This window comes from Chironomus tepperi, unplaced genomic scaffold, assembly GCF_022539635.2.
Source record: "Chironomus tepperi strain 1889 unplaced genomic scaffold, CSIRO-AGI_Ctep_v1 contig_423, whole genome shotgun sequence".
Taxonomy (NCBI): domain Eukaryota; kingdom Metazoa; phylum Arthropoda; class Insecta; order Diptera; family Chironomidae; genus Chironomus; species Chironomus tepperi.
The window spans coordinates 290,310-362,398 of NW_027226545.1; the positions used below are offsets into that span (position 1 = coordinate 290,310).

Consider the following 72,089-nt stretch of genomic DNA (forward strand, 5'->3'; position numbering starts at 1 on the left):
CCCATTTGTCTTTGCCGCTTCTCTCTCTCACTCTCGTTTACTGTGTCTCATTCTTATAACCGTGATCAACCTTCTTCTTTGTCAGAAGAATATACGTACATGAGGAGATGAAAAAGTGTTGGTTGATTGAGGGACTTTAGCGCATTTATTGCTTAGCGATCAGCAGTATCAATAGCCTATTCGTATTAATTTAACAAATAACAGTTAATTTAATTTTGAACTTAAACGGTCAAAAAAATTTCAAATTTTTCGAAGTAAAATTCCACGTGTTTTTGCATATTTAATTGAAAAATCATTAATTAAAGCATTTTGTAATAGTTTTAAGCTACCAAATCAATTGATTATCCATTAACTCGATGGCAAAAAGCTAATTCTTCATATCCAAGCTTCCTTCAATGTCTATTTGTTGCTTTTCAGCCAGCCACCCAGCCAACCAAACTGAAACCATTACCATCACATCTCCCAAAAAATCGTCATAAATTCTTTATAAAAAGAGCGCAAAGAATGCGATCGAGAATAGTTAAATTGATAAATTATAAGCAATTATGAATTACATATGAAAATTGTGGAATGAAATGGATGAAGAATACAAAAAAAAATTGTGTGATTATCTCAATTATGATTAACGGTCGTATGTGGAGTAACTGAGTAGCTGAATAAGATGTGGATAGATTGGTAAGAAAACAACAATTTCGGTGGAGATGAGTAGGGTGTCTGTCTGTTGATTAATTTTGGGACATTAATGATTTTTTGGGGGGTTTTGGAGACTTTGTGGCTACGGTAATTTTGATGTCTACTTATGGTACATGAACAAAGTTGAATCTGGGATATTGAGGCATATAAAGATGAATTTACCAGCGCCAGAGTAAGGCTTCTGTGGGCGAGAAGTTAGTCAACAGACTGGAATCTGTATCACGCTTTTGTGAGTAATTGGGTTCGATTCGCATCATAGGCCGATATCTAATATTATGTTGAGTGCTGTCAAGGACAACAAAAGCTGTCTAGAAGAGATATTAGTCGTCCTTAGAACTAGACATGCCCCCGACTAGGCAAATAAAGACTATCAAAGAGATCATTGCTCGAAGTCGGTTAATACACATTAAAATCTTAAGGATGACTTCAAATGTCCTTTGATCACTTCTGAAACACATGATATGATTTAGTATCCCAGCTAGGCCAATAAGTTAAATCATTTGTGACAATAATTTGACTCAATACCGTTTTAAGAGTCCCTTACCTTCTTGATTTATTTGAATGATCACGAGAATCATCATTAAAGTCTTTAACGGTACACTTATTACGGTCTTAGAAATGACCGTCAATTTTTCGCGATACATAATAAATGAACGATCCCTATCATGAGCAACTAAATTTCTCGAATCTCAAATATCGATGGTTACCCCAATTATATATGAGAATTGAATACCAATTCATAAACAATAATGAGAAGATTTTATTGTCAAAATTTTCTATTATATTGAACTATTAATCTATAAATTGCATAACTAATTACGGTAAAATTTTGCAAAAAATGCTTTAAATTGGTGCTTTAGTTTTGCGAAATATGTGGAAGAATAAGAAGATTACTGTCGATGATCTTTGGATTATGTTGGGTATTTATGTAAATTATTATAAATTCCATCCAAAAATTTTATAAGTTTTCATTCGATTTCCACGCCTTGTTTCTTATAATCAGATTTAAAACCGGAAACTTTCATCCGCTTAAGCTCATTTTTGATCAAAATCTTTTCAGCTTCTGAATCTGATCTTCACAAGTAAATCCCCCCAAAACACCTCTTAATTCCCATAAATCTCACATGTTATCCACAATAATCCCATCCAACAATCAGACCATTCATTCAGACCGCAATATCTTGACACCCACAAGTATAAAAAATCACAATCTCCTATTTTGCACAACATAACTAATGACGATAGTTGAAAGCATCATTTAAATGCTGAAAATAACATGATCGTCTATTGTTAAAGCAAACTTCCAATATAAATGCGATAACTCATTTACACTATATTCGCACTTGTAGATATTATATTACTGCATTCATTCATTCATATTGCTTTTGATATTCATTCACAAAGAAGTGAGGTCGGAGCAACAGCACAAGAGAGAGGAGTGATGTAAAAAGAGTAAAAATATTTCCAATAAGAATGAAGCTGTTGAGTAGGAAAGATTGTTGAAAAATGGTACGTTGAGTGGTGAAGACTTAAGCGCTGTTTTTGGTATTGCAAACTTAATGGTTGGGTAAGGATGAAGGAAAGGTTTTGAGCATCAACAGACACTTAATTCTATCAAGGGAAAGTCGCAAAGTTGCCTTGGGGACACCTTGACGACCGAATTCATTCGTTTTAATGACTGAAGTGCAGAATACAGTTCATCACATTGCGTTGCTCGAATTAACATCTGTATGTAGAACCAAATACTAGGCAATTCACAAATTTAGTTATTTTTACCACTTGGTCATAGTTAATGCCCTAATTGCCGCCCAATCGCCATATTGACAACATTTCAATTTCTACCGATCGGGATAATTTCAACAACGGTGTATCTTTAATTCATGATGACTTACCAGTGAGCTGCAATATTGAGTCGTGTCTCAAGTACATTTTAGAAACCAGAAAAGTCACCAGAAGTAGTTTTGAACGGCATGATGCAGAAAATTTCATTTTTCGGGGTATAACTGGACCAAGATCAGACGTCAGAGCACCCTTAGGTCTTGGCACTGCGGTGAGTGCATTGTGTTCTTGGGAATAGTTTACTTCAGAACAAGCCAAGTAATCAACCATATCAAGTCAAGTACATCACCCAAAATGACCCCCATAATGAGCTCCAATCCCCTCAAAATATTGCTAAAATTTACTTGTGCTTGTTAATTCATGTCTGAACATTGTAAAATAGGCATAAAAAAGGAGAATAAAATGTATTTAGTAATAATAATAATAAATAAAAATGATGAGGTACACACAAAAAAAAAGAATCAAGTAAAATACACGACCGAAGTAAGTTTCTGCAAACCCTGTCGTCCACATTCATTGCTTTTGCATTATTATGATGAGATAAATAGTGTCTAACACTATATTTTTATGTCGCATTATTGTTCCACATATACACAATATAAATCTCTTTTCATTCCTTTTGTTATTTCTTCTTTCAAGTTCCTTTTACTCTTGCACATTGCACAGACGAGCGACGATGATGTTGACAACATTAGTGCGGTGTGCTGTGTGCTGTACAAGAAGAAATTGCGAAAAAAACGACGACAACGACGATGAAAATAAGAAGACAATAAACCACAAAAGGGAGCATCACATTCGACACTTTCATGAGGGCAGTATGGTGTGTGAAAATAACAAAAAAAAAAGAGTGCAATGATGATAGCTCATCTCACATATACAGGTATAATATGGCTGAAAAAAAAAAGATGAAATAATAATATATTTATGCACGATCACACGCTAATCGCATTACAAGTGAGAACAGAATGAGAATGCAAAAGAATGAAAGAAGTTTTTCTTGTGTTAAATTTAATTAAGGCATAGAAAATTTAATAATTTCTTTAAATAACACGTACGTATTGATGTTTTGCGGTTTTACATGCATATATTCTCTCTCTGTGCTTGAAATGCTGGATTGATCTTTGCTTGTTTTGCTTATTGAATAATGGAAAATGTTGAAAAAATACAATTTTTATTGTGACGATAAAATCCAATAATGTCTCCGTGGTTGGGGTTATGGTGTGTTATTGTTGGATATTGATGAGATGAGCTAATGCATGAGATGTTTTCAGGGTTGATGGTCAGGCGGCTGTGACTAAGTGGTCTTAATTGTAGTCTAGTCAGTGATATTTGGTAAAATAAATGGCTTAAAAAGGCATGAAGACAGCGTCGTGCCGATTTTGCTCCATTTCTTTGACATTGTCGCTTTTGGATAGAATTGGTGCTATGCTATTTGCTGGAATTTGAGTCTAATTGTACTTTCTGGGAAAGACTGTCAAGAATGCTGTCAAATTAATCAGTTCTGTTGATCAAATTTAGCAAAATCCAAGTTTCAAGGCTTTATGTTCTTTTGTCTCTGCACAAACACGGTCCATGCTCAGGAGTATCCTCACAAAATTGAGCATACTCAGCTCTATTGATTGAGTATGCTCATGATCGATCACATTTGGTGAGTATGGTCATGGTCTGCTCATATACCACCTGAAACTGGCTTACAGACTTGCTGCAACTTGTTAATTCCAAAATTTCAAAACATAAGCGTCATAGAACACCAAAATTTACTTAAAATTCTATCTAGACTCCAACAACTCATCCCATTCAGTCGCTCAACAAAAAAAATATTTCATAACTCGAAATATTCGGTTTCATTTCCTTATACAAACATAAATCTCTCATTCAGTCCGCCAAAAAATAATATTTGCTAAAAGAACCATTCAATAATTAATTCCAAACACAAAGCATCTTTGAAAATCAGCGAGACAAGAATGTTAGCATCTCAATATATCAAACAATATGGGTATTAATTTCAATAGACAGAAAAAAAAAACATTCCAAAAGCAAACAATCCATAACAGCCAAAAAAAAAATATCAGACTTATTGTACGTCTTCAAGACTAAATGAACAAGCAAAAGAATCATTCTTGTCACTTCCATCCCATTCACTTCCTTTAAGACCATTTAATTCTTCTTCAAAAAACTTCCACATAGTGTAAAGTCGCAAGCAATATGTTTTCGGATGATGATTCGCTTTTTCTCACTCTCGATGGTTATGGGGGTTATTCGGATGTGATGTCTACAGATGGCTGGTAGAACTTGGGGATCTGGGCAGTGATATCGCATGGTAGTTGAAGCACTTGTAAGGGTCTTGGATGACACCGGCTATTTAGATTGTAGAGCATCTTTATAAATACTATCAGGATGTATGCAGGGGTAAGAGGAACATGGGTACCATGTGGATGTTAAGTGGTGTCATATGAAGGTTCGACATTTGAAATGGATTCGGATAACACAGTAAAAGTGGCTCAATATTAAGATTGTAGAGCATTTACATTGAAACCAATCATGAGCGCATCAAGGGACAGGGGTAGAGGAGGGGGTCATGATGGGTACGGAGACGAAAATTCCTGATCCCAATCCTAATTGTGATTTTAAGGTCCTCTAATTAAAACAGCTAATATTGCTCCTGACCTGAGTATCTACCTTAAAACCCAATAAGCCCCCCAAAATTCCCCCCATAAGCCACAACTATAACAACTCAAATGACCCCACTCATCGGGTACATGAAATAAAAATAAAAAAGTTCTCAATAATTCTCATTTCTGTGATATTCACGAAAGAGATTTGTGTGTGAGATGTTGTTGTTATTGCGTTAACAATGAAGACTAAATTATCCGTGAGGTCAGGGATGGTGAAGCGCGATATGAATAAGAAGAAATAAAATGAATGGAATTATTGTTATGTTATATAAAGTGTGAAGTAGATTTCACATCAATATTATTATTATTCTCATTATTGCTTGATATTGTTTAGTTTTCAGACATATCTTATGATGAAGAAAAAGAAATAAATTCTTATATTCGTTTGAACAACAATGAAGAAAGAAAAAGTGAGTGAGTCGCTCTGCTTTTTCATGTTCATAAGCATGAAGCAAGTACATATAAAAGTAAATATAAGGCAATGAGCATGAGGGCCGCATGCAATTCAATAATGAAGGAGGAAAAAGTTGTGAAGTCCATTTTGGGTCTGTTGGATGTTTTTTGCGCTGAAAAGTTTTTTTTTCAGTGGAAATGTGATCAAATAATTAAGTATGTCCTTTAATTAGATGTTGTTTTTAGATGTATGGGTGACATGGGAATGTTGTGACTTTATCACGTGATATGTCATATGATCAAATGATGATACTCAATGGTCAAAGGAGTGGGTTGTGGAAAGTGTCTTTCCAACTTAGTAAAACGTGTCGTATCCGGCTCTACATTGACCTTACACCGGCTTGATGCTGATTTTTCTATCTTGTGCTCTTCAGGTCTTTTTTGTGAATTATTCTATAAAACTCACTAACCTCACTAAGTGCACGGACACTTGCTTGTCCAAACAGGAGATGTTATTGCCAGAACAAACTAACACAGAAAGCAAATGCAGTAGAAATGACCAAGAATTCCATATCCATCCCAGGCCGACTTGACTCTGGTCTGGGATGAAATTCATTGAATCTGGTCTAAAGCTAGAGTCAAGCTGGATTTTGGTTGGATTTTTAGTCAATTTTACACCGTGTGCCTATTGGATTAAGTAGCGTGCAACATAGTTTGAGAAGTACTGCACTACAGGCTCACTACTTAATCAATCCATAGAGTGGTGTCGATATGATCACATTTCACATTAGGATTAACTCAGTTATTCCGACATTCCACGATCATTGAAGACATTCTTAAATATTTGGCATGTTAAGCAATGAGCAAACCACTAAGCACAATGCCATAAAAAGTCAAACTGCCCCATAAATCCCCACATTACTCTCAAAACCAGCACTAAGTACAACAACATCAAAACAAAATTTATATATAAGATTCATATCGCACCGGACTAATTTATTAATGTTTTATCATTTCATTTCAAGCATGGAAAGGAACAGAATCGAGTGTATAGATATAGAGAGTGAGTACGAATGATGTAAAAAAAAAAGCGACCAAGAATGAAATAAAAGCAAACCCGATTTCAAGGCCACACACAAACGAAAAAATAAATCTTACAATTGATGTGGTTTTGATTTGAAATCCCTGAGTAATTCCATCTCGTCTTCCTCCCCATAATATTAATTGTTCAAACTCATTTCAACTCTTTACACTTGAAATTGAATGTATACAACAAGGAACAAGCAGAATTAAAAATAATTCATCACCACTGTGTGATTTTTTTTGTTGTGCTTGTTCCTTCTTCCTTGCTTGTTCTTCATAATTTTCCATGCATCATCAACATATTTCGGACAGTTTAGACCGTATTGCAGTTTAGAAGTTTTTGAGTTAATTAGATGATGTGCTTTTGTGCCTTACTCTCTCTTTCTTCTCAGTCGTTGCATTTTAATTTTCGGCATATTTAGTGCCTTCTTTTTTTTTGTTCATTTCTTTCCTTGACTGTGCCTTCTTATTTTCATATTCACATGAATGCACTAACTTCTTTCCTTCTTTCTCACTCAACTGCGGATCTACTTTTAACAGGAATTTTGTTTGTATGTCTCCCGCGGGCGCTTTTGCATATTTCGCCTTCTCATGCTTGGCTTGCTGAATTGTGTATACATACATTCTTCTTCATACGTTTTTTTGTTGTGCAATGCTCTCTTTTATTTGTCTCTCTCTCTCACTCACTTTCTTGTGTGCCTATGCCTGGTGATTTGCTTACTGATCTTTCTTTTTTTTTGGGATTCTTCTTTTCGGTTGCGTTTGACTCCTTTGAGTTGTTTGATCGAGGGATCTAGACTGGTGGAGAATAATTTGTGGATTTTATATGACTCATTGGTGATTGCGTGCGATTTTTGAATTTTTCCAGAGACTTCATGTAAGATTCTAGTCGACTTTGAGCTCAAGAATAACTGTAGCAATGGCATGGCCGAATGACACATCACGATATTTTGATGACATCATAAGAAAGACATTTGATATCGTCATGATAAGACAATGTAATCGTCATGATGTGTCGCTTAGAACAGTGGGCATTAAATTTGTTTGGCTATTTAGCACGCAACGCGTAAATTGGTTCAATTTGATATTCAGGCTTGACTCAGGCCTAATAAATGATGAAAATTTTGAAATAATTTTATAGTTAATAGCAAGATATATCTCAATTTTACTGAATGTTCCAAAAAATTGTATTTATCAGAGTTGGCAGGACTCCAATGTGAAGTTCGACTCCACAAAATCCGGACTTCTCGGATTTTCGGAGTGCGGACTCCAAAGTCCTGCCAACTCTGGTATTAAGTCACAGATATGTCTAGGTATTAATCAAACATCTTGCCAAACCAACTACTTCTGATCAGTAAAATGACAAAAGTCGCTGAAGTGATAACAAATTAACAACACATGCCAATCGTTTTGAATTCGATTCTGAATCAGGTTTCATTGGAAGCTTCATGTTAACTCAACCGAAAAGGACACAAAGATTGTCAAGTCTGCAGTGTGAAATGTTGAAGTATTTTAGACTGGTCTGAAATTTTTGGACGAGCCTATACAATCTATAGATTGGATTGTAGGTATTGAAGGATATGTAATCAATTCTATGACTTTTTACTGTAATTTGAGGACACGATTTTTGACAAAATGCAGGAAATATCGGATATAATGAAATTTACTACTGTACCGTGCTAAGTTCATAAATAGTGCGGACATAAGTAGTTTTAGTACTTAAATGCAAATAAGAATCAAAAATTCAGCTAAATATTGTAGCTCATTTTCCTAAAGGATGGAAAAATTGGAACAAAACCGATAATAAACCCTATCCATCCCTGTAATCGCATCAAAGCCCATCACATCAATATTAGAATTAAGTTTTTATCAAAATTAGCAAAGATTATAACGTACGACAAAGTCTTTAAGATTCATCAAAGTCAAAATAACCATTTAGAAAATTTACCACCCCCTGGCAAGTAGTCTGTCTGCTGGACCGATCACCTAGCAAGGCTTAAAAATGCAGCAAAAATAAAACAACACAAAAAAAAACTTTTAAAACTTCATAAAAAACAAAAGAAAGAGAAATTAAATTACATAAACATGATTTCGTCCTCAGGTGATGGAGTGCTGCTCGATTTCTCATGACATTCAATGAGCAAATCATGTATGAGCATAAACTTTCGATGATTTTTTTTTTATTCAGCATAATTTTTTTTTGCATTTTTCCATTCAGTGAGGGCAATCAAAAAAATTAAAAAAAAAAAAAACAGACTTGACTGATAAAGAAGTAAATTACTCTTGATCGTAGCCGATATTTTTTTTTGCAAAGATTTAGTGAAATAAATAACAATGGTGAGCTGACTACGAGTATGAAAAGAAAAGAGTAACGAAAGAAATCATTTTCAATTGTCTTGGAAGTGCATTCATGTAAATTTTTTGTGCTTTGCTTGCTGCTGCCTTCTTTTTTCGTTTTCACACACTTGGGCGATATTTGAAGCGAATTTTTTTGAAAATTATGGCAGTGTTAGGTGCACTTTATTGGTTTCATTAGGTGTAAAAGGATGAGTATTTGGACATATTGTCTAATTAAGGGAACATAATCCTGTCGGAAGGGGTGAAAATGTCATGTGTTGTGGAATTTTGAGGAATTCAGTAGAATCTGTCTTATAAGTCTGAATAGATTAATAATCATGGAAAAACAACCAATAAGGGGCAATCAAGGAAGTCACAGACTCTCATTAGGACAATTTTAAAGAATCTTTGCAATTTTCGTTAATACAAAAAATTGTGAAAAATTTAAAACTTTCAAACTAATGATAAATGCTTGCCGGATGTAGGGTGGCTAGACGATTTTCGCAAAATTTCAGGACACTTTTAATTTTGACACTATTGGGACTACTTTTGGACTATTTTGAGTCTTAATATTCAAAGAACTACTTAAATTAGGTTAGAAACTTGCTTTTTGATGTTTTATCTGGACACAGCAGCAAGGTAGAAAAGTACAGCAGCGTCCCGGATAAAATACGGCAGATGGCCGCCCTACATTAATGCGGTCTTGCCATCAACTTTATTATTGATCAATAATATCGAAACGATTAAGTTATGACTTAAAAAGGTGGATCTGATTGCCCTCTAATATTGTCCTGCTAACATTAAGTTGCTCCTCAGTGCAATGAGTAATAGCTGCAGTGATTCGGATAAGACTATAAAATTGTAGATTAATATTTAGGTGTAACGACTTTAATAGCTAAAGTTTTATTTCATCCTGAGGGACAGTAAGACTTTGAAGTCATAAAAAGCTCATACCCGACAGACACACGATAAGGCAAAAACGATATGCTTTTCCTACGCCTTTCCTACGCCGTTTGACTTTCTGGATATGGATTTGTTATAGTTTAATTAAAGATTCACTCATAATTTGTGTCATCACAGAGGTAGATGACCTTTCTGAACTATTTTATTCAATGAAAGGTTGATGACAATTCCACACTGGCTTTAATACAAAATTAAGCATCAAACACAGATAAGCATTAACTATTTTGAGTGAATTTATATCTCAAAAACACTAAAACTCACATCATCCCAATATTGATAAAGTCATCCACAAATTAAATTCCCAAATTCTAGACTCTATAAAATGCCAATCCATAATCTCCTAATTCACCAATAATTTATGTCATCGCACTATTTTTACGACTTTTGAATGAGTTTTTTTCCTTCTCTCAAAAATGCGCCATTGTTATTTAAATTAACTGAAATTTTATTACTGACTTTTATTATGATGCAAAAGAAATATTTTTTTTGTGTATTATTGTTGTGCGATTCATTTACAACCGTTTGTTAAATAAAATAAGATAAAATATAAATATAAAATCTGCCCACATGGACATTATGGACTTTATTTTTATCAAAAAAATTCTTGTGCAATAAAAATAATTTTTTTTTATTCAGAAAAATTTGCTAATGTCTTTAAGATTTTCCCGGAATTTAAAGTCATTATCAACCTTCGTTCTTACTTGCTTACTTCGTTGGCTGTACAGATCAATTGCGATCTATGGCCTTTCTTAGTTTGCATCTAAAGCTGGCTCTATCGATGGCTTCCGTCTGACAATCACCAATACCAAATGCAATATTGTCTCTATCGACAGCTTCCTTCCAGAAGTTCTTTGGTCTTCTACAAGCTCTTTTACCCATAGCAGAGCTCGAAGTTGTCTCAAAGGAAACCGATTCGACTCAAAGTCGACTCGGCATTTGAGTCGACAATTGAGTCGAATCGACTTTAACCAAATCGACTTCAAACTCTGACCCAAAGTTGGCAAGACTATGCGTAATGCGCTTCTTTTGGAGTTTGGATTCTCAACCATGAAAACCATGACCTCACACTGGAGTTGTCTGAAGCTGGCTCTATCGCTGGGATCAACTTGCCAATTTCCGAAAACCACCTTTAGAAGACCCAACTCTGCTTTATCATCCCCAAAATCGGATTTAAATACCTTATTTAAGTGATCTTCTACAGATCCTCTAACAACATGTCCATCCCATCGAATCCAATTCACTCATAAGTTCCATAATCATACAATATTTCTCATCAGTCTCCAATAGATCGACGAAAACACACACAATGTTTCATTGTGGTATGTTGGCTGCATTCTCATGTCGAATTCTTGTTTCTGTTGTGTTTATACAGAATATGCCATCATGTATCATATTAAAAAATAAAAGAAGCAGAAAAATATATAAAAATTATATGACAAGACTCGAGCCTCCGCTATTTTTGTGCGGCATTTACACATATTTTCATAGCAAGGCACAGGCACAGTCAACAGTAGATATAATTTTTTTTTTTTTTTACAAGAAGGGACTTATGCTGTCGATTTTTGTGAGAAAACAATTTCTTGATGAGCGGAGCGAGTGAGCAAGCAATGGAAAAGCGATGGTAGAGCAAAAATATTTCATTTATTTCTTTAGGCAATGCAAGAAAGAATAATAAAAAAAAATTTTTTTTTTGTGCTGCTCTTCTCCATTCGACATTTTTCCATCACTATGCGAATCAATATTTATGCTTTTATAACAAAACAGCAGCAGCATCAGCAAGAGCAGCACTAACAATATAAAAAAATGCGAAAATTCTCTTTAAAAACAATAAAAAAATAAGAAAAGAACCAAGCGACATATTTTGCTTATTATTATTATTGATACGCACTATATACACACATATCAAAACCATCATCATTAATATCATCATCATCAAGTGTAGCAGCAGCTCAAAAAAAACAGAAGCATTGTCTCTACATACATACAATTTCGCGACAAATATCATGCATGTATGATGTGTTCCTTTGAAAAAAAACAACAAGAGAATATGAAATGTAAGAAAAGAATTTTTAAGCGCATTGAAGGAATAAAATATAAAAAAAAAAGTTATGAAAATACCTGTTTTGTATATGTTGAGCTGCTTGTAGGCACAACAAATAGTCAGTGGAGAATGAGAGAAACATGATTTTTTGAGAGAAGTTCCTACACATGTATAACAAAATTCTTTTTTTTTTATATTCCTTTTGAACGATACCGTACCTTATAATATTTATTATTACACTAAGATATATGTGAGACTGTATTTTTTATAATTGAGAGTGAGAGAAGAATCAATACACACGTAAAGTTAGAAATTGCATGCCTCTTTGTAGCTTTAGCTGAATTCATCACATTTTTAACTTTTCTTCAGTCTTAAAGTAAACTTGATCACGATTAGTCGACTTTTTTTTACGTTCTGTTTGTGAGTTTCGACTTCTTCGATTCCTACATCCCGTACCCTCTTTAAGATTGATTCATACTCGAGAGGTTCTTTTAAAGACTTATGTAGATATATAAAATAAAATTAAAAAAATAAAGATTTTTTTTTTTTGGCTTATTTGAACAAGAGTTATAAAAAGCCAATCGGTTGACAATAAATTATCAAGTCATTTCTCGTCGGCGAAACTGAAAACTTCGATTTTGCTGCAATGTGAAAATTATAAAAAAAGATTTTTTATGAATTTATGATGAATTAACATTTAATCTGAAGAAGTTTTATGATTTAACAATTTTTTAACAAAAAATGTGAAGTGGATCTTATTTTGATAATAGTGAAAATATATTTTATTAAATCATAAATTAAGCAACAAAAAATTATTAAAAAATTTATTCAAAACAAAAGAAAAGAAAATCAATAATTTGATTATAAAAAGTTATCAGTTTTTGGCAATAAAAATGTAAATTTTTCATCTAATGAAATTTTATTGTTAAAAGAACTTGAGATTTATGAAATTTTTCTATCAATTTCACAGTGGACATTCAAGTGTTGATAGCTGAATGACTCAAAAAAGAAAAATATCGGTAAAAGTGATAAAAAACCGTGAAATTATTCAGTATAAACTAGAAGAATATTTCTGCAGAATATTTAATTGCTCGTAAAAATCTTGGTGACGCACAATAAAATCTAATAGATTATTGAAATAGACGTTGAGATACCATAGTGACATTTGTGAGAACTGTGTTTATTGTAAAGCAAACATATGCGCATAAATTCATTCACAAAATAATAATAAAAAGTGAAAAGTATTTAGTTCTGCGTACCATAAAAGGAAGTTACATCTAAACTTAATTTTACCGTTTTGACAGTGATATACGGGAAATATACAGCATCACGCAATCGTGAAATTTCTCTAAAATATTGACAGTGCCTTCCTTGACATTCAAATCAGATCGATCATATTTCGAGACTAGTCTTGAACATCCAAAAATTATTATCGATCAAAAGTCATCATTTCATGCATGATTGTATCAATAAAAACCCATCGAGCATAAAACAAGACCTTTTATGAGACAAATTTTATATCCAGAAATAAAAAAAACGAAAGAAATTCTTTGCAAATATAATAATAATAAATAATAAAACATCAGCAAATAATAATTGTATAAGGAAGAACCGCTCATGAAATTTCTCTAAAAAAATGAAAAATCGTGAAACAAACATTTGAAAAAAAGATAAAGAAAAGATTAGAAGAAGAAACATAAAACATATAAAAAAAAATTGTTCAAAATCACCGATAGACATTGAGGCAGTAACAGGAAAACAACAACAAAAACTAAATAGTGCCCAATAGTACAACTCGATTATTGGCAATAAGAAGAACAGAAAAAAAAGTATAAAAAAAATTGTGCCGTGCATAAGATTAATAAAGATTTTGAAAATAAAAAAAAAAAAATCCTATACAATTGTATGTGCTCGTACTCGGTTGAATTAAATGAGATATAAATTTATGGCAGTAAAAATATAGAAAAAAAAATTGTGAATTGAACTTGCCTTTTTTTCGAAAAAAAAAAGAAGAAATTAATGACTTTGAAAATTATTATTTATTGTGCTAACAAGAGACTGTACTTAATGAGGTTTTAGACTGCTTTGTGGTGATAAGGTTTGAGTAAAAAAGTCAATAAAAAATAAAGCAAAATTATTTTCTAGTGTCAACAATTTGTTTGATGTTAATTTGACTTTGCGGCACTTAAAGCTGAATGAGATTGAAGCTATTAAAGTCAGATAATAGTAAAATAGCACTTAATATTGCTACGGACATCATAAACTATATTAAAGGAAGCAACAAAACACTTTTTAGCATCAAGATACATCTTAAAGCTATAAACAGTGAATTAACATCGAATTGGAAAATATCGGGACTGAATGCAATAAATTTTATGCGATTTCTGACTTAGAAATTTGATACGAAAATACTTTTTTGAATACAGCACCAAGATTAAGGTTGAATTTCGTCTGATCAAGAGATAATATTCCCCAAAAATTCATAGACATCCTCAGACAATTAAGCAAAATCACTGCAGCTGACGTTCAAATTAAAATCATAGAAAATAGCATCAAAATTAAATCAAAAAGATAAATAGCCGTTCTGAAATATTCATGCAAATAAAAGCAGCACAAAAAAAAATCACGAAACTCATTGAATAGAAGTGAAAAAGAAGGCATAAAAAATATAAAAATAAATAAAAAAAAGTGAATAAAAAAAAATATATAAATTTTTGTGTGTGATGGCCTTAAGAAAGAGAGTGTTTTAAAAAAGAACCAGAAAGTGCCAAAGCACTAACCAGCAACAGAGTGAATACACAACACAAGAAAGAATATATAAATATATATATATAAAAAAACATGGATAATTTCTTAAACAATAAATTATTGAAATAATTTGTAAAACTTTACGTTTTATTCTTCTTCGCGCGTTTAGCATCGTCCGTAAGTTCGTCTATTCGTGTGACAAATAACGACGTGAAATGAAGCTAAAAAAAAGTATAATAAAATAATCAAATGTGAAAAAGAGAAAAAAGAAAGAAAAAATATAATATAATGTGGAATATAAGCGAGAAAAGATAAATAAAGAAATTTGAATATTTGAATATATATATTTGAAAAGTGATTTTTTGTTCATCTCGGACACAACACACAAGAAAAAAATATAAAATAAACACACAAAATAAAAGAGTTAAAGGCAACAACAAGAACTGTATACAATTGAGGATGAGAAGCAGATAGAAATAAAATAAAGTTAAAATAATACAGAAATAAGAATCAATTTGTCCCCCCTCGAAACGCCCCACAAATCTACGTTAAATAAAATAATGATTGCGAATGAAAAATGTCAAAAGTCTAGTGACGTAGTGGAAAATTGCAAAGTCGATAAGTCAGTTGCAATTGACGATAAAATGCTTTTAATTTTACGTAAAAAACGTCGAGCATTTTACCAACATACATGCTTATTGAGTGTCATGGCCGCATTTACAATAGGATTAGCAATAGGCATCTTTTTTCTACCATTAATCGGATTAACATCAGCATCAACTAAATCAACAGATGTCATAACATCGGCACAACACAATTCTATAAAGCATGCAAAATTACATAAATATGATTTTAATAAATTACAAAATAGAAATCAAATTGACAATAATAATAATAATAATAATAAGAATCCAACAATATATTCATCGGTGTCATTTATATCAGATGATACGGTCGATATTAATGGTGTTGATGATGATAAATATTCTGGTGGACTTGAGACAGCAACAAATGAATTTATTTTAAATAACAATGGTAAAGTAAATAACAATAATGATTATGCTATTGCTGGAGTTACAGTAAATGTTGATGATGAGATATCGCATGCTGTAATAGATGAGAATTCCTATAATAATAATATGAATATGAATATTGAAATACAAAGTCATGAGCAGCAAGAAAATTCATATGAAAAGGAAAACAATGAAACATTGCGACGTATTATCGACGATGATATTTATTGGGGTCAAATGATTGAGAATCGTATACCAAATGGTTTTGCTAAACGTGATACAGAAGATTGGCAAAATTATTTGCATAATAATGTAACGGAAATAATAAAAATTGAGCAAGGATGTGGTCGTATGCAGAATCGTTTGGTTACATTTAGTGATGGTGTTAAAGCATGTGTAAGATATCGTCAGAATACGGATCAAATTCAAGGTGAATTATTCAGTTTCTTTCTTGGACGATTGCTTAATATAACAAATTTGGTGCCGAGTGCGGCAGCCGTTATTGATTGGGAATCACGATTATGGACACAAGTGAAACAACATATAACAGAATCACAATGGAAAACATCGCGTCCCGTTGTTTTCACAAAATGGATACCCGATCTTGAGCCGTCTGGTATACCGGAACAATTTCGTCCACTTGAACGACATATGAATAAAAATGATATATGGAATGTTACGTTAAGTGATGGCGGAAAACCATCACAAATATTAATTGAACGATTAAAGTCAAAATATAATGTTAATAATGATGATGGTAGTGACTATAGGAAGAAGTTATTGCGTAAAAAGAAAATAACATTAAATGATAAAATTTATGATAAACTCATCGAGCTTGCACAATGGTCAGATTTAATAATATTCGATTATCTCATCGCTAATCTTGACCGTGTTGTAAATAATTTATACAATTATCAATGGAATGCAGACATTATGGCCGCACCAGCACACAATCTGGCAAAACAAATAAATTCACAGCTTTTAGTCTTTCTTGACAATGAATCGGGCTTATTGCATGGCTATCGGCTGTTGAAAAAATATGAGGCATATCATAGTCTGCTGTTGGACGATCTTTGCATATTCCGTAAGTCAACTATTGATGCATTAAAATATATACGTGACAATAATGCTGGAGAGCTTTTAAATGAGCTTTTTGAGCAAACAACGACAAATGAGGTACGTGATGTACTTCCGCCTCTTCCTGAAAAGTCAATAAAAATTCTCACTGATCGTATTGATCATGTGCTACAGCAAGTGCAAAAATGTCAAGATATGTATTCGAATAGATAGAGTTAGGTGTAGAAATTAAATGTTTTTTTAGGAGATTTTTTTTTTTGTTTTAAAAATTTTTGTAAATAATTTCAACCTCGTTTTTTGTTTGTTTTTCGTTTAATCCGTTTTGGCCTCAAAATTATTCTCTTTTTTTTTTTTTTTTTTTTTGGAGGGAGGGATCTAATGGGGTGGTAACCTTAGGCGTATTATGCGAATTGTGAAATGAAGGATAATGAAAATTTGAAGTTTATTGTTGAAGATTATTGAGCATTCTGATAAATTCAACAATTTTTAGATAAATTTTGATCAAATTTAATATTAATGAAAGTTTAAAGTTGTCCAAAAATTAAACTTGTTGAGATATTTCTTATAGTTATCTCAATTCAAGTCACATTTTGTTTAAATAAAAAAGTTTGAATTTAGCAAATTTTTGGAAGTCATTCTCGTGTTTTAAACTAGATCAAATTAAGATTTTAACTAATTTTTTGATGAAGCAAGATCATTACCTGATTTTAACATTGTCATTTATCAGAATAAATCAAAGTTCGAAGACCACTCAAATTTTCTATGAAGTTGAGTCGACTTGAGTTGATTTGAGTCGACTTTTTAATTCAAAATTCGAATTGACTTCAAGCTCTGCAATAAGATCTCTGAGAGCAATACAGATAAAAAATAAATTAATCCTATAGTCAATAGAGCTTGGTAATCTTATAGATTATCTATTTATACTAATTTGTAAAACTAGAATTCCTTCTGACTTGCGATTAATATCATAAAATATCAGACAAATTCAAAATGACATGTAATTATGAAATTCAGAGTATTGTTAGATCATACGATCTTTAAATTAAATTAAAAATATAGATTTAATTAATTAAAGTCATTTTGAATAAAGTTTGTAGTTGACTCGAATTTTGAATGAAAAAGTCGAACATATTTCATGTTAAATTTGAGTTGAATTCAAACTCTCATTTTAAATGTTTAGATCTGATTTAGAGGAATGCAGCTGAAAAAGAACTGTACATACAGATGTTCATTCCTAACATACAAAAGACATGGTTTAAATTAAGCATCTGTACTTCTGAAAGTTTAAACTTACCTAAGGCTCTAGAATTCAAATATTGTCGTAAAAATTGTGATTTTTAGTAAAAATTCTAAATTAAAATTCATCAATTTCATAAATTTTGAATTGACAATAATTTTAGAAGCTCAGAGAAACATAATAGCGGATAACATTTAAGATTCTATTGATAGAGTCTGAACCTTGAATGGGCATGTCTTTTTTATGTTATAGTATGAAACATACATACCGTATAGTTTAAAATCAACTCAATATTCAATTATATACATCTTAACAATGCCACTATACTAAGCATCAATAAAGTCTAAAGACACCACCCCATTACCCTCATCCCTCATCGTTTTGACTGAAAATTTTTAAAGATATGAAAAAAATTGTGATTTTTATTGGTTGAAAGACAAAAATAAATTCTTTAAATATATATTTGATAAATTAGTTAATGTAAATATAGCAAACAATAAAAGTGACAAAGAAAAAAAAAATAAGATTTACATAATGAGATGAAAATAAACATTTTTTTAATAAGTTAGTAATTAAAATTAGTAGCAAAAAAAAAGAAGGAATAAGAAGTGAAGCAGAAATTGTGTATGCATGTGAAAAATAAAGAGTAAAAATGAACTTATAATCATCATAAAATGAGTAAAGAATGAAAAAATGTAAGAAAGAGAGATAAAAACTTGAATGTTTAACGCACAACAAGAACCTTGGTACCAAATACTTGATAAAAAATAAAAAAAATAAAAAAAATTTATAAAAAAATCCAGTTTTCTTCTCTTCGAGCAGTTAAAGTTGAAAAAAAAGAGAGAGGAGAAAAGAAAAAAATAAAAAAAAAATGAAATGAAACAGTTTAAAAAGTGCTTTTGCTTAGCTTCTTAATGAGTAGGACAAGACATTGCTACTTATTGACTTGCATACACACATTTACATAAATTGTAGATATAGAAAAAATATATATAAAGTAATAATAATCTCTAAATGATTGTAAATAGAGACATGTGACATGCCAAGATGAACGATCGATCGATGCTCAAGAACATAATAAATATTTTAATACACAAAGGAACAGAGATGGATGTATTTAAAAATTATGAAAATTTCTTCTTTTCATTTTACATTTCTTTACATATTTTTTTTTTTTTTTGGAACATGAATTGAAGGCATGAAAGAGCATGTTGGTGCATAATTATCAATATTTTTATTCATTCTCTCTCTTGCTTGCTTGCCTGTTTTTTTTATTTATTGGAATTATTGAGGATTTATGATATTGACCGGGGAATTAATTCATGAAGAAAAAAGTTCTTCTTTTGCATTTTTTTTTTGTTTTTTGGATGACAAATTTTTACAAGCGGTAAAACTGCATTCATGCGAACGTGGGGAATGATGTAAATTTATACACTTTTGAAATTTGACTTCTGTTTTTTGGGGATCTTTTCATGCGGAATATTCTTGATTTGTTGAAATTTAATTTGTTGTGTAAGGTGATAAATGAGGGTAAACACAATTAAATGGTTTTCAATTGATTCTACGGAATTGCTGAATTATTGAAATTCGACTCGATTGATACAATCCCGAGCGACACAAATGAAGAATGTTCAGTCACTAAGAACTGAGTTTTAATGGTTCCGCAAATCTCTTTTATTAACAAAAATGGAAGCCATCTCTATTTGACAGACATATAGCTGTTTAAAAGCTCCATGACGGAATCTTCTTCATTTGTGTCGCTCGGGAATGTAGTCTTTACGCCAGTTGAAAGATGGTGGAATCAGATAAGCACCGATACAATATTACTTTAATGAATTTAACTAGAAGCAAAAAAACTAGATCTTGATTTATAAAATTATGATTACCGTGAATGGCTAGTAGCTGAAATCTTCCTGAGATCATTAAATTATCCAACTTATTAAAAAAGCTACATAAAAATTCTAAATTTCTTACCGAACAGAATAATATGCTTGCTAGGGCATTGCTATTTACGTCGGCGTATTAACGGTTGGGCGGTCATTTGTCCTGATGGCACTATGACGGCTGAATTTGAATCATTTTTATGATGAAAAATGTAATTTGCTGTATTGTGCAGTTTTAGCCTCAAAGAAAGGAAACTTCCGACTTTTGTTGCAGACTGTAATCAGAAATTGGTTTAATTTTATAGTTTACGACAAATTCTTGTTTCTACCGATAAGCTCAGATAGGTTATTATATCAAAAATCTGGCTTAGCACATCGTCATCCTGAATTCGGATCAATAACCAAATTCGACACTTTGCCAGAGTCACATCAGCTTGATCCCGGATTTAAGATCGATTAACTGACTAGTGCTATTTGAATTTATTCTTTACTTTAGTTTAACGAGGTCTTTTAACATGATTAAAGTATTCAAAAAATTATGTAAAATTACAACATTTAAATTTCAAAATTTTTGAAGTTTTTCGCAAACTTTTAAAAAAGACATACGTTTGAAAATTTATGAAGAAACCTCCTTTATTCTGAAATTTTTGAAACACCTTCAAATGTTCTGAAAACCTGAGTATGAACTCAACTCGAATTTCATATGTCAACTTCGAGTTCTCCTAAAAACATCAAACTGGATCAAAATGATCTTGCAACAAACAGCTTGCCCACCTCAAATCTAAACACATTCTAATAGTAGCAATTTTATTAATTTTTTTATTAATCAGGCGTATAACTCAATCTATAATTAGATAAAACAAATACTTTGTTAATACTTTTATCGCTTAATTCAAATCAAAGTATTTTATATATATCCTACATGCTGTTCATAGTTTGCTATTTCTTGTCAATAATTTGCCTTAATAGACACTTTGATATCTGGTTTGGTAATGAAGCTAATTGAGTTGTGAAACATTGTAAGCATTTTATTGCAAATAATTTAAGGTAGTGCTAATTTTATATTTAAAAATGTCGAATGGATGTTGTGGATTGAGAGTGTGAATAGGATGTAGGATAGGCAACGGACAGAAGCTGATGGAAAATTGAGACTTTTTATGATTTTTTGCAATTTTTTTCAATTTAAAAATCGTAAATGGATTTAAAAAGTTGCAAATTTAGTGAAATTTGAATGATTTTCAACGATTTTGTTGTAATTCCTTCATTTTTCAATGACTTAGAATCGATACCGAGCCAATAAAATCATATTTGGTAGAATGCGCAGTTCCAAAACACAGAATTCCTTATCCTCAAACTTCATACACATCTCAATTCCTAGTTAAATATCTCCCAACAAATCCACATGCTTATTGCATCCTTAACGATCATTTCACGAACCAATCCATGCAATGTTTAAGCATATCGATGAAATCTGCACTTATAAACCCAATTTTCAATAAATTTACCAAAAATTTACCTTTTTCTAAAGAAATACAAAACTCTGATCAATAATTAAGCTGATTGATGTGTTTATGAAGCTCTTTTTTTGATTTTATATACTTATTCATATCAAAATTCAGCATTTCTACACGACATTTACATTAACATTTTTAAAAATCGCTCAAAGGACTTCAGTTTCAATTTCTTGAGAAACTTCCATGAAAATGCAATAAAATAAATTGCAAACAATTGAAAAAAAAAATCTGAATTCCTACATTAATCATTTTGAGTATAATATAAATAGGTTTATATGTACAATGCTGCTATCATTCGAGCCTTTTATCAATATATCATGAGCCAACAGAAAAAAGCAGTAAGAATAATAAAGATAAGATAATGGTCTGAAAAGGAATGTGCAAGTCAGTAGTTAGAGACAATTTAATCAAATGAGAAAAATCACTTAAATTTGCATTGATCTACTGTATAATGCTATACATGGGAAGAGAAAATGACCTTAAAATCATAACTTGAGGATTCTCATTTCTCAAGACATGAAATCGTACATCTTTTTAGCTTTTTTTTTTATTAAAGTGAATTTCAAAATGCGAGTTCATATTAATATCGTTGTTTCCTTTAAGTAGCATCGCGCGTTTTCATCATAATCATTTTCCTTAAGGACATTTCAATATAACTGGTTATGTACGATGAATATCTATCCTATGGCAATATAAATTGCAATTCTGATGAAGAATGTGAGTACAATACATCAATGTGCATCAAAAAATAAGAAAACTTCATGATTCAGATTGTTTTTTTTTGTTGCTTTATTTATGCCCGAGCGGTGTATCACGGAATTATTTTTTTTTTATTATTGGATTGAGATATGGTATGTGGATAAACGGGATACTTTAATCTTTTTTAAATAATATAGGAAGTTCTTTATACTATTTTATTAAATCTGTGGTTCTTAAATTTTGTGGCATGATACACTAATGCAGTATTGGGTAGCCTTTTATCCACACTAGTGTAAAGTGACCCACAGGCTGCTCATCACTGCGCTAATGGATAGCGTTGTAATTCTAGTGTGCCGTGTAATGTACGGTAATACTTCAAAATTTATTCTACTCGGATTTTGAATGGAAATGTCGGCTCATGTCGACTCGACTCTATTAAAATTTAAATCAACTCGAGTTCAAACTAGTTCAAACTAGCTGTTGCTTTGAAATTAACTGCAGCTAACTTTCAGCAAGTACTTAAAAAGCAAGTTTATGTTACTCTGGTAGTAAAAGTGCTTTAGTGTCTCTAGCATTAAAATGTTTGGACAACGCTGTTAAATAAGATTCTGAAGCAAAATTTTTAATATATTTGTCTACCTTTTTTACTGGAATTTTAAGGAATTTCCTAGAAATTTCATTGGTTTTAGTCAAGAAATAGCCAAGAAAAAGAGACTATGAGCTTCATTTCTACTAGAACTGATTCAAAACTGAACAATATTTTTTGCCAAGTCTAGAACATGAGATTATTGATTTGCTGTAGCAATGCTCAGCTAAAGAGTTAACAGAACATTTTAGAATCAAATCAATTTAGCTTAATTAATGAAATTGATATCAATTAAGTTGATTTTCTCATCATAGTAGTTAACAATCCCTAACAGGCAAATAGCATGATGACGAAAACTTGCTCTACTTAAATATACTAGTTGAGCATGCTTTCGAGTATTACTTTCAGCTGGCTCCGCACTTGAGATCATACTCTTTGTCTGCAGATAGGGAAATTCAGATTTTATGTCATAAAAGTTTAATTCTGACTCAAAAATGAACGTATTTGTGTCCACTCAGGTATCCCAAGCTTGGATGTTTTAATTAGTGTTTTTTACATATTTTTTGAGTGCGACACAATAAATGCCATACAACTGAAAGCTTTGATCAACCACTAGTTCCTCGCAGAACATAATTCAAGATGAACTGCAAAAAATTACCCAAAAATTGCACTTCCACTCCTCACTCTTGCATCACTCGGGACATTTTACCTTCGGTTCCTTCTTAATGTGAAATTTGTCTGCTACTTCACATTCAAATGTCAAGAATGAGAGAGAAGATAAGCATGAAATTGACATTAAAAGGCATTACCTGCATCGGAATTCCGAAAAAAAAAATACTGAAATTTTTGGCTTGTCGTGTGAAGTTCCAAAAATATTTTTTATCAAAGAAAAAAGACTTTTGTGGACAACAAGCAAGTCAGAACAACTGAATGACTATTTCCATTTCTTTTCACACAATTTAAGTAAGTTGTTACCTCACACAATATTTTACATTTATTTATATACTTATTTTTTCTGTGGCAATATCAACAATAAGAGCAATAACAACAGTTTGTGTTTCCTTCTTCTTCTTCTTGTTCTGTATTTCATTCATTTCTTCTTATACTTCTTCCTTGGGATTTCTTTTGTTTTTTTTATTTCTCATACATGATTCACAATAAGCACACTGTAGATGAACAGACTCACTCAGAACCAATTTCTTTCGTGTTTTTCTTCCAATTCTCCTATATTCATCAATGAATTAAAGTTTACGAAAAAAAAAAATGCAATGAGCCGACATAGAAATATCGACAAAACACGCAGGTAGAACTATGTTGCTGTGAAAGATCACTATCGGATTGTATTGATCCAGCGAGAATAAAATTTATTTATATATATTTAGGTGATGGTGATCTTGAAATAAAAAAAGGGAGAATGAGAATGTCTGTTGTGCCTTCTCTTTTTGTATTCACCGCATCTGATTAATAAAAAAAAATAAAATAAATTTTGAGAAGCTTACACAACAATCGAAGTAAAGGAATTCTATTGGAAGTAAATTTTTCATTATTAAGCATAGTTGAAAGGAACAAGACAGAAATTTATTAGCATTGATTTAATGGAAGTGAGGATGAGATGAGTGGAAGTTTGTCGGAATCAGACATTGGGTGTTAACAGGACTTGAGTTGACGGGACTCGAATGAAGGTGTCTTTTTAGACTTTTTGAAGTCAGGAATCTCAAAGTTCTGTCAACTCTTGATGTTGTTAATTGTTAGGAACAATTGGATCTGAATAAGAGGAAGATGTTGATAATATCAATGATTCAACTGATGTTTTAGGTTATTTTCCGCAAACAACTATCTGGATCTAGATCAAATCGTCATCTAAAAGTTGTAACAATCTTACAAATACTCTACTTTCTTCCATTGAGTTGCAGATCAAGTATGAATCACGATTACTCTTTAATGTCACCTGTAACTGACATTCTCATTAGAAAATATTGTGTACAGCTTCCAATACTAAACACAATTGTCTCATAGTCATCAGTTTACATCCCTATAGTTCTCTAGTCTTACTTCCAGAGAGATCGAAGTCGACTAGTTTTTCATATAAAGTTGAGTCGACTTTTGCATGCAATATCCGAATCAACTTCAATTTCTGCATATTCCAAATGTACAAAAAAACGATACAACTAAGTAATGACTAGTTAATGTGTAGTTCTAACATATTTTGTCCCACTTAAGTGTAGAACGTCCATAAGATGCGTCTTTAAAGTACCAATTTTAGAGCATCCATAAATTGCATCTTTAAAACATCAATTATAGTGTTATAAATCAGCAACAACACAGATAACTAAAAGAATCACTTTTGATCAATTTAACAGCATGATACACTTACAATTTGTCATTGACTTAGGAAACAGAAAGACATTCAATCAAAAACGATAAAATATCATCGATAAAGGAAGTTCTTATTGATTAAAACAGGAAACACAAATTACAATAAGCTTTTTAAGATCATTGTATACTTCCAACAGACAAATGCGCCACAGTATCATGTCCAATAGCACATTTTCAACCTCATCTATTTAGCTTACTGTTCGACTCTGTTCATGATTATAATATTTTTTTTGGGAAATATTTTGAGAGATTAAAGGAATGAAATCTATACATTGAAATATTTCTCAATCATCAATTGTTATGATTTCTTTCATTCTCTCTCACCATAACCAGTAAATAGTCCTCGTTAAGGCTTCATTTATTATTATTGTGAAAACTTCTTCCTTCAATAATGTACAATACGGTAGAAATAAGAAGCAAGAATGAAAGAGATTTAAAGACGGCATATACACAAAAAAAAAATAGAATTAAGAAGAAGTAAATGTGTTTGAAGTTATTAGAATGAAACACCATCCCTTGAGCCAAAATGGAAAGATTTTCGCCAGACTTTTTTTTCCGTCCGATTTTGCCAGATTTTCGCAAGATATTGGACGATTTTTTTTTCGCACGAAAAACTCCGTCCGATTTTGAAAGATTTTTGGACGATATGGCCAGAAAATAAATCTTGCATTTTCTGGCAAAAATCTGACGAATTTTAGACGTCCGATTTTTGCCAGAATTTGCCAGAAAAATTTTCTTTGAAAACCTACGAAAAATCTTGCAGTTTTCGGTCCGATTGTGCAAGATAAATCTTGCAAAAATCGGATGAAAAAGTCTTTCGAATATCGGACAGAAATTGAAAGATTCTTGAACGATTTTGCCAGATTTTTTTTGAAATTTTTCGGAATTTTCAAAAAGTTTACCAAGTTATATATTTTTGATTCGAACCAGATTATGCCGGACACATTTTTTCCTAGATTGACTTCGCTTTCTTTCTTGATTATGAATTCAAAATGACTTGATTAAAAGATCACTATAATGCATAAAGGGAATTTTGCAATATCCTCGCAATCCTTCTACTAATCTCAATTCTGCATGTAAATAATGATTTAGAATTAAAAAACAAACTTATTACAACTAACTGTAATTTACCATTCGTTAAATAACTAACTTCCAAATCTAAAAAAATTCATTACATTCACATGTGAATTCGATGTGAATAAAATAAACTTAAAATAAATATTTTGAAAAATTAAAAAGAAAATTTTTTAAAAAAGGTTAATATAAATTTAATTCAAAAAGTTATGTTAAAAATATAACTATATTTCATGCTTGAATTTCATTAGTAACTTATATATGTCTTTTGCCATACATAAAGTTATATAATTTCAGATAGCGGTAGCTCAGCGGTTAAGTGTAGGACATCAAATAATTTTCAAATCAAGCGATCCAAGGTTCGAATCCCAAGACAAATCTGGCATAATCTGGCAAAAATCGGACGAGTATAAAAGGTTTTAAAAAGATTCAAACGCTTGTGAAGTATATGAGAAAGAGAAAAAAGAGAACAGAAATATAATTTTTAAAATTTTTTAATAAAAAATCTTGCAATATCTTTCAAAATCTGGCAAAAATCGTCCATAACTTGTATGCAAGTTGATCAAGTTATGGACGATTTGTCTGGCAAAATCTTGCAAAAATCGGACCGATAAAAAAAAATCGGTCCGATTTATAGCTGTTTTCTTGCATTGTCGTGCAGTTAAGGATTTTCATTGTATGGAAAATCTTGCAAAGTCTGGCAAAAATCGTTCTCGGGCAAAAATCTTGCATTCGAATTCTGGCAATATCGTCCAGAAATCTTGCCATTTTGGCGCTAGGGATTGTTATTGTCATTTCTTGTTGTTCATTTTTTTTTATTTTCATTGGAAGTCATGTAACAAGAGAGAGGAAGTAACCTGATAAGCTTAAAAAGTATTTCTTTAGAATTTCTTTGACGCATAAATCTGATCTATGTGAAAAAAAAATATTTAAGAATTTGTGCTTGAATGACGTCTTTGTGCAGAAGTTGGGGAGTTTTGGACTCATGTTACAGTAAAGTAGCTAGATTTTTGAAGTTATGTATGAATATTTTTGAAGTTATGGAATCTGAGGATTCAATTTTTAGAATTTTTTTGATTTTTCCTCAATTTACCCCTCTGGCTACGTCATTGTTCCTTTATCTGTATTAGAATGTAATATCAAAATGTCCTGGATCCTTGAAATTATACTAAACCATGTATATTTGTAATTAAAATGCTAACAAAGCTTCAGAGAAGATCTTTTAAAATTATCCAGGCCCTGATTTCTCAGTATCATTTAGTAATGTTGTCAGCATTTCGCCGATTCTTGTCACATTGACGAAATTCTATGTATTGATTGAGATATCGGTCTCTGATGGGAATTTAAATAGAAGATTGAAAACATTTGTCTATTGTCTAATTACCTGGCCACCGAGACCTTACTCTCTCATAGGCAGATTCGCATACAAATGACTTTATACTCTAGATTTTAGTCTATTCTGAAGTCAAATTTCATTTTCATCATTTTTCGTAATAAAAATGAGTCGAAAACAGTCGTTATACTGACGTTAAAGCAACGTTACATCTTGCTGTCAACTTAACGATGAAGATGGAGTATCAGTTTCGGGCTTAGGCTAATACATTCGTCGAAACCGAAACTTTGTGGTGACTCGATTGTACTGCTCGGAATAGTCATATATCAGTACGAGAGTTCAAATCCCGAAATATTAAAAACCTAATATCAGAGCTTGATGTCAGCTCCAATTTTAAATGGAGTCAAGTCGTCTTGAGTCGACTTTTCGATACAAATTTTGAGTCGACTGCTTAAAACTTTCTGACTACAGTTTTGACTTTCGCGTAGAATTCATTATTGAAATCCAGTTTATATTCTATAGTTTATCTCAATCTTTATGACGTCATTTATATAAAACCCCCAAAATCCATTAAAGTATTTTTTGCGGCTGTGCTGATGGAATTAGTAAAAGAATAATATATATATATATATATATATTTTGTAGTAATATTGATGAATTTCGGATGGAACGACAATGAAAAAAAATTTATATTTTAGGATCAAGAAAATTAAATTTGTCTGACTTATGTTGATAAATTATTGGAAATGTCATAAATCTTCTGATTTTGTTTTATTGTTGACTGTCTCTTTGGGATTTTTTTTTTTTTTTTTTTGAGATTTAACATCCAAAATAGAGAAATTGACCATAAAAATGTTGAAAAATATTTCATGTGAAATTTATTAAGATGATGAATAGACGTGACTTTTAAATAAGATCCACGTGAAAACTTAATTCCACTTATGAATTCACATAAAAAATATATATATCTGACATTCTATATTTATCTTCAGGTGGAGCCAAAACTTAAACAAAATTTATAGATTCGCATAAAAAATTGAGTTCATAGGCTTATAAGAATATCAAATATCTCAATTTTTAATGTGTCTATCACATATTGGCACGACGGTGTGGATAAAATATTGGAACGAATAAAATTCTTGAGAAAATATATATTCTGTCCAGGATATCTGCTCGTCATAAATCCTCGCGAAATTTCCATAAATGCTAAAAATTGTAGATTTTTATGTCATCCTCGAAATTACTATTTTGGGTATTTAAATTGCGAGAATTGAAATATTCTTGCAAAAATTAATTTAGAATTCAACATTTTGATAAGAATGGAAAGTGAAAAATATAAATTGTCAATGGAATTAAGGATTGGAACCCTTAGATCTTTGATTGAAAGTTCAGCAGTCTGAAATCAGTTTTATAGCATCTTTATCTGCTAAATATGGCCAAAATCGGGCATTAGGCCAGCGCAAGTCAGACATGGTGCCGGATTTAAGCCAACTTTAATAACAAAATAAAGTCACGCTTGTCTGTTGCCGGATTTTCGCTGCGGAAACAGAGAATCTTGTGTGAATTTGACAAATTCTCTATCTTCTTCAATATTGGAAATAATTTATTACAATCGAACTAGTTCTGTATAATGTGAATCTGAATATTTTAAATGATATTAGATAAACATATTTATACCCTTAATTATTGATTAGATTTATAAACAATTTAGTTAAAATTCATGGTTAGTATATTCATCTAAATGAGCGCGCTCATAAGTAGCATGTTCCATGTCTATTCCAGTCTAAACCCAAAAATTGATCAAATCCTCCCAATTACTCCTGAATATCCCAACATTATGAAATTCATCAATGAATTTCACAACATTGCCATCCCTTATTTTGTTCATTCACACCGAACAGTGAGTCATCAAAATTCCAAAAAAAAAGTCCCAAGTAAATTAATATGCTTGAACATTATTTTTCCCGTAAAAAATCACATCTATTCATGCATCCACAATGATCTACATTTGAACATTCCACAAAGCAAAGTCTCTCATTTCATTTTTCTTTAGAATTCAATCAATTTTAATTCAGAAGATTTTGGTGAACTCAAAAAGAGAAAAAAAAAGTTCATCAATTTATTTGTTAAAGTAGAATAATGAGAAAGACAGAAGATCGAAAAAAAAGAGACAGTCAATGATCATCAACAAGAACATTTCAAGAGTATTAAAAAAGGAATCAATCATAATTGTCATAAAAATAAACTATTCATTTATGCGCTATATAATATATCAAAGAGAATTGAGAAGAAGAAGGATTGAAAATGAAGAAGAAGAAGTAAAAATCTTAAAATGAACATCAAAGTTTAGCTTCTCATAAAATGTTGTGTATATTCTATAGAAAAAAATTAATCTGTTACAAATTCAAACTCGCTAAGTGAGCGCATATAATGCGCCTCCCTTTTTTACATAATTATAAAATCAAATGAAGGTATCAGAAACAAAAAATTATTAAAATGAAAATAAAATCGATGAAAAATAAATGAATGAATGAATGGAAGAAAGGAGAGAGAAATTAGGGATGGAAACTTGTTGACTACTAGATATTTATAGTGTTAATGATTGAGTTAGTAGCTGATTAAGATGGATTTTAGCCAATTCTGCGGACAATTCATAGTAAATTGAATTGAATTCAAGGGTTTGGAACTGATTAATCAAATTTTGATCATTTTAATAATTTCTGATCAATTCAACAGTCTTGAATTAAACGCGATAAAGTTTGATTCAATTCAAAAGTTATTGCACTAATGTTTGCAATAGTTAATGAAAGGATGAAATGGATGCATACGGCTAAATGCCTGAATTGTCACATTACCTTTCATAAAAACGTGAAACATTTAAGAATACGTTAAATCGAATCAAATTTTACGTGATTTCATAACTTTGGAGCAAGTTTTATGCTTTACATTCGATTCAGATTTTGTATAAAAAGTCGAATCAGCATTTTTGGCAAATTTAAAGCCAAATAAATGAATGATATTAGCTTCATCAGTATCAAAGGATAAATTCCTTTTATATCGTGTTGAAATGTTCAAATTCCATTGAATTACCTGTTAATTACATTCAATTAAGTACCATACCAAGTAGGTTTCGGTCAAGAATTAAGGCCTGCAGTATTCGACAAAATCTTATAGTTCGTCCAAGATTGCAAACCTACGTTGTTTGTCTGCAGACCTAAATTGACATTCCTGTCTATCCAAACCAATAAGTTCACAACCCTATGTTTTCTAACATTCCAAATAAAATTTGTATCATATCATAAACTTATGAGGAGCAAAGTATAAATAACGTTTTTTAATAATAAATGATAAAACAACGAAGAAACCAAGAAGAAAAAGAAGAATAAAAATCAATATCATGATGTAGTCATTAATTAAATGATTAAATCATTAGAAGCTGAGACGCCTTTCCTCAATAGTCCCCCTAGATTTTTTTTTTCTACAATAATAATGTATGTATATGGTTAAAAAAAAATGCTAAGAATATTTATGTATATAGATATAGTATGATGTTAAAGAGTTAAAAAAAGATAGACGTGTACACATACGTGCATGAAGAAAATCAAGATATCGATTGAGATGAGAAGCAAAAAAGGAGAGAAGAATAAAAAGATGTTAAAAAAAATACAGAAGAAGAAATGAAAATTATGATTAATGTGATAAATTCGTATAATAAAAATAAAAAAGAATTGAAAAAAAAAAAAATTATGAAAAAAAAAGGCAAAGATGATAGAGAAGATTAGAGGATGAAAATAAAGAGCAGAAATGAGATGTTTATATATGTAGAATAATAATCATTAAAAGTATACACACACTTCTTAAATTACATTATGATAACTTTATAAATATTAATAGTTAACTTGTTAAACTTAAGTAAATCTAATTCAATTAGTCTGTAAAAATAAAGAAAAAGAACGAAAAAAGATTGTAAATAATATAAAATAAAGTAAGAATGGAATTGAGAATTTTCATTCTAAAAATTTGGAAAAATTGAGAATCTTGACTTGAAAATGTTTATTGACTTTGAGAATTTATGAATTTCAGTTAAATTTTGGAGCATATTTTCAGGAATTCTTTACACAAATACCTAACACAAGTCAGTTGAATGATCCAAAACTCGGAAATTAGCCCACTTGGAAGGCAAGATTTCGGATTTAAATAGATTCCGGAACTAACTCTGAATCACGCCATCCGAGACTGTCATGGTTGCGTTTTCAATCATAATTGGGTACCAACTCAGAGTCACGACATCAGAGAGTGGCATGGTGCTGAATTCAAGCTGAATTCGGGACTAATTCAGAGTTACGCCGACATAAGCCTAGGATTGCATTTGGGATCTATTTACTGATTTGTGTTATTCTTGTTAAATAATATCAGAGACAAAAGCTTATGATTCAACAGATTTGCAGTTTAAGCGAACTCAAAATTTAGCTAAAGCTTTAAATCAACCGACGTTTTGATAGTTTCAGAAGGCTCAAAATGATTTATGTTTTTAAAAAGCTTAAAATCTATTCTTAGAATGCAATACTTCTTAAATTTAATGCTACCACAACCTGAAACAACTTTCACGTCACACTAGAGTTCTACGACACCCAGCATTAGGGACAACATCTTAAAATCTTCAAAATTCTTAAAATTTACACAAATCTACATTTGCTGCAGAGTTCAAAAAATAAAATTGTTCTTAAAAAGTGCACATACATACCCAGCAAGTGTTGGGACAAGTCTCATTACAAGAAAGTAACAAAAATTCATTCCACAAATGACATTTGATCCTCATACACTTGTGATTAAGTGTCGTGTAACAAATGTAATTATGTTGAATACAAGAAGCAAGATTTAAGTGAGATTCATGAGTGTTATTTTTAATTTTAAGAGTTGTTATATTTCATCCTGATGAGTTGTGAATTAAACGAAAGATTATGGCTTGCATTTGCATTTTAATTGAAGAATCTAATTATAAGCAGTAAGAAGTCAGAGATGAAGACAGGTTGATTTAAGTGTAATAAACTAACAAGTTAGAACTTCTGTAATTTTAGTAAATTTAGTTGCTTTAATCCTTAACAGCCAAAAAAGTATGCTTTCATGATACATAAATACCACTAAGGTGCCTAAAAATGTTCTGTTTGTTTGTTAGGGAATCATAACCAGGTGTCAACTGTCATTTTAAATGAATTTGGAGATTATAGTCGACTCAACTTGCCAATTCGTGCCGATTTTGATTTCATGCTAAATTTACTGTCTATTTGGATATGCACTGAAAATCACAGAGGTCGAAATAGATTAAAATGTAACGTTGATTAGAACTTAAGTCAACTAATTTAGACACAATTTTAGTAGACCCGAACAGCACCTTAGTCAACGTTAGGTTGAAAAGTTGCCCTCTCGGCCTTGTTTTCGACTGAAAAATGTGATGTGTCACCGCATTATGCTACTCAAAAGATTTTCACATTATGACGTCTTGACGACATCAAACAACCGTTTTATGATGAAGAAATTGTCATGACGTCGTCAAGGTTGGTAACCGATACATACAGGTTTTTATTTGAATTATATGCAAATTTAGCTGTAAGATTACTTGATGTCAATGAATATGTGGCAAAATTGCAACAGGTTGTAGCGTCCATATGCTGTGGATATCTTGTCGTTAAATTGCAAGAAGCAAGAAGCAACCAATAATTGTTGGTTTTTATAGATCAGCATTTGTAGTTGACAGAAAATTAAACTTACTTGTGCTGCACATGAGATCATGTCAATCTTGAACATTCTTATCCAAATTTAATGATTCAATTTATGAATCACCAGAAGCAGCTTCCATAATATTTATTAAAATTCTTCAGATCTTATCAAAAAGCTTTCATATGATACGCATATCATTAGTTAGACATTATAACTCATCAAAAATTATTGGATATTAACTCATTTCAGTAATCAAAATTTATGAAAAAAAGTAAAAAATCATAAAACAAAATCCAAATGGCTGAAATTCCTCAACAACGACACAAGCATTAAGTATGCACACACACAAAGAATCAATGAGTACCCATTAAAATCGATCACCAAAGAACATAAAAATTATCAAGGAAGTTGACGTTATTCTGACCACTTTGTTCCATAAAAAAAAATATTTCTTTTTTTTTCAGTTGAGGTTTCCATTTTCTCTTGCACACATTCCATTGGAATTTTCTGTCAGTTACAAGAAATGGTAATTTAAAAAAAAAAAATTATAAGGAGGACGATAATTTCAGCATTGCCTGTCATTTTATCAATCATTTGCGATGTTCTGTGTAAAAGGTAATTCCTTACTTCCGTTGATACTTTTTTTTAAGAATTATCAAAATGCTTGGCTGGTTTTTGAATGTTTCAATGTTTTGAGATATCAATTAATTCGATATTAATCATATGCAGGTGAAATTGAAGCTTGTAGTGCAATTAATGTGTGAGAAATCAAGATTAAAATTGGTGAAATTGGACAAAGTCACTTCTGATTATTAAGTTACAATGAAATTTTATTGCAAATTTCCGGACGGAACAAAGTGACAAAAGGCTTAACCATGTTGCCTGGGGACAGCATCATTTGGACTTGTTGACGGGTCTACGTTGAAAGCGATTGCACATCAGCCTGCACTTGTCTAGTGTTGATGTTTTTTTAAATGTGCGCCTTCTGGGAATTAAGTCTTAATTAGCCCAATTTCAGCCTATTTATGATATCCTTTAAGTAAGTTGATTATCTATTTTTCCTTAAGCGACTCATTAGGACGTAAATTCATTCATCATGAAGTCTTGATGACGTTAAATGATCGTCTTATGGAGAATAATCGTCATGACTTTTAGGAAGCACATTAAGGACAAGTGACTGCAAATTTGGCTCTAGATCGATTTGATTGTGGCTTGTGACTAGGTTTCGTAGAATTAGTTCTGAGTCTAGAGTCACACTAGCCTAGGTTCAGACCCGCGCAGGTCTGGAGCCGAGTTTCCGTCAATTTTTCACCATGTTCCCGATTGATGATTTGAAATGAATGTCTCACTGGTAATGAGACCGCTTTAGGTACCGTAGTGGTATTTCTGTATCATGAAAACATGACTTAAAAATATATTTGTCTGGTGGTCGTCAAAATGTGCTGAAAAGGTTTTTAGGAAGATTTTTTTTTCCCATTTTTGATAATTTCAGCTTTTTTAAAACTTCAAAATTACGAATTTTCAAAAATTCTAAACCAAAACTTACACTTTTGTGTCCTTTTTCCACTTAATTTCCATTTTTTAATCAAAAAATGCAGAATAAATCAGAACTTAAGTCCAAAAACCTTCATAATCAACAGCAAAAATTGTCATTTACTCATCCTCATTAGCACATAAAACATCATCAATTTTAGAAGCTTGAAACAACTAGAAGCAAAAAAAAAATTAATTCCTCCACTACATTAATAGCTGCTTTTTAAAATTCCATCATGTTCACAATTTCAATTCATTTATTTTTATTTTTCATAATTCAATAAACAATAACAATTCATACGCTCATCAATTCAAATTAGTGATCCCTTCACAAAACATGAAACTACTCATACCTGAATGTCTTTATGAAAATGAAAAAAAAAAAAAATCAGCATCAGAAGCGACAGCAGTAACATTACATTTAATAATTTAGCTTTACAATATTATGAATTGATAGATAGATATACGCTCGGTTTTAGATGAAGACACAACATATTGAATATTACCACAAGCAGTGATGTCTAGCTTGCGCACACCACGCAGTCGAATGAATAACAAAATATGAAAAAAAAGACACAAGAAGAGAAAAAAAGGAAAGAAACGTAAACCTGACAAAGTACCGACGGCGCGTAAGAATTTTTTTTATTTCTTATTTTCTCAATTTTTTTTTTGTTGCTGCCTCTCGTTCTGCTGAGATGTCAATTGAATTGTTTTGAAATGTTTAAAACAGAACGAGATGTTGCGGATTTATGAGCGTAAATTTTTTTTATTTATTAATTTAATAGTTCTGGTGTTGGTATTAGTTGGAAATAGTAGCAGAATTAATAGATTAACAGCAGTAAATTGAAGAAAGTTGATCGTTGATTCTTCTTGTGAATTTTGTCGGAATTCATTTATAACAATTTGTGGTCTTGTGTATATTTGAAAGTGAATTTTGCTAAAATTTGATTTAAATATTGAAATTTTGTCAATTTTATGATGTATATTTATGAAATTTTGAAAAGTTTAGTTGCTGTTTTCTAAAAACTTTGATTAGAATTGCCGCATTTAGCTTGATCGACTGATTCTTATTTTTTGCGAGAAAATGATGACCATCAAAAAATGTGTATCTAGCTGACTATAAAGCAGATGATGCAAAATTCAAAATTATACTGGCCTGTGAACCTTGGCTGAGAAACTCCGCGGTAACCATACAAATCCCGCAAAATACTTCCAAATACCGCTGTATTTCATACAAGTACCGCCGATACCGCGGAGTTTTTCAGCCTGGCTGTGGACACTGTTTCAAGGCAGCTTTGGGAAATATTCTTTTCATGCTATTTTCTACAGCATTGACTCGAAAACTACTCTTCAGGATGCACTACCGTGTCCATGTCATGATCCAGGGTATGTCAAATGCCGCATCCTGAAAAGTTTTAAAGCCTACTCGAAAAGCATAAATCGTCGAAATGGCCGAAAATTCAGCTCAAGGCCGAATTCCTGCTAACCTGAGGCTATATTTTATTTAATCTAGTTTAAGGCCAGAATCACGCTAAATAGTTATTCCAGATTTCCGTTCGGGTACATTTTAGGACATAATAAGCATCAGGCCAGAAGGTAAGAATACTCAATTTATATAAAACCCCAGTTATCAATCGAAAACTCCTTCCCATACCTAAGGACATCCCTAAGTATTGAACAGAGCTCGATGTAGACTTGAGTCGTCTCAAAAAAAAACCATGTCGACTCGAGTCGACTTGAAGTCGGCTACATTTGAGTCGAATTGAGTCAACCTTATCGACTTCGAGCTCTGGTATTGATCATTCTAATTGAACAGCTCAAAAAAAAAAACTTTTAACTAATAATTAAAATTCTTTCATCTCCAATCCCCCAAACAAACTCTAAATTCATCAATTCAAACAATAAATCTCCAACACTAGTGACTAGTCATCAAGCCATAATAATCCCCAAGTCACATCATTCAATAAAATAAATTTTAAAAAATCTGCTCTAAAAAAGAACAAAAGTTATATTCACATACAAACATAAATTACACACTTTACTTTACTTTACTCAATTTAACTATCATTCAACATTATTCATTAATCATTATTAAGATGAGGCAGCGTATACCTACATATATATAAGATCCAAGTGAAAGAGAAGTGAAAATGTGAATTAACAATAACGACGACCAGTGCTCTTATGAAAGTCAACGATATTCACCTTTTTTTTTGCTTATCTATTTAAGCGCATTGAAAATGGGCAAAAAATAAATTGTGAGTACGAGAGTGAGAGAGTCTGGGTCTTTGATCTGAGCAAATGACGTACAGCATGAGATGAAAGAGTATCCAAGAATTAAATTGAATTGAGGTGATGATGATAGAAAAAAAGTACAAAAAGAATAAGAATCAATTTTGAGAAATAAAGTAAATAAAAAGTGCCAGAATTGAGAAAAGAAAGAAACTCTTTTCACGAATGTATATATATCGGGTGAGTTTAAACAATGCCCGCAAGATTCATCATTCAGATTGGTAAGTATGAATAAGCAGTAATAGAATAAAAACTTTAATGATTGATTGATTTTGTAAGGTCTTAAAGAATTTTATATAGTTAATAATGTTTGATAATGGATTATATTGGATTTATAGCCATAATTTTTGCAATGAATGCAGTAGGTAGCATGAGATGAGCTGGATGATATTCTTGGAATGGAGTGTGAAAATTGGAATAAGTGAAATTGTTTGGTTGTGAATTTTTTTGAGGTTATATGAATGTTATGGAGTGGATTTTGAACGAATTTTATAGATTTCCGACATTCATTTGCGACACAAATGAAGAAAGCTCCTTTATAGGGTTTTAAAGGTTCTGCTAAACCTCTTTTATTAACACCAAATTGAAGCCGCCTCCGTTTGGCAGTCTTGTGGTCTTCTTTTTCATTTGTATCACGTAGGGTCATATCTATTGCTTAAGTCTATTTTGGATCAATTTGACTATCTCTATGCTAGAGCTTAGATTGGATGCGGATAATGTTTTCACCTTTTTTTGGACATGAGTCTTTTGACGCTATATTTTTTTGCTTTGAGAATATAACATTTTTGAGAATCACACATCATTAAGAGATTTATTAACATCCTTACAAATATATTTGGGACTTTTTCTAACAGGCATAGATACCGCTTTTAGGTACCATTGTGGTCATTCTGAACCATGAAAGCATGCTCTTTGCCTGTTACCATATCCTATGACATATTTACTCTAATGTTGTATATTTAAAAGGTATTTAAGTATCTTGAGAGACATCTTGGTGTATTTTAGTCATAATCTTATGCAAAATTCTGAAATATAATTGCTCAAATATCTATTAACACTTCCGGATAGCACAAGATGTTAAAAAGAGCATTACTACATCGCAGTGTTAACGGCAAGACACACAATTGCTGTGACGGCATCGCGGCGGCTGATTTTGATCCATTTTACTGTCAATTAAGTTTCAATTGGCGATAGGGTCAGTTTCAAGATACATCTGAGAAAGGTCATGGAATACAATTGATTTGTACGGCCAGCAAAGTAAGTAAGTAAACTTCAATTATATTAATTGAGTATGATCATCTGCATGCTTATTAAGGTTAGTACACTTGTTGTCTTATTAAGGAAATAAATGTCAAAATTCAATTACAAGTCATCAAAGTCATAATTAGCCTTTATAATTAGCTACCTAATTTTTTGTCTTCAAAATTTCCCCTTTATTAGCTTCTTTTCAATCATGAGTCTGATAAACAAGCAAAAGCTTCCCACAAAAAATATCCATATCTATGCCGCCTCAAACCAGTACTAAAAGACCTCCATACTGACCTTATCGTCGTATTATGATATTCTCCATTCAATTACTGCTTCTTGAAAAGATTATTAACTAACTTTCTTTTAACGACATGTCCATTAGAAAGAAAAATCAATCACTCAAACTTTTAAGTCTATCGCACATGCATACATCATAAAAATGTCAAGGAGAATAATATTTATAGGTCAAAAAAAAAAAATATACTCTTTTTATGACTACTTAAAGCAACATTTTGCATTATTTTCAGTATGAAGGAAAAATCTATGACTTTTTATCATGCGTTGAGACGATTTTAAGGTAAATAATTTAGAAAGACTTAAATGCTGAGAGACAATGAATATTAGGATGGATATAATAAATAAATTACTAAAGTTTATTCTATCCATTTATCTTACTTACTAGGCATAGAAACTTTTAACATAAACATCAAGTCTTTATTAATGTATCGTTGTGTACGACATGAATACTTTTTGAGTTGATATATTTACTGTAAATTCTTTTTTTTATGCGACTTAGTTGGACGATTGTATAAAAAAAAAAGAATTTTTGTGAATTGGAGTATGATTGATGTGTTTGACATTTTGTTGATGTTTTGATGTTTTATGGACACAAAATGATTTTTTTGTGTTATTAAATGGAGCAAAAATTTATTGATTTTTCTTAGAATTGTGGCTGAAAAAATTTGTTCATTGACGAAAAGTTTGGGATTTAGGTACTCATGCTACTATCCCGTCATGTGACATACGAGTGACAAATTTTATGTTAACTGCCATGTTAAATCTCACTTAGATGCAATGAATAACTTGTGTCGATTGGGTATGACTCTGACATTAGTAACAATTAGTTGCCTTTTTGTAGCGAATTCCTAGATAAAGTCAAAAGCATCCATGATGCAGCTAGGCACCTATCTGACAACTCTGAGCTACATAAAAAGTCCAATTTAGTATCAAACTAGTATAAAGTCAGCACTTTGTTTGATTTACCAGCTTTTTTGATGCAATTTACCTTTAATATTGCATTTAAACGGATCCCGAGAAATACATATCAAGAAGGCTCCAACACTGAACTTTCAAGGCTTCATTGAATCTCTCTTTTAAACCACAAATAGAATCCGCCTTAATTTAGCAGCCATTTCACTGTCATATGCCATATGCTCCATGGCAGAGCATTCTTCATTTATGTAGCTCTTGCATTAACCACATTAGTCAACTACTCGAAAGACACACGGCTTAGAATAGACAAAAAGTGGTATATACAGGATTGTGCGACTAGATGTTAGCCTTTTTGGCTAGCTCTATGCCGAATGCAAAATTAAATTATCATTCTGGTTGTTAACCTAATGGAAAATATTATGAAAATACAGTGTGGCAAAGATTCAGTACTTCATATTATGAAAATTCTCGAAGTCGACTTTAGTTTTATCTGGAAAAGTTGAATATAGTCAATTAGAATCTACAATAACATCTCTATGGCTTTTGAATAGAAAATTCATCGATTCCAGTATTTTGAAATTTATTCCCGAGTGAACAAAAATTCGTTAGAACTAGCCATCAACTGGACATCAACTTGTCATCAACTATTGAGTATGTTTATTTGTCCACTCGGGATTTCGAAAGTCTAAAAATTGTCAAGCCGTGGCCAGCGATACAGCTAATTTTAAGTCTCATCTATAATATGTACGTCCAGCGAATTAAGTAAGAAAGAAAGTATTGGGAAATTCCAATCACGTCTTTTAATAAGAATCATATGACCAAATTCTAAAATGACACGTTGAAAGATTTTCAGACATCCCCATAGACATCAATACCTCCAAAACACAAACTATACTCATGGGTGGTGCCAAAAAAAAATCCACAAAAATGACTACCAGAATTAATTTTCGGACCAAATTTCTTAAGATTATCTCTCCTTATGTATATATTCAGCATAATACAGCTATTCAGATGAGCTTGCATAAATTTACCCATAAAATTTTTTAACACATTAAAACTATTTATATCCACAAAACAATCCTAATTCAGCCACATCAAATTCATTAAAATTCTTTCCTATCACTTTTGTCGAAAATTTATGCAAGTTTTTTGCTTACCTACCAATAAAAATGACTTAAACCACACTATACCATGCCAAGTTGACCTCGAACTTTTAAGAAGTGCTAAATTCCTTTCGAGATTTCTCCTGATTTATTTGATTATTTAAATAGCATAAGCTTCAGCATGTGTAAGATTTTCAGACAAATAAGAAACCTTCTTTTTTTTTGCCGATAAAGCCGTTCCGTTATTGAGAAATAAAATGCGGGGTTATCTGTATGTCTATTTTTGAGACTTGTTGACTTTTTAGTTAAGAATTATTGGTTTTTTATTTTCGATGAAATAAGTCAAAATGATCATGGGAAGGTAGAGGAAATAATAGGAAGATATGAGAAATGGGAGAATTTTATGAAGACAAATTGGATTGTGGATTGGACTTGCTGTGCTTTTGTTGATATTTATTAGATTCTGTGATTGAATCTGTGATTGAATCAATACCAAGTGCTATGCTGTCTCTATCAACACCCTCCTTCCAGGAATTTTTTAGCTACCTTCGTGCTCTTTTACCATGGATGCAAATCCAGTCATCTGGGATAATGACTTGGCTGTAATTTTGCATATAGCACATCAAAAGCTGGACAAACGACACATCCTTAATTTCCAAAAGTTTCCAAAAATCCTCCAACTTTCTTCATCCTTAGCAACAAAACTTCATTCCATAACATATTTCAGCCACAAACCATGAATCAACGAGAAATTCCCACCGTCTGCAACATTTTAACGACTTTATGCGACATTTATTTCCCCCTTTTATGACATTATTGGACATTATGCAATATTGGAACAAAAGAAGAAGAGTCAAAAAAGTTTGTCATATTCATCATTTCATATAACATACCACACAAAAATGATTTTATTTCCATCGTTTTTGTCGTCCACAAAACAGAACAAAAAAAAAAAAATCATAACGAAGGTAAGAAATTTATTTGTTCAAAAAATGTAAGCTTGGAAAAATATTGTGTATTTATCTTTTGGGGGTTATTTGGAAGTGATGTATTGGTTCATGGGGTGCTGGCACCTAGGGGTCATAGCAAGGTCTTAGAATAACTTTAGCAGCTACTTTTAGGAACTTATGAAACAAAACTGTCGATTGAGACAGTATTGCGCTTAAAATCGGGAAATAACAAGCAGGAACCAGCGATAGAGCTAGATTTAAGCAACATCTATGCGAGGCAATGGATCACAATTGATCTGATTGGCCAGCGAAGTAAATAAGGGCCGAATTTTATCTGATAATCAGTATAAAGACATGCAAATGTCAACAAGACTCCAAAATCCCAAATTTCTCCATCGACATCACTGACGATCGACCCATATCGCGAGCTTGCTAAAGAAAACCCAAAAAAAAAAATTGAAAAGAAATGAAATTTGTTGTCGCATTATGTGAAAGCCATTAATAAACGTATATGTACTTACATAAAAATGTGTCTCAGTTTAAAATGGATGTTTTTAATGCATACATGAAGTGAGAGAGTACGATAGATTGCCTTTTTTTTTTCTTCTTTCTTCATTTCTCTTGACTCAAATATACAGAGCATTATTTCACGTGCAAACGAAAAACCGCACGGAAATTTTAAGAAACCACAAGTTTCATGACAATTTTTTTTAAACTCTACTTTGAGTTGCTTTCATTCTTTCTAGATATAAAACTACATACAGCGTTTTGTAAAATGCTTTCGCAATATAATGCGCATTATCGTTGTTGCTTTAATTAACTCTCTCGATATATATATTTATGTACATATATGTGTGTGTATGCATATTGACATCAAATGAAAAAAAGACAAAATAAAAAGGGAAACATTAAGAACTTTCAAGTCTCAATTTTTATGGAGTTAATTAAAACGCATTTAATTGTGTGCAGGCTTGTTAGTGAAGGTTACTCAATTGGTTTTAGGAAGTCTAACATTAAAATTTATTTAGTTATTTCCTTCGTTGGCCAAGCAAATCAATTGTGATACATGACTTCCCTGATGACAGATGGCGTCTGATGTTAGATTTATAGCTGACTTTTGTCTGTCAATTTAACAAATAATAAAGTGCACCTTTTGATTAATAGGAAACACTTACTTACTTCCTTGGTGATGGAGTAGCCAATTGCCACATTTAGAATTACTCGAAAGCTGGATCTGACTTTAGATTACTGCTACTAGGGCCTAATCGGAAAAACATCTATTTAAAATGGAAATGATACCTCAAAAATCGTCGATTCAAACCTATCATACAGATAGAATAGCTTTACTTTATCTCACACTTCGAGCAGTATTAAGCTTCCAATTTTGAAGCTGAACAGAATTTGGAATTAAAGTAGGTTCCGCAAAGATGCCTTCAAAAATTAATATTCAATCAGGAATGAAGCCAGAAATTTTTAATGGGAGGATACTTAGTTTCATACTTCGCAGGCTATTGGATTAACTGTGATCCATGACCGTCCAAAGATTTCGCCTAAAGCTGGTTCTATCGCTAGCTTCCGCTGGCCAATTCTCAATATCAACTGTAACACTATCTATATCATCATTAAGACTACTCCCCTCATCAGCTGGAACTCACATCTCGACGTTGGAAGCAAACTTCTCATCTACAAGCTAGCCGTGAGACCCATCTTCACATACGACTGTCCAGGATTTGAAAGGATGGCAAAAACTCATCTTCAATAACTACAAGTACTACTATCTCTATCAACGGCTTCCTTCCAAGTTCTTCTTACGGAGCTGGCCGTGCATTTTTGTGTGAAAAATCAAAAATTCAGGGAATTTTGTCTCAAAATGTCTTCAAACAACTCAAAAAATGGAAGCTTAACTGAAATCATCCATCCATCAACACGAATAACAACATGACAATTACCAGACAATTGACAACTACATCATAGACCCCAAAACATTTCCTTAACCAATTAATGCATCAGAAATTAAAAGCATAATAACAAGCATGTACATTAAAGAAAGCAACAGAATAAAAAGAAAGGAACAAAAAAACTTATGAAATTGCGTCAACTTCGAATGTGAAATGAGAAATTTTTTGCCAATCGCATACAATTTCCGGAAATTGCTTTTATCATGCTCTGTTTGATGCTCAAATAAAAAAAAAGTATTTTTCACAAGAAAGACCTTTTTTCGCAAGCAGCACACAAAAAGAATTGAGAGAAAAAGAAGTAAATTAACATTTATAACTCAAAGTATATACATCAAGCTATTGAGACACATTGTATGTAATAGGGAAAGTATTTGAAATGCTTATTGAATATTTTTTTCGTCATGCTTTGTTATTTTTTTCAGTTCTGTTTTGGGCAAAAAAAAAGTCAAAGCTTTCACTATCAATTAATGACTTGAGAAAGATAAAAGAATGGCTTTAAGTCTTATTATTGCCATAATCATATTTCAATAAAACAGGTGTAAAGAAAGTAAAATAATAAAAAAATGTTGCAGGCACCGCAAGTGTTATTTTCATCGCTAAAGTGAATGTTCATTAGCTTTGGATTTATTTGGAGAATATGGGATTGCTTTATTTATAGCTCGTGGCACTAAAAATAGTAAATTTATTGATTTATGTGTCGGAATTTATCCGTTTTCAGAATTGTAATGAATTAGATGCATTTGATCAATTTTAATTGGCACTAGATTGAGATTTTATCTAGTAAACAGACCGGTAAAGTGCTTTTTGATCCACATAGCAGTAAAAAGCGGCATTTGATCTCAAGCAGCACAAATTGTCGTTAAAAAGAAAAATTCGCCCTGCTGGCTTGCAGACAAAAAAGGCAGGTTTGCAGTCTTGGACGAACTATTTGGTACAGCCCAAAACTGCAGACATGTGCATTTTAAAATGCAGGATATATAGAATTGCGATTATTGGCCGAACCCTATTAAAAAGCTACTATGTGGCCATAATGAGGATAAAACGTTAGAATGTCCTGACGGCTACATGATGGGTGATTTTTGTCCATTTTGACAGCGAAATATCAAACTTGCTGCATCGTGCTGTTCGATAAAAAAGCTGAATTTCTATAGACTTGTTTGGAACAATAGTGAACTACATTTATTCCTCACGACACACCTTGAGGTCAGTCTTGACTGAAATTGCATTTGATATTCGGTTCATGGCAATCCCAAAAATGTTTGGCGACACACTAGTGCGTAGCAGGACATAAGTTTGCAGCAACTGGCTTAGAATTTTAATTAAAATTATTTGTAACGTTAAAGATCCTGGATTGGCATTAGAAAGCAGTTGCAAGGCTCAATATGTGCAAAATCCGATTTTCAACTTAACATACTTACAGCTTAGAGGACATTAATTCATAGAAATTAAACATCCATACTAAGCTTCCAGCATATAATACACCCAAACATCTAATTCCTTCAATATCCATCCATTCTAATCTCCCATACCTAATCATCATAATTTCATGACATTTTTTTCCTGCAAAATTCCTTTAGCAAATTTGCAGCTGCATTCCCTTTTCAACACTTAAGCTTCAAATAAATGATGTGCATATCCGATTTTGAATTATGCATTCCCACTTCTTGTTTTCTCTTTTTTTTCTTACCTAAAATTATATTCATTTTCGAGAGCATGCTTCATACATTGTATGACTCATAGTTGTTATTATTTAAATCGTATATGCTCATACTGCAATTATTTTTTCAGAGGATAATACATTGTTGCAGCACAAGCCTGTGTCATTTAAATATCAATTGGAGTGCGGAGGATGAAAGATTCTTTTTTCGGAATTTTTCGAGCTTATCATCAATGATGTTAGTGATGAAATAATGGGGTTTTGGGGATTGTTGGTGAAGATGATAATAATTATGGATTTTTTTGGGCATTTATTTGAAGAAGATTATGCAGTTGACAATTGAATTAAGGCGGTCTGTTCCGACAAAGCCTCAAAATGTACCGAATTTTAGGAAGACGAGAATTTTTCACAAATTTCTGAATTTTGGATAAATTTTGATAATTTTCCTTTTGGTTCAAGCTCAAAATGAGCTCAAAAGTGCCAAATTTAGAGCAGTTTTGCGAAAATCCTCTAATCACCCTACTTGTAATACATTTTGTCCTTTTTGGTTATATTCATATGAAGGTCATCTTGAGATTCCACGGTAATTGATGAAGATTATTTAAATTGAGGACCTCAAGCGTATTTAAGAGGGCAAGAAAAAGCAATGGCAGCGATTATGCCTGTGTGATCTCTTGCTATAATATACTCAATAAATAAATTTATCAACAATTAGTGACAAATCAGTTCAGATTCAGTATTTAATAGCAAGGTAATGTCTGGAATTTTTAAGATTTTAGTGTCATTTTCAGACAAAAAATCTAAGGATTTAGACAACAAGTGATGAAAAAAGTAGTAATGGAGCTAATGGCAAAATTCAGCATGTTCTCCTCACGAATTCATGTAAATTTAGTTCCAAATGTCTGAAGTTGATAGAATATAATTGAGAAACCGGCTCCAATTTCGAAAATCATCAGTCAAATTCATAAAGAAGCTCGAGCAAACTAACCAAGTCTTAATCCCAATTCCACAACCCTACAGATGCAAAGTTAATTCCCAAATTTTTCACTCAAAACCAAAACTTTCATTTACACCAACATTAATTGTTTGCAGTTTGTAAAAATTAATTATCAACTCACTACACATTTACATATGCAATTTCCATTAAGTTTAATTAATTATCTGCGTATCCATCTTCATTTTAACTTCACAATATAATAAAAAAAAGAAAGAAAAAAAGATAAAAAAATAAAGTTTTTCATTCTCACATCATTCACTGACTCAATTCATTCACGTTTTATTTTATTCGAGTTTTATTTTACAGTCAAACACAATTGTTTTATGATCGGTGAGTTAATAAAAACTAGTATAGAATAACAACGTAATGAATTTTGATAGCGCATTTTACTTTAATGTAATCGATATGGCGATTAAAATTAGCTGATTGTTTTTTTTTATTGATTTTATGGAGAAAGGTGTGGATGATAGATGAGTTCGTTGGACATTTGAGAGTCTAGCAGTTTTCTATTTTGAATTTTTTTTAAGATTTGTTGTATTTTTGATGATTTTGAACGGGACACTGAAGTAAATTTCATTTTTTCGCAATTTTAGACTCAAAACAGTCGTCATTGTGCCGTTATCACCTTCGTGATATGCTGTGAGTATTTTGACGTAGCGGTGCCCTAGTTGCTATATTGTGCTGCTAGGGATTCTTACAGATACAATAAATCTTTGTCCATTAAGTACATTCTTGCTCTTCCTTGTTCTCAATCCAATTTCCCTCAATTTGAGGCAACTCAGCGCATCAGGATGCTGATCTAAGAACAATTAAAATCTGAAGTCCTTTGCAGAGTTGCGGTGGCATGCAAATTTTTTCTGAACTCCACTTGAAGCATTGAAAATACCAGAACTAAAGCTCGAAGTCGACCAGGCTGCTCTCTTTTGCTTTCCCCAACTCTGCACGTTGCATGACACAGGGTATATCAATACAACGTACCTAACCACAATTTGTGTGTCGCGAATCACACAAACCGAGCTGATGTGACTAGAACAGCGAAAAAGCATCCGGAATCCAACTAGATGTTCCCTGGGATTGAACTCGGGTCAATATAACGGTAGTCCGATGGTCTAACCATTTGACCATGAAGTCGATCAGGATTTTGGATCTAAAATATGACTTGCGTCGACTGGACTCAACACAGTATTCAAATTGGGTTCGAGCTCTGTCAATAGCTAAATATTAATTATCAAAATTTGGAACTTGACTCTAGTTTTGCCTAATTAGTAAGAATTTCTAACTCACAGCAAAACTACATTGAACTTCCCTTTTCTACAAAGCACTAAAATATGCAAGAGGACCTGAAAGAACTGAAGAGGACATAAAAGAACAGCCGTTAGAACTCTTCATCCGACTATAAAACATTCACCGCTCGTCCAAGCAAATATTTACAATCGCATAAAGGATAAAATTTTTTATTTGCCACTCTTCATCGATCGTATTCACTGTACGGTGATAATTGTTGCACTTACTGTTGATCTCGTTACTTCTCACTCTTAATATCATTAACATTTAAATTGTATGTATACATACGTTGATGTATACAAATATAAATAAAAGAAAAAAAGACTCAAATGGTGAGAAAACGTCTGTTGTGGGGCGCAAGTTTATGCGAAACATCATCATTAAGCAGTCAAGCGGCTTAGAGAAGTCCGAAAAAAAGAAAGAAATATTCTTATATTTCTTGTGTCGTTTTTCCTTTCCTTTAAAACCAACACCATAAAAAGACACAGAGAATCTTTACAGTGTGTCGTTTTTATATTCATATTATGCATAAATTTGAAATTATTTAACTGTCATACGACCGACTAAACACACCTTCTTTAATAAAATGTAAAAGAAGGAAAGGAAGACAACAAAAAAAAAAAAAAAAATGCTAAAACGAGTTCCACGAAACGGTCGCTCTCTCACTCTGTGTCTTCTTATGTCTTCAAAATATTTTATTTTCACTAAAATGATCAAAAAAAAATAAATTTTAGAATGAATCTGTACGGACGGATGATAAAATGAGTCTAATATTCAATCCAACAGTGTGTGAATGAATGAATTGGCAATCGAATTATAAGAAGGAGGTAATTTATACATTTTTATTTATATATGCCTAATCAAATTAAATTGATTTTTGATTTATTAATTGATTAAGGCTCATTTTTAACTTTACTAATTTGCTCATTTGTCAATAATCGGTTAGGCATTTCGAGCATACAGTGATAGTTGAATCGTATTTTTTTTGTGTGACTGGATGTGGATTTTTGAATCACTTTGGGCTTGGTTTGAAGAAAAGAATACTTAAATTGTTGAATTATTAATAAGGTTTAGTCAGTCACTTATAAACTTAATTTTAATTCGGAATTTCAAGTCAAATTTTAAAATTTTCTGTTGGTTGCAGTAATATGAAGATTCAGACTGGCTAAAGATTCTTTCACATGTTAAACGGACCTAATGCTAATCTCTTGTTAGAACTTAAGACCTGAATAATTCCCGAATGAAACAAACTGCGATTAATCAACCATATGTCTAGCTATAAACTTGACATTTATTGGCAAGTCACACAAATTGGTGCCCGAGGGTGAAAGTTGTAAAAATGCTCGAAAGTCCTTCTCCAAGCCGATTTGACTCTAGTCTGAAATCGGATTTCATTGAATTTGACCTGAGGAGAGAATAAAGGTAGCCTGGGTGTGGATTTTTGAACATTTTTACAACTGGGGGATATAAAGTCGGCTAATCACTGCCTAAATAGCGTCTAAAAAGTGAAAAAAAGCTAACCCAAGTTGAAATGAGTTTAACATCAAACCAGGTTTGACCGAATTCAAAGTCTCGAGGGCCAATATAGGGTTAGCCTCTGAATTTTGTGCTCTTCCTTTGCCATTAGTTCTTTAGAATTAGTCTAGAAACTGGATTTTCTAGACCATTTACAGTTATAATACGCTGGATTTTCTAGACCATCTTCTAGACCAGTTATCATACACGAAAAATTGAATTTTAAAACCTGCAATAAATATTTGACTGCATTAATGAATAATTTGACAACTAAACACATTTATGACAATTTGTGAGCAACAATCTAGAAATTACCTTGATTTTTAGAATAACTGCATTAAAAATCAGAAAAGTTTAGCCCAATAAAATTAATTCTGATCTTCAATTCTCAGAATCTCATCACTAACCTCACCAAACCCAAAAAATGCGCTTTATTACTCCAAGAAAATACATCCATTCAAGCCATAATCTCATCTTCCAGATTTATATTTAAATATATTCATTTGTGATCATGGCGCATTAAACGTTGTGCACGGCATGTGTGAGTATACACATAGAGAGACATGACCATACAATAATATCCACATATTTTAAGATGTGCGAGGTGTGTGTAAAAGCACGTTAGATAAATAGAAAGATATGAGACTGAATATATTTATAAACTATAAAGGAATGGCAACAAAGTAGATTTAATTTTTATTGGAAATGATTCATTATAATATTGAGACATTCACTCATTAATATGCCCAAGAAACATCTTTAAAATGTGCGGAAAATTTATTAAGGTATATTAAGGATAGAATGAGGTAGGTAAAGTTGCACGTAGTTCCGCGGAATTTCTAAATCGCCTCAAAATGAGAGGCAAATTTCCAATAGCAAAAATATTATTAATCGATAATGACATGACATTGGAAGTCCAAATATTTATATTGAAATTCAACTGTTGCTGCCTTTTTTTTTCAAACATCACACCCAACTGCTTTTGGGAATTTTTTTTCTCCTATTCTTATTTTTTTATCTTTTCTATTATGTTCGTTGAGTTTAAAAAGCTCATAAGTTAGAGAAAATTTCATCACGTTTTGATATTATAATTGTGGTAAGTTGATATTAGAGAATTTATTGATTTTTTAAAAGGCTATTAAAAAACTTTTTTTTTTGCCATTGAACTTGAATACTTGGAAATTTATTGGCTGTGGAAATTCGCTTAGGCATATAAAGAGATTTATAAAACTAGACTCGTAATTTAGTGTGAATAATTAACATATTTGAACAATCTATTAATATGCTGAATGGATCTTTGTATTATTCATAATAAAAAGACAATTTTTAGCACTTTCGGATGTTTTGGGAATTTTAATTTGTGGGTTTTAGACAATATTGGACACGAGCTACCTTGAGGGTAATTTTGAGATGCTAATTTGCTTCTTCTGTAGAGAAGGACGCTAAAATCGCTAACATTCTGAAGTGACAGAAGCTCTCGAAAGATACTTGACTGGACAAAAATATTCCAGTCGGAATAGAGTCGGTTTCAGACGTTCTCTGAAAGACTTCAGAGAAGTAAGAACGTATTGTATATATATAATAAGTATTATATATGTAGATATATAATGTCAACGCTAAATGAATGTAATCTCCTATAATTTTGTAGATATGTGCTTATTTATTAAAGGAAGCTATTGATAGAGAGAATATTGCAATTGGTATTGGAAATTGCCAAACGGAGCGCAACAATATAGCCAAGTTCAGATAACCTCTGAAGTAGACTATGGATCTAAATTGAGTTATACGACCGTTGAGATAAGTAAGAAAGAGTTTATTTAAAACCCTCTTCGAACCCTTCCTCCCCCTCCTGGAAAAAATTCTTTATTATTTGAATCGTAAAAAAATCTCAATCCTCTCTTCTCCTAAGAGCGTAAGGTCTATAAGTCATAAAAGGGCTACCTAGTGTGCAGGCAAGATTAGTTTCGGGTTTCGATAGAGTCTTACCAACAAGTTGTGTCACAAAAATTTAAAAGTTGATCACCAGACTAATGAGTGAATGACCCTGTAGTATTTAGTGTTCTTTTATAAAAATAGAATTTTTCCTAAATATGGATACAATTTGCGAACGATTTCATTAAATATTTAAAGCGATAATTAACTTTATTCCAGGACATTTTGACAACATTTTGATTCACTCAACTAAACTATTTGAAATTAAATTCTTGTTGATTGCTATAAAAAGTTGTTTAATATTTAAAGTATTAACTGTCTCATAATAATGGAGGTTCGAATCCTAGTCATTTATTATAAAATTTTGTTAAATTTAGATAATAGAAATATTTTTTTATTATATCATAATTTTTTTTAAATTGAATAATTTCCCTTATATATTCTATAAAACCTTTATTTTAGCTTTATAATCATAAGTAATGCAACGAATGATCCCTACATGGATATTCCATATTAGGAAATCTTCATTAGACAGATTTGTGCACAAACATACTTAACATTTCTGTAGACACATTTGTTACAATTCATTAATCTCTTAATTATTCCTTAATTAATTCAATTATTTGTTTTTTTTTTTGCTTCGGCTACTTCAATTTATATTAAGTCATTTTCCAGTACAGGATGTATAGCCACATTCATAATAGGCTAAAAAAATGAAAGTATGCTGTGCTTTAAAGAGACTAATTGGAATTAATTTTTTTCAATTAGCAAACACATAAATAAATATTCCATAACAACTCCATTAAACGGCTTATTTGCCTTTTATACCAAACAACATTGATTACTCATTGCGTTAAATTTTATTTTATATTTTTTGTGTTATTTTTTCTGCTATTTTTTCCTCTTTTTGCTTTTCGTTGTTTCAACTTTGAAGCATTTTATTTTTTTTTTTTGTACAAAACTAACATTTCAATTTTTTTATTGCAATTCGATTCGAAAGAAAAATTATGATAGATATGTTGGATACACTGAGAGAAATACTTGATATACAAAGTTTGAAGTGGAAATTCTCGAAAAATATGCGAAGCTTCAAGCTCGAGGAGACACAATTACGTTAGAACTAGTCATCAACTGAACATTAGCTAGGGCGGCTCTCTGCTGTATTTCTGAAAGGACACTGCTGTACTTTTCTACCTTGCTGCTGTATCCCGACAAAGAATCAAAATGTCCCGATTTATTCCAAAAGTGTCCCGATATTTTGCGAAAATCCTCTGGCCACCCTAACATTAACTAGCCATTAACATTTTATAACTTATTTTTGTCTACTCGAGAAGTCTTCCAAAAGTGCTGGATTTGCTACTTGGTCTGATAAACCGATAAGAGTTGTGAAATGAGTACTCTATAGAGAAAAGGGCTTAAATGTGCATTCTACCACACTCCTTTACGACTCCTACTAGATCAGTAGGCAAGAACACTTGACATGAAACAAATTGCTCGGCTTGACATGAGCGTGGGTTCGAATCTCACATGAGCGTGAGCAACGATGCAATAATACTAGGAATTGGAAACTGATAAAAATTATCTAAAGACAGATCCAGCTTCCGACAAACTGTAAATTTAGCAACAGGCTATCGAGCGCCTTCGTCAAGGAAGTAAGTAAGTATGTTTTTGATATTCCTTTGTTGACTTAGTTTGACACAACAAAATAATCTAAAAAAATCCAGAGCGGTAGCCAGCTATAGAGCACCTTCTGAGGGAGGTCATAAATCTCACTTGATCTCTACGGCCATCGAAGTAAGTAAATAAGTATTAAATCCAAAGAACCTTATCATCTTAGTCAGTGTTGTCAACCTGTGTGCCACGGTTTACTAGTGCGCCGACAAAAATTTCTGGAAATGCTATGAAACGTATGCCAAGTGTGGTTCATATCGAGACTTAACACCAAGGTGCTCCATGAAAAGTAAAAAGTTGCCCACTACATACCCTAAGTCCATAAACCTAAAATTGACAGATGACAAAAATCACTCAAAATATTATTGCCATCTGCACATTCATTTCCATCCGTGTATAGGCAAACAAATGCTCATTTAGATTATTCCTTAATATTAAGTGGAAAAAAAATATTTCTATTATTTTTATTACCATTTCATGAGCATTAAACACGAAACGTGCTGAGAGTGATTTCTAGTCTCGATTGTCGGCATCGAAAAAAAAAGAAAGAAAAAAAAATATTTTTCAACTTTCGCGAGATTTTAAGTTTAACAACAAACAATTGTGGAAAGAAAAAAAGTTAGTGAAAGAATAAATCTTGACTAAAAAAATAAAGTTTCAGTTTCTGTGCCCTGCGAGGAGAAATTTTTGTGTTTCTTTTATTATTTGCATTTGATCGATAATTGATTTCTATAACTGACTTTATTTCTTTTTAGAAAAAATGTCTAAACGAGTTTTGCGACGAAAGTTTCGTAACAATTGCAACATTTCGCATAATTCAATAAATTTTTACAACTGAAAGCATTTTACATATTGGCAAAATTGATTATTGAACACGGCATGTGACTAATGAAATAAGAGGAAGGGAAAATAAAATGTTTTATTGTCATAATTATTTGAGATTTTAGTGTGCAGGGAGTGGGTACCTACCTTGATGATGTGGGGATTAGTTCTTATTTATGAGACGTAAATTTGAATGTGTACTGCATTTCTGGTTGGATATTTTAGACTTCAGTAGACTTTATAATAATATAGGCGGATTCTTACTTACTTACTTCGCTGGCGGTACAGATCAAGTGTGATTCATGGCCTTCCTCAGTCGGTTCCTGAAGCTGGCTCTATCGCTGGCTATCGCTTGCCAATTACCAGTTCTAAGTGTGACACTATCTCAATCCACAGCTTCCTTCCATGAGTTCTTAGGCGGATTCAAACTCATCAATTAGCTGAAGACACAGGACTAATACCAGATTCTTCTTATTATCTATTTGTTATCCTCAATAAACTTCTTCTTTTGCAGAGTTGGTAGGACTATGGAGTCCGGATTCCAAAATTCTTGTCCTATCGACAGGACTCCATACATCGAGTCTTGAGTGAGAATCAAACCCAGATACTCTCAATAAAATTATTCAGATTTTGGTTCTGTTTTCTAACTACTCGGCCACAGAAGCATTAATCTTGTACAGGCAAATTCCACTCTGATCGGAAATCACATTATGGCATCTTGATCTCTATTTGACCTAATACACAAGCTGTGTAAGAAGTCATGGAGTTATAAACCTTGAAAATCTTATTCAATATACATTTTTTGATTCAAAAGCTTTTATCATCTATTTAGCAATTACTGATTTACTTCGCTGGTCGTATAGATCAATTGTGATCCATGAACTCCCACAGGAGTCGCCTGAAGCTGGCTCTATCGCTGGCTTCTACTTGCCAATTTAGCAATTGGACCTGGTATCTTGAAAAGAACGGCTAATGACATAGTAGGAAGGATGATGTTTGTCTTGGTATTTCATATTCGGCAATAAGGAAAAGCAAGCTAGCACTAGACCCAGTCCATCCAGCAGAGTAAGCACAAATGCACCAAAATCCATCAAAACCACAAAATCATCCCAGCAGTCACCATCCCTTGCCACATTCAATTGAATTCTCAACTTTTTTTATTACATTTTCACAAGCACACTGCAATCAATAATTTTCTTTTCATTATTTTTTTCACAATCGTTAGCACCCCAAGGAACATTGAATCTACCGATATGACAAAGACAGAGACAACAAAACTTCAAACATTCAAAAATGAAGTATGTAAAGAAATTGCAAAGAGAAAACAAATTTCTCAAAAGATTGAAACTTACTGATAGGCATAAATGTCGCTTTTGTAACTTTATAGGTATATTGAGTAAAGGCAAAGATTTCGCACATACCGAAATAAAATAAATACGGCAAACAGAAATAAAACAAAAAATAAAGAAAGAAGTAAGAAAAATTGCTTTTCGATTGGCAGAAAATGCAAACTGGACAAACGACGTGAAATTGTCTCAATACTGCTTAACTGTTTGTTACGACACCACCGTGCACCAAAAAGTAAGTAAGCAGAAATGCATCACATTATGTCGGAGTATGTCGATAAAAAAAAAATAGTTTATGACTCGTTACCACATTTGCACTGTATTTAATACATTATTTCTTTTCCTGTCTACATGTTACATATTGCATTTCAATTGTTCATTTACACAGAATAAAGAGTGAAATGATCTATCGTTCTTTATGGTAGCTGTAGGCGCTTTATTCGCCCTTTATTTTGGATGAAAAATATTGAGTTTTGACTTCCATGCTGATGTCTTTTGGAATGGTATTGGAGATTAAAGTAATAGAGACTTGGATACACAAATTGAAAAAATTTAGCACTAGACCGGCATTTAGTCGATGTAAATTGGTATTTAGTGTGGAACTAGCACCAAGTCGAAATTATCTATTAATTATAGTTATTATCTAGGATCTGTATCCCCATCATAGAAAAACAAGTCATATAGTCATAAAAAGCGGATTTTCAATTCATATAAAACTTTACATCAAGCTTTAATGATCCTGGATAGCACAAAAAGGTTAATCAATCAAAATCAGATCCAGGACTCTGACTTGATGCTAAATTCGACTTCAATCCAATTTTTTGACAGAATAACGCAAACTTAACGGCTGATTTTGCCTTTATTAATCAACTTATGCTATTTGAGGAGCTTGTAAGTCAAAGATTACTTTTGTAGAAACGAGGAGATGCTTCACAATAACCATGGAAGCAAGGACTCTTCAAAACACTAAATAAAACACTAAGTAATCATCAAATGAATTCAGCATTGCATCAGCTTCACAAAGAAGTTGATATAGCTTAAAGAATCAAGGTAATCAGACCGACAATTCAGACCGACAGTTCAGACAGTGGAGCTAAACATGTTCCCTAATATACAAAGAGCATGCTTACATTAATGAGCGTACTGATAGCACCCTTTTTTCATACAAATAAGCATGTTCACAAAAGTGACTATACTCAGAGTATGCTCTTTGTCTATTAGGGGTTGTTAAGAGACCTGTTGAAGCTCCAATTAATAAATTCTTTAAGTCTAGTTTTATAGAACGTAAGCGATCACGAGGGTGGCCAAAGAACTCATGGAAAGACGTTGTCGGTAAAGATGGTAATGTACTTCGGTAATTGGAATCTGTAACCGAATTTTTGGTAAAGAAAGCCACGGATTACAATTGATCTGTACGGCTAGCAAAATAAGTACGTAAGAATCCAGCATGGAAGTCCATACCCCCTTTAAACCCCAAAAAAAAAACATTATTATTGCTATTTTAACGATCGTCGATCAATTCAAAATTATTATGAGTATTTCGTTGTTTTTCATAGATTTATTACACAAATATTTGCCTTCTCCTAACTGACTGGCTGAGTCGACTCTTAAGTAATTGAGCTTTACATTAAGTTTTAGATAGGTACTTGTGAATTAATGAAAGAGAAAAAACTTTGACACTTGAGCGCAAAAAAAATTGTGGTAATTTATCTTACTCACGTCACTTACTTACTTTACAGTTTATTTAATTTATTTACATTTTTTTTACTCTGAGTTTTTCGCTCTCTTTTTACAAAAATATAAAGTTTTTTGTGTGTTTCCATTAGCGAGAAATGAATTTTTTGTTCTGTTTGTTTAAGAAAATTTTACGCGACAAAAATTTACAACGTGGAAAAATTCGTCAACATTGTGGTGTAACTTGATGTTGGTTGAGTGGGTAAACTTAATTAAAAAAATTTATTTCTTCTATGCTTTGAGACGTAAAAATTGTGCTATTGTTAATAGTTGAGTTTATTGCTGATTTGATGCAATTTTTTTGCTAAAGGTTTCAGTGATTTCTTGGAATTAGAAACTTAATTGCTTTTCTGTGAAGTTCTCCGGTGAATTGAAGAAATAATAATGATTTGAAGTCTCAGGCAATTCTGAGGTAATTTTGCAATCACGTCTTTATCATGAGAAGTATGTGTTGAGATACTAAAGCTCTTGCATTAATAGTCCAAATTTCATAAAAAAATTCTTAAGCTTAAGCTATTCTTAAGTCTATTCTTGTAGTCTACTCCCATCGCTGTATTAAAGGCAGAGCTCGAAGTCGAGTCAAGTCGACTCGAGTCGACAAGAAAAAATCGACTCGATTTAGAGTCGACTTGTAAAAAATAACTCGTCTCGAGATCGGCTATAATTGAGTTGAGTCGAGTCGACTTCAACCATATCGACTTCGAGCTGTGATTAATGGTAAGTTGCAAAATTCATGGCACTTTGAACGCGGATTTTGATCCATATTTACGACATAAAATGCTGTTCGTCGCATAGTGTTGCTCGGAATCCCTTTAATTGTCATGTATTTGTTTGTTAAAATTTGATCGCTTTTGGAACTAAACATATACACTTATCCAATTGAATGAATGAATGAATTTAATAGCCCTCACGTGTGGTAGCAATTGGAACTCTCAATCGCATTATGCTTAGAATATTGGGCATTGTTCATGTCCGGTAGGTCCATGATACATAAATGGCCAAAAATCGGGCTCTAGGTTGACTTAACTCAGACCTGAAGCAAATCTGAAGAAGAATTCCAACTAAACTGGACTAGCACCTGAATAATGCTGATCTAGCGCCGGATTTCAGAAAATCGACCACTAATTCGACATAAAACTGCAGAATTCGTTACAAAAAATCGAAGAATCTTGGTCGGCAAATTGATAATTATATTCATTTTTCTATTGAAAAAACGGCAATGTTCATGCTAAAAGTCAGTAGAATGCACCCAAAAAAATGTCAATTTTAAGAAAGTCGGTCGAACTCATGAACCACAACTCTTTGTTTCCAAATCTCTCCTACTCTTACTAGCTCCTAACCTTACTAAATGAGATTCAAAACTATTATTACTAAACATTGAATGAGGCATCAACTATATCTATAAGCAGCATTCTGCACTCCCAAAAAAAGCCGAAAATTTCTGCTGACCAATACGGCGGACACGAATTTGTTTTGACATGACTTTGATATTATTAATTTTTCTGCCATGAACTACTTTTTCTGTCAAATATCTCAGCAAAATCTTAGAAAATATGCTTAACTATAACAGCGATCTTTCATTTCTATTTTTTTTGTATTCGTTCCTTTCGGCCATCATAGTCCAAAAAAAAAATTAATAATAAATTCAACTTCACACCCGATGACTCATATTCATTTCTTCATAAGAAGCTGTACAAAGTTGTTCCTTGTAAATCATTTGTATCAAGTCAGAATTCCTATCTCATTTCTCGTGAAACATTTATCAAAAACTGTATATACTTTCATATTAAATCATCCTCGTTAAGTTCACATTAAGAAGAATCCCATGAAAGCAGCTCAATCTCCATTTCTTTTATTATTAACATTAATTTCATTGACTTTTGATTTCAGTTGACCACCACCATCGTATTATGTTTTTGTTTCTATATCTTATGGCTATAAATTGTTTAATTTATATTAAATAAGAAGAAGATGACAAAAACAAAAAAAATAGAGAAGAAAACATGTTGGGGACATTTGATACTTTTTTGGATATTTCTTTCTTTTTTTGTCTATTTTGAAAGTTGAAATTTGTTTTTTTTATAGAACATAAATTTGTATAAATATGATTTTAAAGACACACTTGAAACTACATAAAAAGGGCGCCTCATGTCACACACTTGAGAGGAGATGAAGGATGTGGACATATTGATTTGTGAGGTGATTTTGAACAAATTGTTCATACCCAAATATTTATCCCATTCTACGGGATAATTTTTTAGTACCAACTTTCCATACCCAAATATTTATCCCATTGTACGGGATAATTTTTTAGTACCAATTTTCCATACCCAAATATTTATCCCATTCTACGGGATAATTTTTTAGTACCAATTTTCCATACCCAAATATTTATCCCATTCTACGGGATAATTTTTTAGTACAAACTCCCATACCCAAATATTTATCCCATTCTACGGGATAATTTTTTAGTACCAATTTCCCATACCCAAATATTTATCCCATTCTACGGGATAATTTTTTAGTACCAATTTTCCATACCCAAATATCTATCCCATTCTACGGGATAATTTTTTAGTACTAATTTTCCATACCCAAATATTTATCCCATTCTACGGGATAATTTTTTAGTACCAATTTTTCATACCCAAATATTTATCCCATTCTACAGGATAATTTTTTAGTACCAATTTTCCATACCCAAATATATTTATCCCATTCTACGGGATAATTTTTTAGTACCAATTTTCTATACCCAAATATTTATCCCATTGTACGGGATAATATTTTAGTACACATTTTCCATACAATCCTGCTTCTGTCAACTCGAAATAGACCTAAAAACGACCAATATAAATTCCCCATCAATTAATCTTACTAAATACATAAATCCTTTTTATTTGATGCATCATTATGATAATTCCACATCTCTATCATCATCATAGTTCCCTAACCTCAAACATAACCATTTCATTAACACTAAAATCTCCACATTAAAGCTATAAATGCGCCCAATCCCCAAAAAAATTAGTCACGATTTCCATCCTACAGATATCATTTTGTGTGTCCATCTCAAAAATTGAGAAGAGATGAAAAATAAAATTAAAATTTATTTCGATTGACAAGGTAATGTCATAAACATTCATTCGAAAGTCAACGAGAAGAGAAGACGGAAGGGCGAGAAAGAAGAAGTTAAATAAAAAAACAAATATTCAGTAAGTAAAAAGCGATCATCATGAATCAACATTTTCTCATTCAACTCACTTCAATAATTTTTCATTTCATTCCCCAAATATTGTGCCTGTTGTCCTGTACTTTTCATGGTAGAATTTAATGCTGATTAACGATTGCACTTTTCGATTCAATTTTCGAGTTATTCGTGTTATCTAAAATAAATACCCAAAAAGTTTGTGTACATATACATAAAGGCCTTTAAGTAGAAGAGGAATAAAGATTCCACGGATGGCTTTTTTGACGGCAAAAACATTTGACATTTTTAGCTCGTCGAATGCACACACAACAAAGATGCCGGACATAAGCTGCAAAAACAAAAACAACAAAAAATTTCCTCGCATGATCATTTAATGTAAGTCGCGCAGTAGGAAACATTGACTGTATCTCACATCTCTCTTCCTTCTCTTCTCCACACACTGCGAATATGTATGTTCTTGTGCGGAATACAGAGTTGGCTTTTTTGGCTCTTTTATGGATTTTATTGTATTTTATGGATTTTATGTTTATGCTTTGACCTGTCAATAAAATTCTTAAGACCTACCTACTTGAATGCTAATGTGTTAGAAAGACAGAGTTCTGTAGTCTTAGGATACAAGAATCTTAAGGTCATGAATCTCACGATTCTAGAATCCAAGAGTCATACAGTCGAAGGGTCTCAAATTCATATATTTTTCAAAATCTAGATTCCTTGAGTCTGTCAGTGCAAGAGTCCTAGAGCTGGATTATTAGGCGCAGTTGAAAGAACACTTCATTTGGTTCATTTGATTGAAATATGTCCAAACATAGCAACATGACGTAGGACGGTAATGAAGGAATGCCAGTTAGATGTCAAAACTGAGAATTTGTACAAGCTTTGTGATACAGCCAGCAACAGAGTCAGATGGAATGTCTTTTGCATCAACGTAGGCTCCAAGTCGGAGCATAGTTCCAGTAAGTAAGACAAAACAACCATCTTTTGGGTCAGATAATTTCTTAACTATACAATATCTTGGTTCTGAAACTAGAGTACATTTGGGAAGAATGTCAAGCAAATTTCAGTTGGCTTTAAGCATTAGCTGGCTTCAATTTCAGAAGCACAGCTCGAAGTCGACTAGAAATCTGTAAGAAAAAGAGGATTTGAGTTGACTTGACTTCTTATAAATTTCTGGTCGACTTTGGTCTCTGATTTGAGGATTTCAATACCGTCCAAGTTAATCCAAATTTCAGAGCTATTTAGTCAAATATTTTAGAGATCAATTGTTAATTTTCTAAAATCTAGCTTAGGTGTACGTAACACTATTAATGTGGGATTTATATGTTGTTAAGCCTCAAGCAATTCTATAGATTATTCCCAAGTTCCTTCGCTTTGTTTTTGAAGACTTTGAATTTGTCTGAATTTAGAATGTCGTTGCTCTCTCGATGTTGAGCCGAGACTAAACATTGTATATTGTTGCATAGTTCAATATAACCAACCTAGTTAGTCAAGTGAGCAGCAAAATGAACAAAATTTGAATCAAAATCCAGAAAATTACTACACACTCAGATGCTTGCTGCAAGTAAAGCATAATAGAACCCTAAGCTTCACATCTGATTTCCCAACACTGTCGGAACCTGAAAATGCATTAAAAACATTGTCCACTGGCTGCTGATAAGAAATTTATATATTTTTGCGCACACAAAAAGGGCACATCACATGAGCACAGTGGAAAAATTTATGAATTCGACAATTTTTCATTGCATTACAAAAATATATAATATTGTGTGTGTATATGTTCAAATTTTATATGTGGGTCAGCAAAGCTAAATAACAAAATATACGTCAAAGAGTTTATTGAACAGCCAAATTATGCTTCGATATCTGGTGAGATGTGAAGGAGATGAAAAAGAAATTCATTTATTACTTTGTAGCCCATCTCATCTATTCCGGTTTTTTTTCATTCATTTCAATTTCTTCTACACACCAAAAAATATTATAAAACCTTTTCATCTATATGACTATACATTACATTAAATTCTGGATGGACGCACGGATGGAATGAAGTGACGTGAATGAGAAGACAAAATAAAAAAAAAAAAAATACTGAGAAGTTAAAGTATCAATTCAGGTTTATGTCGAATAAATTAATCGCTCTTTAAATGACATCAAAAAAGAATGTTTGTTTTGAGTTGAACACTTTGTTATGTGTATGCCTTTTTTGCCTTCTTCATAAATTGGCTTTGGATCTTTTTATTATGAATATTAACTCTCTTTTTACTTTTTTGGTCGATTTGTACCCTGTGGGAAAAATGTTGGGAACATGTTTTGTGTCGAGTTATTGATTTTTCTTGCAAATTTCAGCTGCACTCGCAAGAGTTCAGGAATGTTTTAGTAAAGTAGAGTTGGGTGGCCATCTGATGAATTTTTGTCTTACAAGAGTTTATGTAAGTTTGGTCAAGCATCAATGAAATCAAAATTACCAAGATTCTTTGGTTTTAGCAACTTACAAATCAATATGGCTAATACAATACATATTGCATAGCATTTAAGCCAAGATCGCATGAACATCACCTAGAACCAAAATGCCTAACAATTGCATTTGTCCCGAGTAGACAAATATACGTTATAACTATTTAAAGCCAATGTCCAGTTAGTGTGTAAATAAATTATTTCTTCACTTGGAATGCAATCACTAATTCCACTTGGGATTTCATGTCGACAGTTAGTTGCATGCCAAATCAGGATTACGCCCTGCTTCAAAATGACATGATAATGCCTAATCCAAGATTTTCGTAACATGTGCTGGTTGGACTAGCAATGTTTTCGAATTAATCTTTTGACAGCATAACTCTGGTGTGACCTAAGTAGTTCGGTGAAAATTGTGTAATATGGATAGTGTTAGTTTGTGTCTTAAGCAAATAGGTTGGCTATTTAAGCTGAGTTTGTCCTATTGTGATCAAGTTTCTAATGGACGATATGTGGAAATAAAAGGAAATTTAGACGAAACTCGAAATCCTCATATTATGGACTAGAGTTCTATGGACTCTGTATGGGACTCCTTCTCCCACCTTGTGTCGATCGATAAAGTCAGTTAAACGTACCTATCTTGCGACTGGTTCCTAAAAGATAATTGGGTCTGCATTTACAAATAAAGCAGCATCATCAAAGAATCAATTGAGCTAATAAAGTATGTATAGTCACCCTACATATATTGACATTAATCGTTTTAAAACGTTAATGTTCGAATAATTAGCCGCTAATTTTGAACACAGCGTATTTTACATGTTTTATAGACCTTAAAAACACATGAAACTTTAAATAAATCATTGATTTTTATTTCATTATTAAGTCATTGAGTTCAAAATCACTATAATTTATAAAAATATCTTAATTCAATAGAAAACTTACCCAAAAATCCAAAGAATTTTAAGATCTTTTGTGTAATATTTCTTCTTCTCCACAACCCCCACTGGACACCATTTAATCCACTTTAGTCACCAAAAAAATGAATGACTTATAAAGACAGTAAAGTAAAAAAAACACACAAAAGGTAAGGATTAATGATTTATTATTAGAACACTGCTGAGTAAAATATTGAAGTATTTCAAAAAGCATTAATTTAATTAATTTAAATTTGCATTTTTGAAATGCGTGACAAATATTCAAGAATAAAAAAATGCAAGATTGTTCTTTTGGCTCCATCGAGATGTCATTGATGAAGTTTTGAGAAATAATAAAAAAAGATGCAAGAAATATATATTCAGGTTCTTTGTCCTCATGAGTTGATTATAAGCTTAAGGCACTGCAAGGTCATGAAACGTTAAAGCAAATTCTGCTGAATCAAGGTGAAATTTGTCAAAGAATTTAATGTTTTGCATTGATTTTGGATTTGAAGTGTATGAAAAATTGGATAAATTGAATACAGAAACGTAGTTGGAATTTTATTGAGAAATTGGATCATTTAAGTGTTATATCACTTTTGGAAATTGGTGGAAATCGTGTACTTACTTGACTAAAGTACTTCGTATAAATAATGTTTTAATGAAGATCAGGTTTCTAGGACTATCAAAAGTATCTCACCCTTCACTAGGATTGAAGCATGAGGTAGGGGAATATGAGTCCTCTAGAACAGCTCTACTTCCTGGTTAGAATACGTTCTATGTCTCCGTCTAGTTCAGAATCCGATCCTTATTTTGACTTCTTATTTGGAGTTGATGGAGATTCTTGCCTCATTATTAAAACATCTAATCCAGAAAACAGTGAAATACAATATTATTTAACATCAAAGCCCTAACAGGCAAAATGTGTCGTCTTAAAAGCAGAGTAAGCTGTGAGTAATGGACATGCTCATCTAGTAAATTTGAGGTAAGCAAGCTCTCGAGAGCCTATTTGCCCATTTTATTGCAACCATGTTCATACTTAGAGCTAGCATGTTCATACTTAGGTTAATACAAAAGGCTTTCCATCTGAAACTTTTTGTGGCTCTGTCACCTAGATTGTTCAATTTCTCAGTCCACACTTTGAGCTGACATTCTTTCATCACTGTTTTGTTCCAAGTAGCTTTTAGAGTTCCTGGTCGTTGCCTGTTAAAGAGCCTTATTTACAATCTAAATCTTACAAATACATCAAAAATTCAGCAATTCGTTTCGAACAGTATTTGGCCAAATATATTCATTAAAATATTCTACACTTTGTATCACTGGTGAGCTACCAGTGTGCCGCAGGAAATTAGTTTGATGTCAAATTTTTCTATAAATACCATGAACCATATGTTGTGTGATGTTTCCGTCGAAGCTTAACACCAAAATGTGCTGCGAATCGTTAAGTAAAGGTTGCCAACCTCTGCTATAAATTTCTACAGAAAGGAAGCAAGGAGAGTCAAGCAAAAACCGACTGATTCCTCGGGCTTATCTCTAATTCATGCAAATGAATGCAATGGACTTGAAGTTGAAACACTGTGAGTTAATGCGAGCACAAAAAGTAATAAGAAGTAGAATTTGAAGCTCATTTAAATTTATAATTTTTTTTTGTCTCTCTAATATTGCAAACAATCGAGAACTAAAAAAATATCATAAGAATTAAATTTATGAAGTTAGAAAATCTGAGCTTAATAAAAAAGCAGTCAAAACTGTCAAGTCACTAATGAATCGATGAATTTTCAAGTAGATTGTCACAATAAATATCCAACATACTAAAAATTCCCCAACAATTCAATTGTGCAATTGCTACTCGTTCATAAAATCATATGTCGATATAAATCTGTAATGTAGCATGCAGTTTCAATTTAATACAGTGATTGATTAACTGATTGAAGCTCAAGTGAGCAATAATGCGATATAAATAATCCACAGCATAGATCAAAAGGGGGCAAAGTGATTATCTTGACTTAATGTAAATACTGACTTAATGCAAAATCCATAAATAATAATAAGTGTCTGTGAGAGTATTATAATAAGCACTACTGCCTACCGACTTTCATACCTTTAACTTACAAAAAAAAACCACAAAAACAATTTTTTTTTTTCATCAAGTGAGTTCCTTTTGTCAGAAATGGGAAGAGATATCGTTTAGCCTTTTTACATTTATTACCACTCATAACAATTCACATCCATCCATCCATTTCGACCCCGACTTGTTAATTTTTCATATTCCATCATTTAATGATGAGCTTGTAAAATGAAAAAAAAAAAAAGAGGAGACTCCGTTTTTTTACAGCTTCTCCGTTCCGCTTCTATACTTATTGTTACTTTTTGTTGTTGTTTTTAAATACTCATCTGTAAAATTGAGGGTATGGATTGGATGTTGAGGTAGAGTTATGATGGGTTTATGGTTTGGCATTTTGTCTTTTTAGAATTGTATTCTAAAAGGCATGATCGTAGGCATGATTTTAGGATTCTTAACTGTAAATTGCAATATACGACAATATACCCTTTATTATCAGCTAGGAAAGACGGCTGTTATTAAGTTAGATTTCGACTTGACTCGACTTCGGCGAATTTTAGAAAAATTTTGAGAGCAGAGCCAAAACCTAGACCGGAAACGAGATTATTGAAGCTAAGATCGAGTCCAGGACTCCAAAGGAATGCTTCAAAGTCTCGGTTTCAATAAATCTCGATGCCGAAACTAGGAAGTCTTGGTGTCGGTCTCGAATACCCTTAATTTAAATTAAGTATAGGGTGGGGTAAATTACACTAGAAACATGCAAAAAAGTGCTAAAACTAATTGAAATTCCGAAAAAAATATTTTCAGTTCTGGGCTTGTACTCGAACCTTTATAAGGGAAATGTTCAAAATTTTGTCAAAAATTCCAAAAAATTGTTGAAAAAGGGGACATTTTGAGACTTTGTCGGGACACAGCAAGAAGGTTAAAAAGCACAGCAGCGTCCAGGAAAAAATATAGCAGATGGCCGCCCTAGTAATGTAAATGTCACATTTTACAGACCGGTGTGATTTTCATTAGATTTTAGACAGTGCTCTGCAGGAATCGGAGCTGATATTAATTTTTATGGGAAAAATTAGAATTTTCGATATAAAATCCAAACAGACAACAAACTTCACAATTTTCGCGATTGGCACAAGTCAATTAATCGATCCAAATTCCAGTATTAGACATGTTTGACTCCAAAATGTTACCGGATTTAAGAAGAGTCTGGTCAGAGTCTCTCTAATCTAAGACCAAATATTTGAACGATTAGTCAATTTTAGCTTACCGAGTTTCAAAAGCCATTCTCAATCTATTTTATAAGCCAAATGCGCTCCAATCCCTACCTTATCAATTATCACTTCCAAACTCCAAAATTTATTTGTTGTTACTCTTTATTTTTTCATTTCATTTATGTCATAAAAGATGAGAAATCTCTTTTCAATCTTTTTTCTTTGCTAATAAACCCATTTTGATGTATTTTTTTGTGTGTTGTTGTTATTCATATTATTACTTCATTCAGGCGCCGCTTCATAAATAAAAGAACAAAAGGCACAGAGTGTATATTAATAAATAAAAAATGAGCATGAGTATCGTCACTGTTTCACTGTTTTGTAAGATCATTCACATTCATCATCATCGTTAAAAACTGTTAAATTATTTATTCATGAAATTCTACAAGTCTTATGAATAAGTGTAGCTGTGATGTGAGGGAGGTTTAAACAATAAAAGAAATATGAATTTTTTTCATTTTTCAAGAAAATTAAGAATCACTTTTTATGATTGTTTTGAAAGGGGAAGTGTCTCTTTATGTCATAAAGAATGAATGTTGAAGCGTGAGCTTTACAAATTTAATGGATGTCATGGTTACGGTGGCTTACATGCTTTCTTGACTGGGGGGTATGTGGTCTCATTGCTATTCTCAGTTGGACAGGGAGTGATTACTAGCTTTACTTTACTGGATGTGCAGATCAATTTTGATCTGTTGACTCTCTTAGATGATGCCTAAAGTTGGGTCTATCACTTGCTGCCATTTGTCAATTCCTAAAACAAAGTGCGTTGTTGTCTCTGACAATAGTTCCCGTTTAATAAGCTATTTTCATCATGTTTCGATTAGTAAACCGGATGTCCAGACGATGCCTCAATATATAAAGTGACAACTGGTAACTTTCTGGATGGAAAGAGATCTCGAGGGAAACCAAAGAGCTCATGAGATTGCTGTGTGAGCCAGAGTTGTTAGGACTTTGGAGTCCGGACTCCAAAAGTCCAAAGAGTCCAGATTTTGGGGAGTCGGAATCCACGTTTTTTTAGAGACCGGACTCTAGTGGAGGCGCCTCCACACAGGAGTCCTGCCAACTCAGGTGTGAGCAACGATGCAAAAGTGCTGGGAATTAGAAACTGGCAGAAGTTATCTAAAGACAGATTCAGCTTTCGAAGAACTCAAAATGCGGCAATGGACCCCCGAGCACCTTCGCCAAGGAATTAAGTAAGTAATGTCCAGTTATGAATATGATAGTTCATAATAAGCTCATGTATGTAACTATAGACATATAGTAGCAGTCTGTAATTCGGAATACCAATGAGTCCAGGTTATCCACCAACAAACTAAACATATTGTCGACTTGCCCATTCTGTTGAACTTGAGGAAGCAGCCATTAGAGCCTGAAACCAGCTCTTTTCTGCTAATTTGCTAATTTATAATATTCAGCGGTTACCCATTTGGAATGGTCATGAAAATGTTTGGAATTACTCGTCCACAGAATCAATTTGGGAACATTGTGGTCTTACTCGTGATCTTTTCCAGCACACAAAAATAATTGCTACAATTCTAAATTGATCCTTCATATTATTGAAGGATGAGCCAAGCTTGTAGTTTTATCTTATTTAAGGTGAACCTTAAAATAAATCCCAGACTTTCCACTAGGAGACACAACCTTGTCACACCTTCAAACACAACAATTGTGTCCGACAAGAATATCACATAAAAATCTCCAATCCTTGTACACTTAAAAGTATTTTATTTCAAGATACTCTTCTTATTTCACATGTCTGAACATCACCAACAGTAGTCAACAAAAGTAAGTAATTTTAACGAGCTTCGCGAGGAAATGAAAATACAGCACACAAAAAAAATATATATATTTATATGTGCTAAAAAGGAAGGAGTGAATAAGCGAAAATAAAGCGCAAGCAATAAAAGATAATTTATCATTTTGAAACTAATTAATTTCTTAATTGACAAAAGCATAGCATTAATCACTTACTATAGTCATATAGTTCTATTTGTATGACTGTTATGGAAAATATGGTAATTCATTTAAATATATAAATAATGGCAGTGGCTTTAAGAAGAAAACAATAAATAGAAAAAATACAAAATGTATGCAAATTTTAAGAATTTCAAATTTCATTAATAGCACTCTGATCATAGTCATTTTCAGCTATCTTGTTAGCAGACTTTCCTTTGTGGAACTATGTGGTTTAGTTCCTATTTTGACTGGGCGTCTTATTGACATCTTAAAGCTTCATATTTCGCTTCTAATGACCTCTAATTACTCACTAACTTCGCTGGATGTTCAGTTCAATTGTGATCCATCTCTTCCCTAAGATGACCCCTAAAACTGCCTCTATCCCAGGCCCTCACCTCCCAACAATAACCTCCGAATGACCCATTAATGGGCAGTCACACTAATCAGCCCACACAACAGTTCTAAACCACTTAAATTACACACCATTTTGCCCTAATTATACAAATTGTCTCTAATGAAACAGTAACCAAGAAATATCACACATCTTGCCTCAGGCAATTCACAATAAATGTCTTCCAGTTGTGTTTTGGCGCTTAGGAAATGACCACGATAATTGCATGCTTTTGATTTATGCAGAAGTAGATACAACATTGTTGCCTGCAACTTAAGGTCGTAATTGCTTCAATGGCATCCATAAAATTTATAGTGAATGTGTTATCACGTTTATACCATTTATGGGCTGTTTGAATGACTTCTTTTAAATATGATTAGTATTAATCGAGATTGAAATTGAGTGTGAGGTGTGATGATTGAGTTAATTAGGTTGATTAGTGGTGGAATTTGATGCTGAGGTGGTATTTTGAATTTTTGAGTGGATATCTAAAGTTTGATCAATATTGTACTGATTCTGGATCATTCCCGACTGTTTAAATGGAATATTTCGCTGTTCAATCCACAAGATCCATAGCTGCGCGTTACATGAGTCTTAATGCTAATGATAGTTTAAGAAATGAGAATTCAGCAGACTTCTCGCTAAAACTTAGAGTTGCAGTTTACAGTTGGGTCCAAACCACTGTTTTGATGTGAGTACTGACTGTAGCCTACTAACAAAGGCTGAGAACTGTGCGTTTCCGTTTCCAGAACATAAGATTCGAAAAAAGACAAACGAAGCCGAGCCTCGCTAAGGATTCTCTGAGGATTAATAATTCATTACGTTTCCGAACCAATTCGATCCATTAATGAATTATTCTTACCAAATTAAATAATGTTCCTAACAGATTAGAAATATGATCTGAGAATAATCAATTAGATTCATTAAATAAGCATAATCTACAGTAGTTTAAAAGCAGCTTAATAGTTACGGTTTAATTATTGGATGTTTAGTTGGTTTTCAGTGCTTTTTTACTGTTCTAGCTATCAATTTAGTTTGTATGAATCATCTGATTTGAGAATTAGTGTCAATGAAAAATTATACCTAGAATCATAGCCAATTCTGGCTGGGTTCTACTTCTAATTCATACCTCAAACTGCCTCAGGTGTCACCTCTAAGAGCTTTGGTTGCACGTATACCTGAAAAATACCTTAATATCAAATTAGAATTGTAAATTTGTCTATAAACTCTCGATATTGTGTCAAAATTCTTAACATCTTGATTATATTCTCAAGATAGAAGAAAATTAGCACCCCTTACTGTTTCAGATCCCAATATTTTGGTTCTTAACTGATCGAATTTTAATTATTCATTAAGAAATGCGCTATGCCTGCTTTAAAAATCAACAGTTTTCCTATACTAATTTATTTGTATAAAAATAGATTTATATTTACGAAATCGTTAGATATTAATGACACAAAAAGTCAGGCGGTGTGCTCACAATTACAATAAACTAATTTTTTATGGTAATTCTTTTACCTCACATAAAATAGGAACAGCCACAACTGTGCGAGAGTCTCACTCTATAACTTTATTTTTGTAGATATTTCAAATTTTTTTCTTGTTGCTTATTCTTAATACAAAAATAAAGGAATAATTTATTGCATTTAATGTGAAATTAACATTTTATTCGCTACTGCAATTCGTCACACATGTTTGATTCGATTAACAGCAATAAAATGTATGGATGGAATTTTATACCTTAATTTTGTATGGGAGAATTCTCTCTCAACTCTCACTTTGACTGTTATACAGCCTAGTTGACTTGAAAAATTAAGTGTGAAGATTCTTCTTGTTTTTTTTGTGGTCTGTTACGAGCTCAAAAGATTAAACAGATGAAATTTATCATCAAATTAATATTTTGCTTTTACTTTTTATTCGTTTATATTCTTTATGATGAGGCTTTAAGGAAGACATATGAGAAATTAATTGGTAGCTTCTTTTTTCGGGGTTATTAAAATTTTTTTGACAATCATTTTATTGAATTTTTTTTTGTTTTTTGATGATTTTATTAGAATATTTTTGGTGATAAAGACTGTTGGAATTGGAATTTGTCGTATTTACTTCGGAAATTTGTTGTAGTAATCGACTTAAAATAACAACTTTATTGCCATACTTATACATATTATAAGTAAAGTAATATTATTAAGGTTGTACATATTTAAAGCTAATTTAATGTTGTTTTACTGTTGAGGAAATCCACGTTAATCCGACATTAGTCTCCTTATTGCACAAATCAGTTAGGTCGGCGTAAGCCTGGCAAAGTGCTTGATCTGGTTTAAATTCTTTTGCGATCATAACTTTAATATCATGCCTTATTTATACCAAATCAGAGTTACATCGAACTTAAATCAAATACGGCACTTTGCCAGGGTCACGCCGGGTTGATTCTGAATTTCGAATTGAATGAACGATTTGTGCTATTCGGGGTCGTCCTCAAATCACACAATTAATCAAATTTAAGCATAATCTCTCGAAGAGTTGGGACACGAATCAAAGCTCGAACCCTAAGAGGCAAAGAGGGCAACCACTTTTAGGTACCGTAAATTATGTACAAAGTTTGTATACATTATGTTTGTATTTAGATTTAAGGATTCAGGCTTCAGGCTTATCTAAGGTACCGTAGTAGTATATCTAAAATATGAAAATATACTCCTTGTCTATTAGAGGAATTGAAGTCAATTTCGTATGGTAAAACTCAACCAAGCAATTAAGTGCCTCCGTAGAGTAAACGACAATGCACTTGACTCAATTTTGGGATTGAGTCTTTTTGAAGATTGTCGGTTATACCATGTCCTAATTTGGTTTTTTGGAAGGTTACATACTTTAACAGCATAAACGTATGAGATCAAGACTTAATTGGAGCTTTGGTCAACATAGAAAGCAGAAAAGGGTCAGAAACTTGTACAAAATTGCATTATGAATTGGAATATTGAAAGAACAGAGTTGAAAGTATCATATTGTGATTGAAACTCTCTACAATTCCAGAAGTAATTCATCATTCATATTTCATCATGTATGTTTTGGATATATGTTAATCCATATTTCCAAAACATACACTTAATAATGATTTTCAAATTACAATCCAATCAACTAGATTTCGACGATCGTTAACCTTTTACCGTACCAAATCAATAATATCGACAACAATCAAAACGCAATCACAATATTGCGACTACAATTGAAATTAAACCTTGGCACGAGCTTTCAACGTGTAAATATTTTACAATCTAGAGCAAAAATAATTCTGCTCACTGTCTTTCG

At 32.1% G+C, this 72,089-nt stretch overlaps 1 protein-coding gene across 1 annotated transcript; it reads left to right on the forward strand.

Moving 5' to 3' along the window:
- Positions 1–12,954: 12,954 nt before the first annotated feature.
- On the forward strand, positions 12,955–17,491 carry fj (four-jointed box kinase). Its single transcript, XM_070649348.1, has one exon. The coding sequence runs from the start codon at positions 15,333–15,335 to the stop codon at positions 17,073–17,075; it is 1,743 nt and encodes a 580-aa protein (XP_070505449.1). The 5' UTR covers positions 12,955–15,332; the 3' UTR covers positions 17,076–17,491.
- Positions 17,492–72,089: the final 54,598 nt, after the last annotated feature.

What these genes read in the sequence shown, in the direction of transcription:
- fj (XM_070649348.1), top strand. Translation starts at nt 15,333, where the DNA reads ATGATTGCGAATGAAAAATGTCAAAAGTCTAGTGACGTAGTGGAAAAT.